Source organism: Podarcis pityusensis, assembly GCF_964106645.2.
Source record: "Podarcis pityusensis genome assembly, chromosome: 7".
NCBI classification, from domain to species: domain Eukaryota; kingdom Metazoa; phylum Chordata; class Lepidosauria; order Squamata; family Lacertidae; genus Podarcis; species Podarcis pityusensis.
In genome coordinates this window covers 66,646,929-66,719,017 of record NC_138031.1, presented here as the reverse complement: position 1 = coordinate 66,719,017, position 72,089 = coordinate 66,646,929, and the positions used below count along the sequence as shown (strand labels likewise).

At 45.7% G+C, this 72,089-nt stretch overlaps 1 protein-coding gene and 1 long non-coding RNA gene across 2 annotated transcripts; both read right to left on the bottom strand.

The window, feature by feature from the left end:
- Window positions 1–18,768: 18,768 nt before the first annotated feature.
- LOC308482151 lies at window positions 18,769–28,161 on the bottom strand. Its single transcript, XR_013989090.1, has 3 exons — window positions 27,970–28,161; window positions 19,790–21,531; window positions 18,769–18,984 (listed from the first exon to the last, which is right to left on the bottom strand). It is a non-coding gene; the product is annotated as an uncharacterized lncRNA (long non-coding RNA).
- A 5,137-nt stretch (window positions 28,162–33,298) lies between these two features.
- On the bottom strand, window positions 33,299–38,743 carry FOXQ1 (forkhead box Q1). The gene has a single exon (XM_081014930.1). The coding sequence runs from the start codon at window positions 36,254–36,256 to the stop codon at window positions 35,123–35,125; it is 1,134 nt and encodes a 377-aa protein (XP_080871056.1). The 5' UTR covers window positions 36,257–38,743; the 3' UTR covers window positions 33,299–35,122.
- Between the last annotated feature and the right edge of the window lie 33,346 nt (window positions 38,744–72,089).

Sequence of the window (72,089 nt, the reverse complement as noted above, 5' to 3'; positions counted from 1 at the left end):
CTCTTTCTGTTGTGGGAAAACGTCGCTGTGCGAGTCTCGTTTTCCTTCTGAACCTTTCCCACCCTTCCATAGCTTTAGGGTTTTGAAGCTGGCTTTTGCTGTGGCTTTAAGGAACGATTCTAAAAATAAATAAATAAATAAATAAATAAATAAATGAAGGAAGGAAGGAAGGAAGGGAGGGAGGGTTGGGAAATGAAAATGTGGAAAGCCCTGAGCCCTTCTGCATTTTGCACAGGGGAAGATGACACAATTTTGGATGTTACCACATCATGTTATAAAGGAGAAGCACTTTGTCTGCTTTCAATCTGGTTTAAAAAACAAAACCAATCTCTCCCTGCATGTAATAAGCTAGAACAGCAGGGAGGCGACTGTGCCAAACCTTTCCGCCGGGTGAGCTAGCTTACTGCATGCAGGGATGATTTTTAAAGTTTTATTAGCATGATGGAAGCAATAAAAATAAGGAAAACCCAAACTTTCAGCCTGTAGTGGTAGGGTCCAAGATTCTACCTCCTTAGTCTACCTCTTCATTATGCCTCAGCTTTAACTAGTTCTCAGGACATGGCCGAACCCGAGACTTCAAGCTCGTAAGTCATGGCAGGAAACCCCCCCTCACTCACCAAGTGGTTAGACTTCAACTCCCATCAGCCCCAGTCAGCATGACCTAAAGCCAGGAATGATGGGAGTTGGAGTCCGAGATCACCTATCCTTTTAGGAACAACTGATTTGCGGATCAAGTTACTGTGGGAATGAAACCCTTCTTTCCTTGGTCTATCACGTAGTGGGAATGGAGCATGAGGAGACAATGCGGTGTAGTGGTTAGAGTTAAAAGACGCCTGCTTCTTGGGTGAAAAGCAATGACAAACCTAGACAGCAGCTTAAAAAGCAGAGACATCAACTTGCCAACAAAGGTCCGTATAGTTAAAGCGATGGTTTTCCCAGTAGTGATGTATGGAAGTGAGAGCTGGACCATAAAGAAGGCGGATCGCCAAAGAATTGATGCTTTTGAGTTATGGTGCTGGAGGAGACTCTTGAGAGTCCCATGGACTGCAAGAAGATCAAACCTATCCATTCTGAAGGAAATCAGCCCTGAGTGCTCACTGGAAGGACAGATCCTGAAGCTGAGGCTCCAAGACTTTGGCCACCTCATGAGAAGAGAAGACTCCCTGGAAAAGACCCTGATGTTGGGAAAGATGGAGGGTACAAGGAGAAGGGGACAACAGAGGACGAGATGGTTGGACAGTGTTCTGGAAGCCACCAGCATGAGTTTGACCAAACTGCGGGAGGCAGTGGAAGACAGGAGTGCCTGGCGTGCTCTGGTCCACGAGGTCACAAAGAGTCGGACACGACTAAACGACTAAACAACAACAGCAAGTGGTTAGAGCGTTGGACTAGTTCCTGGGAGATCAGGGTTTAAATCCTCACCCTCAGGCACGATGTTCTCTGGATAACCCTGGACCACCTATTGGCCTTTCGCCCCACCTACCTCTCAGGGTTGTTGTTGTGGGGATAAAATGGGGAACGGGAGAACAACGCGCCCCTTGGAGGAATGTAGAAATGTGAGTTAAATTTGGAATACCAATAGTACTGTAATAGTGGCCCTGGATAGCTCAGTTGGTGATAATAAGACAGTACCAAGGTCGCAGGTTCAATTCCCATATGGGACAACTGCATTTTCCTGCATTGCCGGGGGTTGGTCTGGATGATCCTCAGGGTCCCTTCCAACCCTGCGATTCTGTGATTCAGTTGTCGCGACTGTACAACGCACCTCTGACTAGCAAGAAGCTCCCGGTCTCCTAAAAGGATTCACACACCGAAAAACAAAAAAAGTGAAAGCAGCGGTGCGATAGAAAATAACAATATGGAACAAGAAGAAGTTTGCGTTTTAAAAAGGCAACAGCAACGCTGCAATGCCAGCTTACAAACCCCCCCCCCAAACGCCTCGGTTTACAAAAATTAGCAGGCAAGCAAACTTAGTCGCTGCCTCCAGGCAAGTGGGGGAATAAATCTCCGTGCATTTCAGCCTTCAACTGCGGAGAGAGTGTCCTTCTCTTGAGTCGATTTTTTTTTAAAATGTACACACATTTGAAGGCAAGTTTACAAGCCAGAGGGTCTGGTCAATCCAACAGGGAGCTTCCCCTGATGATTTATGTCTCAGGAGAGGTTGGTGGGGTGGGAAGGATCGTTTCAACCCGTTTATTTTGTTTCGCTTTTGTGCCACAGGAGGAAGGCGGTGGTCTCTCCCTTCTGTTTCTTATCCCGCTCATACTTTCTCGGGCTGTTTCTGGATCCTGGGAGAATCTGGCTTTGCAAGAGCTGAGCTGCAACCCGAACGCCAGGGTCTGTTGCAGACTCGGAGGAGCGCAAAGGGCGCTTGTAGGTGAAAGAGCGAAGCCGCTGACATTCGTTTCTGATCAAGAGTTGACCCAATGCCGCCTTCCCCGTCTCTTTTGCAAGGATCTACGCTCGAGAGCGATCTATTTAAGTGCACTTACAATAAACAGAACTCTCTGTGTGGAGGCTGGAATCGAGCCGGCTGAGCACGTTTTCTTGGAAGTAAATCTAATTTCAGACTTCCAAGGAAGCATGTTAAGGGCTGGGTCTCAGTCCAAGTACGGCTGCAATCCTACGCATGTTTACTTCGGAGTAAACACCATGTAACGCAGGAAGCGGTTCTCCTACTGACTCAGATTATCTAAGGCACACCATACTTTTAAAGCACATCCAATTCACTTTTAAAGGACATGGCTCCCCACAAAAAAGAAAAGTAAAAAGAATTATGGGAACTATAGTTTGATATGGGTGCTGGGAATTGTAACTCCATAAGGGGGAAACTACATTTCCCAGGATTCTTTGGGGGAAGTGTTGTGCTTTAAATGCGTGTTAGACACACTATTTAAATGCATGGTGTGGATATTGTGCACACGCAACCTGGCAGGGCTTCAGATTGGATGCTTTTTGCACGCAAGGCCTGCGCTTTCCCACTAAGCCAACAGGACTTCCTTCTGAGTAAGATTTGGGCTGTTTCAGTAATAATTCCTGCCCCAACTGTTAGCGGACAGAGAACAGAGAAGTTAAAGTTGTGATCAGTGGCATAGTTTTGGGGGCAGTGGCAGAGGGGCTGTTTCCCCGGGTGCAATTTTCTAGGGGGAGGGTGCTTTTTTTGGGGGGGGTGCAAAATTTCAAAAGAAAATGGTGTTTTTGAGGGTGTTTTTTTAATTTTAAAAAATCAAGAGGTGTAAAAATTTCATGAAATCAATAATCAATCAATCAATCAATCAATCAACAGTTGCTGCTGCTGTCTCCTCCCCAGCTTCCCTCTCCCTGCTGGGTAAACCCTTCCCCACCACAATTGCCACTGCCACCCAACCCTGACAGGAACCACGGGGTACGGGGCACTTGCCTTGGCCCGGGCACTGGCAACTCATGCTATGTATCATTGGTTGTGATGGTGCAGGATGTGGGATGTATCATCATTGAAGCAGTCAAATACAACATTTCCTGTTGCCTAGAGTGGACACACAGGGGAATGTGGCTCCAGACAGGGAGGACTTCCTGTCATACCTGCTCTGGAGCCTCTTCCCCTTGTGTGTGACCAGGTAGATGGGTGTGACCCTACCAGACCCTACAAAAAGGGCTAGCCACAAAACCATCTTCCCCTCTTTCCCCATTTTCTCCTTTCGGACTCATCTTCTGGCTCTTAGCCGGCACATGGCTCATCCTTACAGAGGATGGAAGCCACAGGGTAGAAAGTTTGAGGCCTAGCTTAGACTTCTCTTCTCTACAAATGTAACTGTGACCACAAGATAAAACCTGCCTTCAGAATACGACTGTGAACTGAATGTAAGTAAACTTTACTCATACTTCTAAACAAGACTGTCGTGTTATTATTATTTTAAGAGGGAAATAAAGGGGAAAGTTACCAGGAACAATCCAGACTGGACAAGCCAGACTGGATTGCTTAACTTAAATGATTCTAACAAATCATCAATTTGCTTCCAGCAACCTGCAAGAGAACGTGCTCTGCTGTTTGCTCACTAGCCTGAGTGAGGAGGGATAATACTCAGTCAATATATCCTCTCCTACTTTCTTCAACATTCCCACACAGGTGAGGAGAACCGAGACAGTATGGCTCTAAATATAAGTTGCTAGAAATCCCAGGGGGGCTGCATGCTATTGTACTCAGGTTCCGCTTGTAGGATAAAGGTAAAGGGACCCCTGACCATTAGGTCCAGTCGTGGCCGACTCTGGGGTTGTGGCGCTCATCTCTCTTTATTGGCTGAGGGAACCAGCGTACAGCTTCCGGGTGATGTGGCTAGCATGACTAAGCCGCTTCTGGTGAACCAGAGCAGCGCACGGAAACACCATTTACCTTCCCCCCGGAGCGGTACCTGTTTATCTACTTGCACTTTGACGTGCTTTGGAACTGCTAGGTTGGCAGGAGCAGGGACCGAGCAACGGGAGCTCACCCCATCGCGGGGATTCGAACCGCCGACCTTCTGATCGGCAAGTCCTAGGCTCTGTGGTTTAACCCTCAGCGCCACCCGCATCCCGCTGGTAGGATACCCATAGGCATTTATTTGGTTGGGCACTGTTAGAATAGGATGCTGGTTCTGATGAGTTTTTGGCCTGGTCCAAGAGGCTCTTCTTGTGTTCTTATGAAAACCTTCCCTTCCCTGCCCCCTTCCACTTACTTTCAAAGCAACAACTTTTCTTAAGTTGTGTTCATCTAGTTTACAGACCTTGAATTATCATCCTAATGTAGAGTGACAGAAGAAGACAACATACACAAACACATTTTTAGCAAAACCATAACAAAAGTGGTCAATGCAATCTCGAGAAATTACATATAAGAGTTCCATTGTGTGCAATAAAGAAAACAGATGAGGAATGCCATCCATCCATCCATCCTGCAGCAAATTTGATTTTGCCTAGAATGATTGATGCTGAGGAGGCGGAGCCTATCTAGTCTGTTTTGATTCACAACAAGTAATCAAAGGATGCCAAATAGAATGAAAAGGCGTCTTGTCTAGCCAGTTTCTCTGTCAAACAAATCATGTGCAAGAGCTTTCACATCAATATCCGTTTTGATACAAGAAGCGACTGATGCAGGAGAGGGGCAGCGACAGATTCGGCAAGGACAGAAGAAGCACTCAAAATGGAGGCATGCTGTCATTGAGTCTGGCGGCTTGCCTTTGCTGGGGTCCTTTTCTGTAGCTGTGAATTGATTCTCTTCTTATTCCCCCCATCCACTGCAATACTAGTGGAGTCTGATAGGCTGTGCTCCTTATCATGATGTCAAGATATTGGATGGAGTTTTGAGTGATCTGTGTGGGCATCTGATTCACATGCACAGCATTATTAACACACACACCCCGTCCATAAAAATGAAAATAAATGAAATATTTAATGCATTACATTAGGTGATCTCAGCCAGAGTATGCAAACAATTTGAATTTGCAGAAGGAGGAAGTATTTTAAAAAGTGATTCTGAAGGAAATACTGGCATGTGCTCAATCATAGCAGCAGTGTAGCAAACACCAAACACCAAGCATCTACGTGATTAAATTAATTTCTAACTTGATGGGCCAAGGCTCTGACTCAGTATAAAGCACCTTCATATATTCTTTCCCTTCACAAGGGAAATTTTCTGTGGTCAGTTCAGCTTGCTTGCATGGAGCATAAGGCTACCAATGACTAGTTATAGACCTAAAGTGGATCTAAACACAGGAAAAAATGTCAGAAATTATAACAAAAGGGGGAAAAATCCCTATGGGAAATTGTGTTTTAAAATCTCCTGCTCTCTGGCAGCACCTGGTGTTGCATGTTTATAGTGCATTCAATTTGCTGTTTCTTCACTAATGTAGCTGAATCCCTACTGTGGTGCAATAGGTCAATGCATCTGGCTATTAACCAGAAGGTTGGTGGTTCGAGCCCAACCAGGGATGGCTGTGGGCAAGATTTCTGTATTGCAGGGAGTTGGACTAAACAATTCTGGATTAATTTCATCTACATTAGACAGACATCTTTTTTACCCCCTTACCCCATGGAACGAATTCAGTGGAACTTGCTTCTGGATGTGCGTATATAACATTGTATTGTTAGTTCATTTTCGCACGGACAGGCATATGGGATTTGCACACACACACACGAGCAACAATGATGTGTCACTGGGCTGTTGCGAGGATAAAATGGGAGGGGGAGAATCAGGTACTCTACCTTGAGCTTTTTGGAGGAAAGGAGTGATATAAATGCAATACATGAATAACAAATGAATAGGTCACATTCCACCTCAAAAACATAATCAGGTAATTTGGGATGAAGAAGTCTTGGGAGTAAATTGGATAAACAGAAGTTTGGAAGCATCCCTAAATTTAGGACTAAACCTCTACCACATTTTCTCTGAAAAGTGTCTTAATGATTTTGAGTCAGTAAGTGGGACCTCAGAATCTTTTTTTAAAAAAAATATATATATAAATACTATAATATCTCAGCAGAATTATTCTGTTTAAAAGTCTGAGACTTTATTTCAGCAACAATTTCCTTGTCTACAGCTTTACAAGGCTGTAAATATCCCATGGACATAATGAAATCTGACATCATATGGCAAAGTACTTACACTTGCCAGATCATTTATGAGCAAATGTACCTCGGGGCAAAACGCCTCCTCCCTTTCCCGTGCCCAAATTTCTCTTATAAATAATATAAGAAAAAATCGCTTTGCAAGGTCCCTTTTCTGAACTTCCTGGTCTGCCTTTTAAACATGCAGACTGTGAGACAGGTAGATGATACTGGAAAAGTATTGGGGTGCATTAAAAACCCTGCTACTGGGATTACAATCCCTTGCACATTTACTTGGGAGTAAAGTGGGCTGGGTTTAGCAAATATGAGCAGATCCAAGTGTTTCGGATGAAAGAACTTGCTGAACCAATATGTAGGAATAAGGGAGAGGGGGCAGGAGACAAACATAATATTTGTCTAAGATGGTGTTGATGTTTAGTCGTTTAGTTGTGTCTGACTCTTCATGATCCCATGGACCAGAGCACGCCAGGCACTTCTGTCTTCCACTGCCTCCCGCAGCTTGGTCAAACTCATGCTGGTAGCTGCGAGAACACTGTCCAACCATCTCGTCCTCTGTTGTCCCCTTCTTCTTGTGCCCTCCATCTTTCCCAACATCAGGGTCTTTTCCAGGGAGTCTTCTCTTCTCATGAGGTGGCCAAAGTATTGGAGCCTCAGCTTCAGGGTCTGTCCTTCCAGTGAGCACTCAGGGCTGATTTCCTTAAGAATGGATATGTTTGATCTTCTTGCAGTCCATGGGACTCTCAAGAGTCTCCTCCAGTATCAGAATTCAAAAGCATCAGTTCTTCGGCGATCAGCCTTCTTTATGGTCCAGCTCTCACTTCCATACATCACTACTGGGAAAACCATAGCTTTAACTATACGGACCTTTGTCAGCAAGGTGATGTCTCTTGTCTAAGATACTAATGGTCTTTTGTGGGAAGCTATCATTATCCCTTCCTTGCCCCCTTGGACTGTGTGTTCAGAGCATGTGTTTAAGGTGCTGCAAATGGGTATGTAGCCTGACTCTACCTACCTACCAGACAAAGAATTTAATCTGTATGCTGCAGAAAAAGAGCTTACAGGATTTTTAAAAAAGGAGATCTCAGAAGCTACCTGTCTGGCAAAGTTCCTTATGGAACGTGAAGATATTTGCAGCCATTTTCTCAGCAGAAGTAAGTCCCTCTGAGTTCAATTGAACTTGTTCCCAAGTACAGTGGTACCTCGGGTTAAGTACTTAATTCGTTCTGGAGGTCCGTACTGAACCTGAAACTGTTCTTAACCTGAAGCACCACTTTAGCTAACGGGGCCTCCCACTGCCACCGCACTGCCGGAGCACGATTTCTGTTCTCATCCTGAAGCAAAGTTCTTAACCTGAAGCACTATTTCTGGGTAAGCGGAGTCTGTAACCTGAAGCGTATGCAACCTGAGGTACCACTGTAAATGTGCTGATGAACTAGAAAAAATGACTGACAAAACCAATGGGCTGGGGGGGGGATAATTTTCATGTTGCGTTTAGGTTGATTTAGCATGTGAAAGAATAAGAATGGCATACACTCATCATCCACGGTGCTTGTACAAGAGTCCTACTCTCAGCTTGACTCTTTCTTGGAAACCAGCAAGCCCAGAAGAATGATTTATGCAGGGTTTTAGTGGACTGCAGTGGTGCTGTGTCAAGTTATGAAGTGCAGGCTCTCTTCATGACAACCCTTGTTGTGACTCACACCCATTCTAAGACTATCCAGCAGTACAAAGACCAATGTAGATATTATAGCTTCAGTATGAAGCCAGCTTTTTTCTTAAAAGGTGGACTCGAAACCTTTTGTGACATCCTGGTTCATCAAAACAAAGAGACCCCGGGACTTAAAACCTTAGCCACGCACGCTGATGCAACTTGCCTCTTCCCCTGCTTAGTTTATGTGGTGGGTTTCTCTCTGAAATAAGCTTATTTAATTGGCATCCAGAAGATTGGCAAATCGTGCCCCTGGATATGACATCATCTGGGCTGTGAAATAAAGGGGTTCCTGCTTTTGTTCCTGTCTGCCCTTGCTCCACTGATGGCAAGTCTTCTCTCTGGCAGTGACTGAATTACCTAAGGGAATGCACAGAATTACCCAAACTCAGAAGAGACTGGTTGGAAGTAGGCAAGGCTAGGCCAGTGAATCAAGGCTAAACCACATGTGACTTTAGCTGTGTAGTTGTGCCTTCAACTGTAGGGATTTTTTTCTGCACATTTTTTGTGGGGGACAGTTTTGGGCCTGATGGAGCCACACCTTCATGTTGTGCAGAGGGGAATTTTAATCTGGAATTTAATTCAGGTTTTGATCTGGAATGGGGATCCCACACTTGCACATTGCATTTTTTAAAACAACAACAACCTCCCATTGAAGCAGTTTCCACTTCAGATATGGGACTTCTCCCTCGGCTCTGCTGAAAGACCAGCAACATTTGGCTCCTCCTCTCCTTGAAATCTTTCAATTCCAACTGCTCAATACAATAACTGTGAAATTAAGAAATGGTGCTCAAGTGTGCCGTTTTCTTCCTCCCTTCTCAATCCACTTTCCTTTTGTGCTGTGTCTTTTAGATCGTAAGCCAGGGGGCTAATTTGTGAGCTGATCTGGGAGTCTTTGTTGACCCAAGAGCAGACAGAAAAAGCTTTAAATAAATACATACATAGTTTTTTTGCCTCCGGCTCTCTATTCTCATAAGGGGAAACAGGCTGTGGGAGTTGCTGAAATGAAGTGCTTGTACTTCAAATCTGAACTTTGTATAATCAAGTTTACTTTTTGCAGCCTCATCAACAGAAGAGCAGCAGTGAAGGGAGTTTGGGTTGGCCTAGTTTTCTAGCTGGTTTTTGTTTTCTCTATGCCCCCCCCCCGGCATTGTTAAGTTTCATTGTTATTGAACGGGTTATCTAGAGGTCAATGGGCCAGAAGGTTGTTTGGATTTCCTAAAATTGTGCCTCCCTCTAAACCTGGCTAAAAATATTGTTTTCAGAGTCTCCTGTGACCCTTCTGGGCTGGAAACTAAAAGGAGACACAATGTGGCTGCTATTTCTGTTTGTCACCCTTTGCCCCAGGCCCACAAGGGTGGCCAAGACAGCATGTGTCTGGTTTACAATATTCTCTGTAAATCCAAAGTGGCGCAGGGAGAGGAGCTGGAGACTGGGAACTTGAGGCTGGGCTGAATGCCACAAACTAAGGATGGAGAAGTTCTGCTGGCAAGAGTCAGAGATGGCACCAAGGAAAGGCACTGTTGGGTACCTGCCAAGGCTCACATTTCAATAAGGAGTCCATTGCCACTCTCTGGAACTGCTTGCCAGAGATCTGCCTCTTCCTTTTTGCTGCTGCTCCCCTCTCTGAGCATGCAAGCTGCAAAGAAGGGAAGGAGGCGCAGCAGAATTTCCTCCTCCTCTCTTGTGCTCCTGCTCTGGATAGTTGCATGGACTAGACCCAGATGGAGAGAGTAAGTGGGTGAGCAAAAGGACCTTGGAGAGGAGGAGGAAGAGAGGTGCTGACCAGAGAGTGCCCTACTCAAGATGACCCACAAAACCGGGAGCTGATAACGTCCACAGTCAAGCCCCCAAGCCATTCTGGAGAAATGCCCTCTGTTGGCCTGGTTCCTGGTGGTACAAGAATATGGCAGGACCCGGGTACCAGATGTGGCCAGAGTCTTAAATCAGCTGCTCATGTCCTGGCCTGAGAAGTTGAGAATATTGTCCATGCTGTACCAAAACTGAAGAGCAGCACCAGGCAAGTCTTTAGCATATGCACCGCTGGGGTGCAAAGATCCGCCCAGCGCCCCCAAATTTAGTTGTGAGCGTGTCACTGAGTCTGACAAGTGCCGCCATTGTGAATGACAAGCACCGCCACTGGTGCGTCGTGTCTTTGGCAATGAATGCACAAAGTCGAAAGTCCTTTTGTGAAACAGTAGGTATACATTTCAGTAATACCTAGGTATATATGTATTTTGTTTTTCTAGCTTGATCAAAATTATTTATTATTTCATAACAGGTAGATAGTTAAGAGCTTAGGCGGTTTCAGCGGCGTGCGCCTGGTGCTCCCCAGAATTTGGCGCCTAGGTGCCCCGCACCCCTTGCACTCCCGGGTAAAGACGGCCCTGAGCAGCACCCACTGTGCGTGTCCTGAAATCAGAGGCTCCCTCGCACAATTGGCAAGGAGCTGCATTAGTGCCTCTGAAGCCAGGAAAGGCCATCTGTCAGAAACTCAAAAACTTTGCTTCTCATCGCTTTTCACTGGGGAGGGGGCCCTCCAAGGCATCCAGAGGAGCCTGTGCACCTCGCCCGGCTGCCTAGAGCAGCAGAGGAGCAGCCAGGGAAGTGCAGGCTCCTAGCCACTCCAAGGCAGGACGGACAGTTCCCCCTAGGCCTGCGCCCTTGGCGGGGGCCAACCTAACTTGCTAGCTCAGTCCCAGTGGCCCACCGAGTTCAGCATCCTGTTCTTTCAGTGACAATCAGCCACCTATGGAAAGCCTGCAAGCAGGAACCAAGTACAAGAGCACTGTCCCCTCCTTTGGTTTCCAGCAACTGGTATTCAGAGGCATTGTAGACTTATCCCCCATGAATTTATCTAATTCTCTTTTAGAGCCATTTGAGTTGGTGGCCACGGCCATATACTTGTGGGAGTGGAACTATGTGCTGTGTGAAGAAGTATTTTCATAAATCTGCATCGTGTTTTTTAAAATTTGTATGGAGTCCATGAAATAAATAAATATATATATATCCACATCTTTTGTGCTAATTGTATAATTTTACACTGCACTTCCCTCTGCAACCCGTTCCAAACTTTTGAGGACAGAATTTTATTTAGAGATTTTTTCTAAAGAGGGAAGAAAAGTGTCTGTCTCTCCTTCCCTCCCTGCTCTTTCCCTCCAACTGGGAAGTTATTACTTTGTTGTTTTTAAGAAACACTGCTGTTATCTTAATTGTTACCTGCAGGCTGCAGTGTTGCGTTGATTTTCTGCACACCTGTGGAAAACAGCTTTGCTGGGTTTTGTCACGGGGCTGATGAATGACTGTAACAGACGGAAAGAGCAAATGCCAGAAGTTGGACCACAAGAACAACATTCCTAAAAAAAAAAATGCAAAGGGACTGCAGATAGGTGAATCATAGTCTGCTCCAGGAGGTATTAGATTATGGATAATTTATTGTATTCGTATTATAACCCTTACATCTTGAGGATGTAAAAAGAAAACAAAAGAAAAAGTGGGGGCAAACCATTTTAAAAGAAAGAATCCAATTCAAAAAGTTGCAAGCGCTGTTCTTATTTTGTTGATATTTATGATATTAAAATACTTTTGACATTTATTTTATTGCTTATAGTCCAGAGAACAATGCTTCTGGTGGTCTTATATAAATAGAGCAAGTAAGGCTGCAGTTCTAAACCCAGTAAGGACCGAGACCCATTGAGCTCAGTGGAAATTGGTTCTATTTAGGATTGCACTGTAAATGACACAAGATAGGCCCTGACTTTAACAAAGGGCAATCACTGGATTATGAAGGGCACGTTGAATAGTTTTTTTATTGTACTGTAGGAGTGCCTGGCATGCTCTGGTCCACGGGCTCACGAAGAGTCAGACACGGCTAAATGACTAAACAACAACAACACTTATAAACATCCGCTTTTTAGAGAAATTCTCAGCAACTGTATGTTTCACTTAAAAACTTCGTAGCTTCGCCAATTATTCCAGCTACCCCCATTGCATTAGATTTACAGAACTCACATCCCTTCGGTCTCTTGTAGGTTTTGAGGAGCTCTTTCTCTCTGAAGAAATAAAGAAAAATCCTGGATTGCCACCTACGTCCACAACAATCCCTTAGTTTGCAATTTAATTAAGAACTGTCATGTGGGAACACTTAATAGAGTATCACACATCATGAGACATTGCATGAGATAAGCGCGCCTTTTCCCTGGAACAAGCTGGCAGCTTCCTTGAGTTGTACAATAGACGTGATTGCTCAAAGGAGAGCCTGGTTTTGTTATGAGAAGGTTAGCACTTCACAGTTGTCAGCATTTTCATTTGGTGACAAGTGCCACTGGTCTAGGTACGTGTGTTGCGTAGCTCTTTAACATTGATGTGGGCTTGGATTTGGACAATCCACAACAAGATATTTCCCTGCCTGTTACTGGCTGCCCCACAAAACAAGCTGCAATAAAGTAGCAGAACATGAATGAGAATCTTCTTAGCAGTTAATCACCAGCGATTCCACACCCCCATGCAGACAGTGAGTTGCTGATGTGGTCTAAACACGGGTGGCGCTGTGGTCTAAACCACTGAGCCTCTGGGGCATGGGTAGGCAAACTAAGGCCAGATCCGGCCCAATCTAAATCCGGCCCACAGACAGTCTGGGAATCAGCATGTTTTTACATGAGTAGAATGTGCCCTTTTATTTAAAATGCATCTCTGGGTTATTTGTGGGGCATAGGAATTCATTTTTATTTTTATTTTCAAAATATAGTCTGGCTCCCCACAAGGTGTGAGGGACAGTGGACTGGCCCCCTGCTGAAAAAGTTTGCTGGCCCCTGCTCTTGGGCTTGCCAATTGGAAGGTCGGAAGTTCAAATCCCTGCAACGGGGTGAGCTTCCATTGCTCTGTCCCAGCTCCTGCCAAACTAGGTACCGCTGCGGTGAGAAGGTAAATGGCATTTCTGTGCACTCTGGTTTCCGTCATGGTGTCCCATTGCGCCAGAAGCGGTTTAGTCCTGCTGGCCACATGACCCGGAAAGCTGTCTGTGGAAAAACTGTGGCTCCCTTGGCCTGAAAGCAAGATGAGGGCCACAACCCCATAGTCGCCTTTGACTGGACTTAACCGTCCAGGGGTCCTTTGTTAGCAGTGTTAAAACCCACTTCACACATTGTGGTGCAACCTGCACTTAACTTCCCAAAGTAGTGAGAAGCTCCAGGGGCAGCCCTACCTGGGCTTGGCTTCCCTTTGGAGGTGAGATCATTGGAGGCTTTCGGCTGTTTGTAATATTTGCTCTGTTTACAACTATACAGATGGTGGAGGCAAGCAACGTATACAGTGGTACATCGGGTTACAGACGCTTCAGGTTACAGACACCTCAGGTTACAGACTCCGCTAACCCATAAATAGTACCTTGGGTTAAGAATTTTGCTTCAGGATGAGAGCAGAAATTGCGTGGTGGCAGCGGGAGGCCCCATTAGCTAAAGCGGAACCTCAGGTTAAGAACAGTTTCAGGTTAAGAATGGACCTCCAGAATGAATTAAGTTCTTAACCCGAGGAACCACTGTACTCTCCAACCAAACATCAGTTCTCAAGAAAAAGGACATCGCACCTCAAAATGCTTTCAGCCTTAAGCTCACCACTTTCCCCCCTTTGCTTCTGTCTGTCTTCCTTCTGCTCTCCACCACTGGACATGGGGTAAGGCCTTCTTGATAGTTGCACCCCAGTTGTGTGGCTTCCTCTCTATTGAGGCATGGATGGCCACATTGTTGGTGGGCTTCCATTGCCTGTTTAAACCACACTTGATCACCCAGACATACTGAATAAGACTGTTGATCCATCAAGCTAGGTTATTGCTTGAACTTGCTGGCAGTTTCTCTCCAGGGTTTCAGGTAGGAGACATGCCCAGTCTTACCTTGAAATACGGGAGACTGAACCAGAGAATCATCTGCATGCCCAAGAGATGCTCTGCTATGGAGTTATTTTCTGCCCTTCCATTGATTCCCATGGGATGAATCTGGTTAGCCCTGAATTTTAGGTGCTGTATGTTAGGCCAAGCTCTGTGGATGGGACCAGGAAATGAAGGGAGTGAGGATGCAGTACAACTTTGTTTCTCCATTTCCCTGCCCCCAGCATACTCATCCCCCACTCCTGACACACACCCTTTTGCCATTTGCCCCAACATAACTTCCACCGGGATAAGTTTAAGGCAGTTTAAGGGCAACTCAGGCAAGCCAAAGAGCAGCCAGGATTTGTGTCAGTGGGGGCAGGACTGTGCTATCTGCAATGCAATTGGTCAGTTGGCAGAAGCCACACCTATCCCTCAGTCCGATTGCCAATTGTGTCGCAGGAATGTGTCACATCACCACCCAAGTGATCTCAGTGAGCATTTCAGTTTCAAATATTCTGATTATTTCTACTTTTAGTTAAGTATTTTTATTTATTTACTTGATGGGGGGGACAGCCACGCCCTGCCCCGCTGGCTAAGCCCATGCACTGTGAGTTATATTATATTGATAATTATATCGACTGACACTCCTGCCACTAGGAAAAAAGTTTTCTTCTATGCAACCGCTGCAGCCAGAATGATTATAGCAAAAAACTGGAAGAGAGAAAAAACTCCCTCAATAAGATTTTGTAAATACATAGAATCAGCAAGACTTACAGCAGTGGTAAGAGGACAATCAGACCAAAAACTGATAAAGGAGTGGGCTTGCATGAAGGAATACATCAAAAAAACATTGTTCTGGTATTAATATATCAATATGCAATGAATGAAACTTATAGAGTAAAAAATTAAGAAGAAATTGGTATAAGATGAGATGGTCAAAAATAATATTGATAACACAGCGAAAAGAAGAAAAGAAATAAAGAAAGCCACACATAGGAGGAGGGAAGTCAAGATTTATGTTTGCATGTTTAGTTTGTTTTCTTTTTTTGTAATCTAAGTTGAGAGGTGTATGTAAGTATGTATGTATGTATGTATGTATGTATAATAAGTTTGTTTTGTGTTTTGTTTTGTGTTTGTAAGTATTGTATTTATCAATAAAAGTTTTTTTAAAAGATAATTTATTACAATAATTTACATGCCGCCTTTCATGCTACAAGTTATTCCAAGGCTGCTTGGAGTTCGACTAACTTTGCCCGAATCTAAAAATTTTATTGGTTTTCACAATATTATAAACAAACAAACAAGCAAGCAAGCAAACAAACAAACAAACAAACAAACACACAAGACAAACAAACAAAACAAACATAAATCATAGCCTTATTAAAAATTACAGTTATTAACTTTGTTAAGTGACTTCCTCGCTTCCCCTTGGTTGAATTTCATTGCATGGTCCTTTTAACGGTTTTCCAAATCCCAATTTTTATGAAATTTAACTTAAACATTAACATTCTTAAATCTTCACCTTATAGAATTAAACATATTAATTCATCACTTAACATAAATAAAATCCTAAGCCCATTAAGTATCTGCAAGCTATTTCCAGTTAGTTTAACTTAACAAATTTAACTAAATAATCATTAAATTTATTCCATTCTTCCTGATACTCCTCCTCCTCCTGGTCGCGGACTCTTCCGGTCAGGTTGGCTAGCTCCGAAAAATCCATCATCTTCATCTGCCATTCTTCTATTGTTGGTAATTCTTGGGTTTTCCACTTTTTAGCTAACAAAATACGAGCAGCAGTTGTGGCATACAAAAATAATTTAATAATTAACTTTGCCCGAATCTAACCCAGTCTTTTTAGGTTGTTTTAAACACGGCTCTATACAAGCAAACTGTGAATATGACAAATGAGGGTTTCTAAATGTGCATGTTATTGTACAAATAATAAGGCTTGTCAAGTAGCTGAGATTGAAGCAACAGCTCCAAGCTGTTCCAAGTGCATCTCTTGAGAGTACAATAGATGGCAAGTCTGGGTTTGCTTCTGCATAATGAAATAACTCCTAGCTCTGACACCACTAGGGTCACTTTTTCAAAAATCCTCTTTCTTGAGAAGTATTTCCAAGTGCCTTCTCCTTGAGGGGAAAGAACACTTGATTCCATTGTGCCTTAGGCAGATTTATGAAAACAACCTTCCAGTTCTGTACTTGCTTAATGATAGCCTTTTGCTTTGTGTTTTCTATTTTCTGGTACAGATGCCCTTTTCTTCATTTGCAGAAATGGGGCAAGGAGAGGGCAGGAACTTGGTTAATGGAAGTGCCCAGGTTATTCAGGACCCTTAAATCCAGATTTCCCAACCCTGTCCTAAATGTTGGCTACTAGTTGACTTCCAGCCATAATTCAAGATACTGGTGTATGGGCAATCTATCCGGAAGATATCTGTATTTTGAGGAGTTAGTGATCTGACTTGGTTGCCCTCTTCCTGCCTCTTGTTCCTTCCCCCTCCCTATCTCTTGTTAAGCTCTTTGATGGCTGAGAACAGCCTTTAATGTCCTACATCTGTTGGAAGGAAGAGATAGTGATGAGTACCCCTGGGATGCGGGTGGCGCTGTGGGTAAAACCTCAGCGCCTAGGACTTGCCGATCGCATGGTCGGTGGTTCGAATCCCCGCGGCGGAGTGCGCTCCCGTTGCTCGGTCCCAGCGCCTGTCAACCTAGCAGTTCGAAAGCACCCCCGGGTGCAAGTAGATAAATAGGGACCGCTTACTAGTGGGAAGGTAAACGGCGTTCCGTGTGCTGCGCTGGCTCGCCAGAGTAGCTTCATCACGCTGGCCACGTGACCCAGAAGTGTCTGCGGACAGCGCTGGCTCCTGGCCTATAGAGTGAGATGAGCGCACAACCCTAGAGTCTGTCAAGACTGGCCCGTACGGGCAGGGGTACCTTTACCTTTACCTTCTTTGATGTTGGACATTGTTTGGAGAAACTGAGGCACTGGGAGAGGGTAGCTAATGAATAATCTGCAAGTGGCCAGTAATGTATGACTGGTAGCCAGTCAGGCAAGCCACATGGGGTAGCTTTCTATAAATTGGATGTTTTCGGGCAGGGTTTTTAGTCTACCTAGAGGGGTCACTTCACCACTTCTTGAGGGCTTCCATGGCAGATTGACGCGCATGCGTGGTATGTATATATTGCTTGCTGTTTAGAACAAAATATTTAATCTTCTCACTCACTTGTGTTTTGCATTACTTCTGAATCTCATTTTAAAATACAGTGGTACCTCAGGTTACATTCACTTCAGATTACAGACCCTTCAGGTTACAGACTCCGCTAACCCAGAAATAGTACCTCGGGTTAAGAACTTTGCTTCAGGATGAGAACAGAAATCGGGCTCCGGCGGGGCAGCAGGAGGCCCCATTAGCTAAAGTGGTGCTTCAGGTTAAGAACAGTTTCAGGTTAAGAATGGACCTCTGGAATGAATTAAGTACTTAACCTGATGTACCACTGTAACCACTTTGCATTTGGCAAGACAACTGCAATTCTGGGATGAGGTTATCTGAAAAACACATTCTCCTGTTTGAGCCTGCCTGGTATACCCCCATATTGGTATTCCTACATTCAGAAGTTGTGAATGGCTGCAAGGAAGATAGTTTCTGACTTTTTGAATGATTTCCCCAGGGAAAATTTCCTGGTGTCATCCGAGTTATGTTTTTAGATGCCAGGCCCAGTTTCTACTACTCACAAGAGCTTTTTAAATGGTACTTTACAATTCATTGTTTTATTGTAACTGCAAGTCCTTTTTATCTGATTATTTTGTAAGATTGGGGGAGGGCATTTTTGTAGATGAAAGGCGGGGTTCTGAAGGTTTTGTGATCATGAAGGTGACTACCCTTGGAAAATACTGTGTATGGCTCTGGTTGCTGCACCTCTAAAAGGATATTGTAGGGCTGTGAAATGTGCAGAAATGGATCAGTAAAATTATCGGGCATCTGGAGCGGCTCTCCTATAAATAAAAGTTACATGCGCCTTTTTTAGTTCAGAAAAATAGGCAAGTAAGGGAGGTATATCAAATTATATGTGGGCAATCACAGGTGGAGGACATAGCATTATTTATTACATTGTCCACTATACACAGAACCTAGGAGCAGTGGCGTAGCGTGGGGGGTGCCAGGGGGGCCGGCCGCACCGGGCGCAACATTTGGGGGGGCGCGCTCGCTGCCTCCGGAGTCGCCGAAGAGCCTCGGGCGCAGGCTGTAGCAGAGCCCCATGTCTCGTGGAACCGACGAGCTGTGCGCGCGCCCGGGCTGAAGGCGTCCGGCAGGCAGCGGCTCTCAGCCCCGCGCGTCAGGGCCGCGGAGGACGTGCCAGGCAGCCCCTCCTCACAGCCCCGCCTCCGCTGCTGCTGCTGCAGCTGCTGGGCCATGTTGCATTTTCCTCGCCTCTCTGCCCCCCTCCTCCTCCGGGCAAGCGGCGTGGTTTGGGCGGCAGCGCCAGCAGCAACTCGACTCAGATCGGCAGGTTAGGGGTTGGGGGGGCGCAAATTACTTGCCTTGCCCCGGGTTAGGGGGCGCAAATTACTTGCCTTGCCCCGGGTGCTGACAACTCACGCTACGCCGCTGCCTAGGAGACACTTTCTAAATCTCTTGTTTATCCAGGAAAGCTGTCTCTCTCTAGCAGAGAGGGTTCTATGGCTGCTCAGTGACATTAATGCCCCATAATGTGGCCCTCTTTGCGCTGACGGCAAGACAGATTAGGAAGAAGAATCTGGATAAAATTGCAGTAAGCTGTAAGGGGGATTCTGAGGTCTAAATAGAAAAATACTGTATGCTGTGTGGAGACCCCTAATTTGCGTGCTGAGGTCCCCCAAAACCCCTACCCCAATAACTCAGACATCACACATAATTTTTGTTTAAGGTTTTTGGCATAATTTTGGCCACAACTTTATTTTCATACAAATTGAGAGTGGTTGCTTAGGCATTGGTTATGACTAGCTGTCCCTCTCCCGCCTTGGGGGACAGCACTGACTCCCTAGTCAGTCCCGGAGGAACAAGGTCAGAGTCAGATGGAGCTGCGACACAGGCCCTCAGCTACTCCGCGCATGCTCCTTGAAGCTTACGCGGCCCGCACCCTGCCGTCAGGGTTTGGACGAAGGGAATGGTAAGCTTCAGAATTCCTTTAACGGAATACCCGTCAGCAGCAGCATTGGAGGGGCAGGCACAGCCAATCCATACCCCTCCACCAACCAATTTTAACCAATGCCTAACCGCCAACCTTACAAGTTGTGACGATTTGCTAAGCAGTAGGCAAAACCCAAAAGGCACGCACTAATCAGCCAATTGGAAAAATTCCTACTGGGCCCCCGCACCAATGCGAACGACCCCATGACAGGCAGAGCAAGGTCAAAGCGCAAGCCCAAACAAGGGAGGGCGGGCGGGAGATCCGATGTCCACAGCGAAAGAGAAAGAGAAAGCTGTGGACCCTGCTTATATATCGCCATTAATCCCACCCCTAAATTGGCAACATCAATTTTACCCCAGTAACACAATCAACCAATCTGCTCCAGCCCATTGCCATCAATGGCCTGGCTACCAACTGGGGGTTTTGTCTGGCCCCATCCGCAACACGTGCTCTCTCCTTTATGAGAACACGCTTTCTCTGTGTGCCTGCAATTTATGATTCTGATAGTTTAGGAAGAGGTTCTGTTTATATATATATGGATATATAGATTTATAGATATTTCTTCATTTGATAGTGCCTGTGCGGTTTTGCCATGGTTTTGGCTAGTACAATAAAGCTTCTCTGGCTATTACAGTGGTACCTTGGTTCTCAAACACCTTGGTACTCAAACAACTTGGAACCCAAAAACTGTAAACCCGGAAGTAAGTGTTCAGGTTTGCAAACTTTTTTCAGGAGCCAAACGTGCTCTGTTTTGAGTGCCACGCTTCCATTTTGAGTGTTATGCTGACGATTTGAGTGCCACACTTCCATTTTGAGTGTTACACTGAGGTCTGTCAGTTTTTATTATTTATTTTGCATATTTGTTTTTGTGGCTTTTTCGTTCTGTTTTTGTGACTGTGTGGAACCCAGTTCAGCTACTGACTGATTGATTGTGTGACTGCAGTACATTGTTTATTGCTTTCATTTTATGGATCAATGGTCTCGTTAGATAGTAAAATTCATGCTAAATTGCTGTTTTAGGGGTTGTTTTTAAAAGTCTGGAACAGATTAATCCATTTTGCATTACCTTCTATGGGAAAGCTCACCTTGGTTTTGGAACGCTTTGGTTTTGGAACGGACTTCTGGAACAGATTACGTTTGAGAACCAAGGTACCAGTGTAGTCACAATGGAAATAGTACCTCCAGGTTCAGAGGTCCCTGTAATACCAATTGCTGAGGAAGAAAAACAGGAGAGTGTTATTGCCCTTCTGTTCTGCTTGTCAACTTCCCAGAGAGGCATCTGATTGGGTCTAGGATGCTGGGCTAGAAAGGCCTTCAAAGGCTTTTAGTCCATTACAGCTGCTGTCTTGTTTCTAGTAGTGAATAGGAATTTCTCCCTTTACCCAGCATTGATACCTATGGGACTTTTGTTATATGCATAATTGCAAAGTTTGCCTGTGCACGTATTGTAAATAGAATATGATTTAAGCTTGAAACATTGATTGGCCTGGACTTGCTTAGTGGAATTCTGTGCCAGGAACATTACACTTCTGATGAGGTTTGCCATTTGTTCATAACAGGTTTCATGTGCCTCTGAATCTACCAGCATCTTACCTCCTAGTGACTGTAGCAGTGCTCCAGCTCTCTGCCTGTTTTGTTTTAAAGGATGAAACAGCACCAGAAACTGAGGGTTAAGGGCAGAGAAGAGAGTGAAGGGGAGACAGGGTGCTTAATCTTTCTCCACAATCATCCTAAACTGCTCCCCGCCCCCCCCAGGGGTACATGATGTATGTTAACAATGGTATAATAAGTTGCATTGACAGATTGTCTAATCAACAGCAGCATAGTGGGTAGAAATAAGGCAGACATGAATACCTGTTGGATTTCTACCTGTCATGCTACTGCTGCACACATGCCAGTGTGGTGTAGTGGTTAAGAGCGGTAGACTCATAATCTGGTGAACCAGGTTTGATTCCCTGCTCCTCCACATGCAGCCGCTGGGTGACCTTGGGCTAGTCACACTTCTCTGAAGTCTCTCAGCCCCACTCACCTCACAGAGTGTTTGTTGTGGGGGAGGAAGGGAAAAGGAGAATGTTAGCCGCTTTGAGACTCCTTCCGGTAGTGATAAATTGGGATATCAAATCCAAACTCTTCTCTTCTTCTTCTTCTTCTTCTTCTTCTTCTTCTTCTTCTTCTTCTTCTTCTTCTTCTTCTTGCAACAGTACACCCGCCTAGAGAGAGAGGAAAGAGAAGTCTGGCCTCTGTTTTAAAAAATATGTGTTCTGATTTTTAACAGAAACCCGGCACACAGAATTAAGCAGGTGAGGCTTTTCCTGGCACTCTGCTAAGTGATGGAGTAGGAAGGGACCATGAGGGTCATCTAGGGCAACCCCCTTGCAGTGCAGGAACCTCCACTAGCTCATACATGGCAGAAATAAAATCCCTTCTCCTAGGGGTGGAGAATCTCATGCCCAGGGGCCACATGTGCCCACTCAGGCCTCTCTATTTGGCCCCCAGGATTCTCCCCACCCTGCACTCATCGACAGCCCTTTTTTAGTGTTTCTGCATGTGGGATATAACATAAGCAGTCAAGTACAGTGGTACCTCAGGTTACATACGTTTCAGGTTACATACGTTTCAGGTTACATATGCTTCAGGTTACAGACTCCGCTAACCCAGAAATATTACCTCAGGTTAAGAACTTTGCTTCAGGATGAGAACAGAAATCGTGCAGCGGCAGCAGGAGGCCCCATTAGCTAAAGTGGTGCTTCAGGTTAAGATCAGTTTCAGGTTAAGAACAGACCTCCAGAACGAATTAAGTTCTTAATCTGAGGTACCACTGTACAACATTTCCTGTTTGCCCAGAGTGGACACACAGGGGAATGTTGGTCCAGTCAGGAGGACTTCCTGTCACACCTGGTCCGGAGCATCCGCCCCTTGCGTGTGGTCAGGTAGACCCTGTAAAAGGGCCAGTCACGCAGCCATATTCCTCTTTGACGCCAAGCTCTCTTGATGTATTTTGCTGAGTGCTGGCCCTCAGCCAGCAGCACATGGGCACATTTCCCTACATACTCTTTTCTGTAACTACAAGCTGATGCCTGCCTTCAGGGAACCAACTGTGAACTGAATGTAAGTAAACTTCTTATCATTACTTTCAAAGAAGACTGTTGTGCCTTTATTGTTTTTGAGAGGGAATAAAGGGGAATTACCAGGAACAATCCAATCTGGACAAGCCAGACTGGACTGCTTAACTCAAGAGATTCAAACGAATCTACCAACTAGCTTCCTGCAATGTACTGGGGAATGTACTCTGCTACTGTCTCATTAGCGTGAGTGACGAAGGATAATATTTACCGGTAATCAATATATCCTCTCCTACTATGCACAACATTCCCACACTGCACAGCTGCAATGTATCATTGAACTCTGATAATGCCTCTTGGTGTGTGTACTTGTGTGTTTGTAGAAGCTAGCCTATTGTACAAAGGTAACATTTGCATCCATTGCTCCCCTCACTCTCAGCTTCTGGTCAGGCCTGCCACCAGTATGTGACCCCTGGAATGTGGCCCAGATTGGAATGTGGCCCTCCATTGGCAAAAGGTTCCCCACCCTTGCCTTTGTCAGTATGTAAGGCGAAAAGCAAATTGTGGCATGCCACCCCAATCTCTGAGCAGTACAAGATTCCAAGGGTTCCAGGGTTTGGTGTTTCCTTTTGGAATGAGGCACAATTGAGTTTTGGGTGTCTTTATACGCTGGGGGGAGGTGTTTGTTCGCCCCAGAACATTGGTATTACTTTAACTTACTGCGTTCCATCATACCTCTCCTCCCTTTCGACTGTTGCCCATAGGCTGGCCTTCACCAAAGCGAGGTTTAACGTTTTTCCCTCCAATGTCCTGAGACATAGATTCTCAAAGGGCCAAGCCTCCGCCATGTGCGAATGTGATAAGGAGACGCCGGAGTCGCTTCAGCACATTATGTTCACTTGCCCCTTGTTCAACGTGCCATGGGCAAATTTGTTGGGATCAATCATGCAGAAACTAGAGGGTACCCCACCAAAATTCCACCTTGCCCAAATCTTGCAGGATAAGGATACCCATACGACCCTGAAAGTGGCTAGGTTTCTGGTCGCTGTCCTTACCCAAAAGCGTTGCCAAGGAGCACTACAAGCTAATTAAGGCGCAGTATGTCATTCCATCTCATAGTATTTTATTGTTACAGTGGTGTTTTAGCGGCTGTTTTTTCCCACGTGCACAAGCTGTTATTTATGTCTTGTTTTTATCTGTATGGGCCTATGGCCGTAATAAATATTATTATTATTATTATTATTATTAAGGTGTACAGTGGTGCCCCGCAAGACGAATGCCTCGCAAGACGAAAAACTCGCTAGACGAAAGGGTTTTGCGGTTTTTGAGCTGCTTCGCAAGACGAATTTCCCTTTGGGCTTGCTTCGCAAGACGAAAACATCTTGCAAGTTTGTTTCCTTTTTCGTAAAACCGTTAACACCCAGGGTGCAATGCTTGAAGAGGTGCAGTTGCGACTTGACTTTGAGGAGCAACTCATAGCACGCGGTGTGGTAGCCTTTTTTGAGGTTTTTGAGGACTTTGCTGATTTTTGAAGCTTTTCCAAAACTTCTTTTACAGCCATTTGGTAAGTTAAACTTTTAAAACTTTTTTTGGGGTTTTTGGATTTTGGGTTGGGGTGTTTGGAATTCAAGGACTTGGTGTTGAGGAGGGGTTTGCAAGAATCTGGGAGCTTGTGTGGGTTTTTTTTGAATTTTTATGATTTTTTGTGACCATTGGGCCATATTGTGTTTTTTTTAAAAAAAAAATTCTGGATTTGAATTTCTGTGTGGTGGCTGGCTGGGGGAACAGTTGAGGAGATGTTTGCAAGAATCTGGGAGCTTGTGTGGGTTTTTTTTGAATTTTTATGATTTTCTGTGACCATTGGGCCATGTTGGTTTTTTTTTTTAAAAAAAGATCTGGATTTGAATTTCTGTGTGGTGGCTGGCTGGGGGAACAGTTGAGGAGGGGTTTGCAAGAATCTGGGAGCTTTTGTGTTTTTTTTTTTTGAATTTTTATGATTTTCTGTGACCATTGGGCCATGCTGTTGTTGTTTTTTTTAAAAAAAATTCTGGATTTGAATTTCTGTGTGGTGGCTGGCTGGGGGAACAGTTGAGGAGGGGTTTGCAAAAATCTGGGAGCTTGTGTGGTTTTTTCTGCATTTTTATGATTTTCTGTGACCATTGGGCCATGTTGTGTTTTTTTTAAAAAAAAATTCTGGGTTTGAATTTCTGTGTGGTGGGTGGCTGGGGGAACAGTTGGGGAGGGGTTTGTAACAGTTGGGGAGGGGTTTGCAACAGTTGGGGAGGGGCTGGGGGAACAGTTGGGGAGGGGTTTGCAACAGTTGGGGAGGGGTTTGCAATTTCTGTGTGGTGGGTGGGTGGCTGGGGGAACAGTTGAGGTTTTTGAAGACTTTGGTGATTTTTGAAGCTTTTCCAAAACTTCTTTTGCAGCCATTTGAGGTTTTAGAAGACTTTGGCGATTTTTGAAGCTTTTCCAAAACTTCTTTTGCAGCCATTTGGTAAGTTAAACTTTTAAAACTTTTTTGGGGGGGTTTGGATTTTGGGTTGGGTGTTTGGAATTCAAGGACTTGGTTCTGGGTTTGAATTTCTGTGTGGTGGGTGGCTGGGTGCTTTTGAATTTTTTGGATGTGAAGCACTGATTCTTTTTTTTTTTTTTTTTTTTGAGTTTGCGAAGGTAGGAGCTGTGCTGCCATGGGACCCAAGAAGACTGCTGCTGCAGAGGCCGGCGAGAGGAAGAAGGAGAAGGTGACGCTGGAAATGAAGAAGGAGATCATCCGGAAGCACGACGGTGGAATGCATGTGACAGACCTCGCCAGGGAGTACGGGAGGAATCCATCGACCATCGGGACCATCCTGAAGATGAGGGAGAAGATCCTTGCGACTGATGCAGCCAAGGGAGTCACCAGGATTGTGAAGAACCGCCCAGCTGTTCTGGAGGAGGTCGAGAAGTTGCTGCTCATCTGGTTAGAAGAGAAGCAGCGTGCAGGGGACACAGTGACTGAGGCCGTCATTTGTGAGAAGGCCAAGGCCTTGCACGCAGACCTCGTCCGGGAACAGCCAGGAACCTCAGGCGAGCCAGAAATCTTCAAGGCAAGCAGAGGTTGGTTTGACCGGTTCAAGGCAAGATCTGGAATCCACAGCGTGGTCAGGCATGGAGAGGCTGCCAGTTCTGATGTTCCTGCGGCTGAAGACTTTGCAGCGGAGTTCCTGGAGGCTGTGAAGACGGAGGGCTACGTTCCACAGCAGGTCTTCAACTGCGACGAGACCGGGCTGTTTTGGAAGAGGATGCCCAAAAGGACTTTCATCACACAGGAGGAGGCCAAGTTGCCTGGCCACAAGCCCATGAAGGACCGTTTGACCCTGCTCTTCTGTGCCAATGCAAGTGGCGACCTGAAGATCAAGCCCCTGCTGGTGTACCACTCGGAGAACCCACGGGCCTTCAAGAAACACAAGGTCGACAAGGAGCAGCTGAGTGTCATGTGGCGATCCAACAGTAAGGCTTGGGTCACACATGTGCTGTTTGTGGACTGGGTCAATCTTGCTTTTGGCCCTGCTGTCAAACAGTACCTGCTGGACAACGACCTGCCGCTGAAGGCTTTGCTTCTGATGGACAATGCTCCTGCTCATCCTAAAGGCCTTGAGGAGGACTTGTTGGAGGAGTTCAGGTTCATCAGCATCATGTTCCTGCCGCCTAACACCACGCCACTGCTCCAGCCGATGGATCAGCAGCTCATCGCCAATTTCAAAAAACTCTACACCAAGGAGCTTTTCAGGCGATGCTTCGAGGTGACTGATTGCACCACCATCACCCTGCAGGAATTCTGGAAGGACCACTTCGACATCGTCACCTGCTTGAAGATGATCACCACGGCCTGGAACGGGATCAGCCAGAGAAATTTGAATTGCGCTTGGCGCAGCCTGTGGCCGGACTGTGTGGCACCAAGTGACTCTGATGCACCAGAGTCAACAGTGGTGCAGGACATTGTTGCCTTGGGGAGGACCATGGGTCTGGAGGTCACAGAGGAGGACATCAGCGAGCTGGTGGAGGAGCACGACCACGAGCTGACCACCCAGGAGCTGGTCGAACTGCAGGCAGAAGCTGCTCAGGAGCAGGCCTCGCTGGAAGAGGAGGAAGCAACTGAGGAACGGCTGTCCTCCAAAGAACTGAGGGACATTTGCCTGAAGTGGAAGGATGTGCAGGCTTTTGCACAGCGGCACCACCCTGACAAGCACGTGGCACATGACCTTGTGAACACTTTTGATACGAGGGTCATGTCGCCTTTCAGGGAGGTGCTGAAAAGGCGGATGAAGCAGCAGACCATGGACAGGTTCTTCAGCAAGAAGCAAAGAGTGGAAGAGGAACCTTCTTCGAGTTGTCCCCCAGAGTCTTAGAAAATGTACTGTACACTTTGTTGATTTTTAAATGTTTTTCTGTCATGTTTAGAAACTTAATTTATTGTTCCTTCAATTTTTGAAATGCTCTTTACAGTATGTGTGACTTTAAAGAGCACTTAATAAACTCTTGTTGTACCAAATTTGGCTTTGTTTGGACTTTTTTTGACCATAGGAACGCATTAATTGAATTTCAATGCATTCCTATGGGATTTCATGCTTCGCAAGACGAAAAATTCGCTAGACGAAAAAACTCGCGGAACGAATTAATTTCGTCTTGCGAGGCACCACTGTATGGTTTATTGCACTGATCTGTCTCTGTCTTCTCCTCCGGTTGTACTTCTAGTACAATGCTGGTGCTGCTGTGGTCTAAACCACTGAGCCTCTTGGGTTTGCCAATCGGAAGGTCGGCGGTTCGAATCTGTGCGATGGGGGGTGAGCTCCTGTTGCTCTGTTCCCAGCTCCTGCCAACCTAGCAATTTGAAAGCACACCAGTGCAAGTAGATAAATAGGTACTGCTGCGGCAGGAAGGTAAACTGTGTTTCCATGCGCTCTGGTTTCCATCACAGTGTTCTGTTGCACAAGTTTAGTCATGCTGGCCACATGACCCAGAAAGCTGTCTGTGGACAAATGCCAACTCCCTCAGCCTGAAGCAAGATGAGTGACACAACTCCATAATCAGCTTTGACTGGACTTAACCATCCTGGGGTCCTTCACCTTTACCTGTCACTCCAAACCTCAACTCTAAACTCTGGCTCTGTCTTTCTAAATATCTGTGAATTGAGGGAGGGCCACAGGGTCTGTAACCTGAAGCGTATGTAACCCGAGGTACCACTGTACAAGCAAGGGCGAGACTGACTCAGGATAAGGATAAGTTTCTACAACATAGTGGCAACTTGGATGCATAGTTCAGTCCCAGCACACTGTTTCTATTCAGAATGATTGGCAGGGTTTAGTTTGTTTGAGGAGGGAGGAGGAGGAGGAGCTAAAGCTGTCTGGTGCCCGCAGGGCAACGCTGCCCTAGCTAGCTTCTTCCAGGGCTCTCCGGGAGGGCTCTGTGCCTCCCTTTCTGTCATTCTGATTTATTAAGCGCTTCGCAAGACAAAGTCTCCCCGCACAAAACCCTTCTCTGTTCTGGAGAGGGTAATTTCCACCCAGCCCCGCCGATGTAAAAGTATCCTGGCTCTCTGCTTACCTGCCGCTGGAGTGTGTTTGGGCAGGTGCTGGGCGCCCCATCCGTCTCTGCCATCTGACAGGCTTGATTTACAGCTGGAAAGAAAAGGGAGACTCGCTCCTCCATCTTCCTTGGTTAAGCACACACACACACACACACACACACACACACACAGAGAGAGAGAGAGAGAGAGAGAGAGAGAGAGAGAGAGAGAGACACGTGCGCGCGCACACACAACCCTCGCCTTGCAGCCAGATAAGCTCCGTTCCAACAGCTCTGAACAGTGCTACTCCTCAACAATTATGTTTTAAGACCGGGGTGTGAAATTGCTGCACTCCTAAGCATTCGGGATCAAGTTGCGCCCGGCAGCCTCCTGAACACGTGTACTCAAAAGCAGGTCCCGCAGATAGCAAAAGGATTTGCTGTTGTTTTTCCCCCACTCACACGTTCTAGGGATGCTAACTTAGTGTAGACCCCATTGGCTTCATCTGCAGTTACTTCCAAGTAATCTCGGGACTTAATTCTTCCCGGACTTGTCCGTTTTAGTTGGGACTGGAGATTTGTGAAGCCATGTGCGGTTTTAATCCAAGCACATGACAGGGATAGCTCAATAAATAGAGGCTGAGACTCTTAATCTCAGGGTAATGGGTTCGAGTCCCACGTTGGGTAAAAGATTCCTGCATTGCAGGGGGTTGGACTAGATGACCCTCAGGGTCCCTTCCAACTCTATGGTACTAGGCAGATGGTAGTGCACCCCAGTCCAGATAGGTTTCCCCGAATTTACACAGTTTTCTTCTTTAATAGGCGATTGCTCTAGAAGCCGAGATGGATTATAACAGCCTACTCAAACTCAACGCTTCGACATTATGACGATTGAAATTAATGGGACATGCTTTCAAATTCAGTCATGGTAGCTGGCATTAAAGCAATTTTGCCTCGTTCACAGCTTTATATAAATATAGCTATAGAAAATCCCGTGGGAGAATTCTCTGCAAAAGAAGCATCTGAGTGCAGCGTTGCTTACGCTTTTCCTGACAAGGCTTTGTGCTCCTGGATTCAACAGGTGAAGTTGTCCCAATTGCTGCATCTATATCACAAGAGCCAATTCTTAGGGGCCGAGGGGGGGGGGGTGGTCTTCGGCTCTCCCATAAAATATTTGACGGCCCCCTCCAAGTTGATGGGCAGTGCCATTCAAATGGTGTCATTGCACTGCATCGTGTGATCGATTATGCAGGGCCGGCCCCCAATATTTTATTCAAGTTGGCACCCCTGATCTATATAGTGGGGAAACATCACCTGCTGAATTTCTGCCTGCCCCGCGGCTGTTAAAGGCACGGCAACTGGGAAGGGGCTGCTACCTAATTTGAGTGTCATGGACGACACAAGCTGCAGCCCTAGCAATGCCCCATTGAAGTCCCATTGAATTCAATGGGGGGTGCTCTCAAGTAAGTTCTCTTAGGGCTGCAGCCTTAGAATGCTATTCGTTTTCAACAGGATACCCGCAAGTGTCTCCAAACATTTTGGCTCCAACTTAAAAGCATCTCCAGGAAAAGATGCGGGGGGGGGGGGGCGGCATTGGGAGGCTGTTTTGCCTAAAACAGCGTCTAGCTTCTAAACAGCACTTTTAATGGAAACAATAGTCTTCTAAGGTTGGGCGAGTCTAAAGATTCTTGTGGCTTCGTTCTTGTGTTTAATGGGTATTTTTGGACTGGAAGCGAACTTGGTGCGAAATGGGCTTTGTGGGAAGGGAACGTCTCCTATTTTGCGCGTTTTGCATGGCTCACAAAGGGCCCCGATAAAATCTCAGGAGAAAAACTGACTGACACGTATTTCGTGCACCAGAGCCTTAAGCTGCGTTTGCATAGACATACATCGTAACATGTTGTTTTATTGCTCGCGGTGAAAGAAAAAGAGACGGTTTCACCACTCCTTCGCTAGCGTTGTGCAAACAGCCGAGTGAAGGAAGTCCTCAAGCAGACGGGAAGACGACACATAGTTTCATAGAATTGTCGAGTTGGAAGGGATCCGAGGGCCATCTAGACCAACCCCCTGCAATAAAGGAATCTCGGGTAGATCATACAAGCCCCTAGGGAGGCGGCACCGTGAAACGGTCCATTTACACTCAGCTTGTCCGTTCGCCTTCAAAAAACAAGGGCAAACTTTTAAACAAAAGGCGCCGAAGAAATAGTCACCTTTCCATGGAATTACGTAGCTCTCCTGCCAATGAATGAGAGATCGAAGGTTTGCTTGCTAAGAGCACAATGTAATCTCGTTCACTAGCTTGTGCGATGCTGCGCTTGATAAAGGCGCACAGCCTCGAATTGAGACCTGGCCGTCGTTTTTCAATCTGCCCACGCAAAAGTGGCCTGTTCTCTTGAGGGAGGCGGACTGTGGCTGCTGGGGAAAGGAGCGCACAGGTTTGGCACCGCTGTCTGCCGGATTGAATCCGATGAAGAAACGTGAGGAACTCCAAAGCTTGTATCTCTTTGCTTTTATACTTCGGACACTCCTGACTTAACTCAGAGAGGGTTGCTTTCATACAATGCCCTTAAGAATCGGACTGCTGCTGTTTGGAACCAACACGATTGTGAAGGAGCGAGCGAGCAAAAGATAGCAACTTTATCAATGACGGTTGTGTCTTTGTAACAACCAGAAAATCAGCAGAGGACGTTTTGCTCAACTTCTGCAGTTCTGTTGCCTTTCCCATCCTGTTCCCATTGTTTTTGTTTTTTTTAAAAAAATCGATTTTAGGCCAGATTTCCCGTTCCCCAGCTAGTTGGTTTAGAGATTTGCCTTAATGGTGATGGTGGGGGCGCTGAGGTAATGTCAAATTACTGGAACTGACAGCCGGATCCTATCGACGTCTTCTACAATGCAAGACTTATTTGAGCTCTGTGAGATTTAATCCCAAATGTGTGTGTACAGGATTGCATCCTGAAACCATAAAAACTCCGGTTCCTAATTAAGCCAGTGTTGGAGTCGTTCTATTGAGGTAAATAGAATTCCTCCAGCGTAAGACAGGGGCAACTATCTCCTTTCTCAATCGGTTAAAACGAAGGCTGCTGTCCTAAATCTATTTACCTGAAAGTAAACTTCATTTTAAAATCAATGGTACTTACTCCCGAGTAGATGGGGAGTAGCTGCGTTGGAATTCGCTTGTGGGTGGACTCAGCTGTTCCATCCTGTGTACATTTTTCTAAATTTACCACATACTCTAAGCAGGAAAACATTCCCCGGGTCAGGTACCCGCCCTGCCGCCTGAACTGCATTCCTGAAAACGCAAACACCACCACCACCTCGAACCCAAGAGGTCATAAACAAATTGTCCCCCGACAACCTTCCTGGAGAATCTGGCAGGCGGCACAAAAGGATTAGGTTTCAACTCTGGCTTGTCCCTGGCGAAGCGGTCTCTCGCTGTCCACGCCTCCGCCCGCCCCGTCGAATATTTTGCGTTTTGAGTAAGAGTGAAGTCGAGGCTACAATCCTGTACACACTTAGAACTAAGGCCGCTGAACTCACTGGCGTTTGCTTCTGAGTCGACGTGTGTAGGAATGCACGCTGTCAGGCATCCTAAGATCTTTCCAAAAATGGTTCTAGGCTTGGCAGAATGCAACAATTGTCCGCCGCCGCCTTTGACTACAAGCCAGCTGGCCGGCCAATGGCTGACTCAGCAGGACTAGGGCACCTCGGCCCGCAGCCGGCTTCTCAGCAAGCCATGGCAGCCCCGAGGCTTCAGTTTTACTACTCCTTCTAGGTGGGAAATGAGTCGCTTCGCCCTGTTCTCCGTGGGACACGCGTAGTGCGTCGAAGCACCTCGGGTTCAAACACAAAAGTGTGTGAGTGTGTTGGGTGTGTATGGCTGACTGAGTCAGCCTACTGCAGATTTAGCTTTGAGTAGAAAGGGGTTGTGATGGAAGTGTGGACGCCTCCTTTCAGAGACAAGGCCGGATTGCCGCCTTCCCCCATCTCCCCCACTCCATCTGAACCGGCCAGCACCCTCCAATAATTATCTGAAGCCCTTCTTCGTGTGCCTCCCGCTGGAGAGGTCCGGAGAGTGGGCAACACGAAAATGGCCTTTTCTGCGGTGGCTCCCCGTTTGTGGAATGCTCTTCTGGCGCCTTGGGATGCTCTTCTGGCGCCTTCATAGAGCAGCTATCCTATATCCTTGACCGAAGAACGGTACACTCCTGTTTGGGATGGTCACTCTCTTCCACGCAGCTTCCTGAAGCACATGGAGCAGTGACGAAGGGGAAGGGGAAGGAAGGGGACACCCGCCTAGCCACTCATATCAGCTGAATCAACCCTGGCGATCACTGGGGTGACAGAGGCACCAGGAGAAATCTTTTCTCTTCAACCGTTTTTCGGTTGATTAACATTCCCAGGCCCTTTTAAATGTGTTAGTGGGAGTGAAAACTATTTATTTGTTTTTGTTTCATTATGTATTATGTATTTTTCTGTTGTGAACTGCCCTGGGATCTTCGGATGGGTATACAAATTTATTCATCATCATCATCATCTATGTCTTTTAAGAGCAGCTACAGGCAGTTAAACCACAGAGCCTAGGACTTGCCGATCAGGTCGGCGGTTTGAATCCCTGCGATAGGGTGAGCTCCCGTTGCTCTCGGTCCCTGCTCCTGCTCACCTAGCAGTTCGAAAGCACATCAAAGTGCAAGTAGATAAATAGGTACCACTCCAGCGGGAAGGTAAACGGCGTTTCCCTGCGCTGCTCTGGTTTGCCAGAAGTGGCTTAGTCTTGCTGGCCACATGACACGGAAGTTGTATGCCGGCTCCCTCAGCCAATAAAGCGAGATGAGCCCGGCAACCCCAGAGTCGGCCACGACTGGACCTAATGGTCAGGGGTCCCTTTACCTTTACTTACAGGCAACAGTGCAACAAATACAGCTTCCTACAGCTATGTTCAGCGCCATCCTTTTGGCGCAGCCGCCAAAGGCCAACCCCCCCCAACTGTATACAAAGTGGGGTGCCTGGGACAAGATCGCATCTTTTCCCAGTGTATCTTAAGACTGACGAATCTTAAGAAACTGATGTCCTCTGCACCTGCGCTTATAATCACCACCAGGCATGGTTAGATAGGGAACTGTACCCGGTACCTCCACATCTGCGATGTCTAATATTTGGTGGCCAATGTCAATTTCGAACAGGACGTCTGCAAATCTAGCAGGGATGCTATCGACAAGGTCCCAGCTGCTGGTGCTTTTAATGTGTTTCCCACCCCGGCGCTTTATCTCTCTCTCTCTCCCCCTCCCCCCCCTCTCCTGGCCTCCTATGCATTCCGTGAAGCCGCCACAACCCCCTTGAGCTATGCACAGAGATGCCAGCACACACTTGATAATTTTCATTCCAACTTTTATTTGAAAATAACCAGGATCCACAGCTTCATAACGCGCGCACACGCACACACATCACCACAGACACATTTCCTGAAAGCAGTCTTCCTTTTCGGTGGCAGCATTTTTTTAAAAATAGGGTTCCGCTTGGGTATCTCTGGATAGTCACAGAAACCCCCCCTTTTTTTGTGGGGCGGGGGTGATGATTATGAATCAACTTTTAGCAGACTCACGCGGGCACACCCCAAATATCAAATTTGTCCTTTTATTGGAAAAAATAAAAAGCGACGGCAGCCTGTATTTGCCGAAACAATAAAAAAAGTTATAAATAAGTTACCCCCTCCCTCTTCCACGAAAGGCTAACCGCAGTGCTCATTCTGGGAAGGCTCACACGTGCATTTTTAAAAGAGCCCTTCCTTCTGTATTCGGAGTACTCGGAAACTAGAGGAAAAGTATAAAGAATTTAGGAACGAAACCCTGACTCGGTTAGACATTGCCTACGTTCACGATTTCCATCAAAGCCGCCTCCCCCCCTCCATCGGAAAGAGGCTTTCATTTAAATAAATATAAAAGCTGTTTTGTCTTTTCTGTCTCCCTGTACATCTCTCTGGACTGATCTCTCGCCAGCAGGGAATCTCACCAGTTCACTGCACCTCGCATCTAGAGGCTACGCAGATGTGAAGTCAAACAGGCTTACCTCTGCGTAAATATGCGCTAGAATCGGGGCGGTGCTTTTAAAGTTATTCTTTTTTGAACGATGGATATTCCAATAGTGATTCGCCCCACGCAAGTTCACAACCCACCTTCCTGTGATTCTATTCCCATTCCCACCCCACTCCACTAGCTGGCTTGGACTACCCTTAAGAGGCTGCGGAGGAATTCAGTCTTACGGCTGGCTGCTTACTCAGGAGTAAGTTCCCCTGAAATCCAATGGGTCGATCCCTAACTTAATGTACGCTTAGAAGCGCAGGCTGCAGTCCTGCTGTGTGATGGGTTGTAGTCAACTAACTCTTACCATGATTAACTTAGGTCCATCCATTTCAAAGAGTCTACTCTGAGTAAAGGTTAATTGACCACAACCCTATGTTACCCTCCCGAAAAAACAAGACCCTTTGAGTTAAATGGGGCTTAATCTCTGCCCCCCTCCATGTGTATTTAGCTTCTGTTGAAATCAATGGAGCTCTTAGGGTTGCCAACTTTTCACTGGCCCAGTTTTGGGGCCTTTGACCGCAGTCTGACCAAGCATCAAGACTGCTAAAGGCACAGGAGCCCCCTTCAACAAGAAGTTGGCAACCCTGCTAAAGTTTGCAGCATACGTACTGTATACAGAGTTCTCGAGGAAGCGGTTTGGATAATCGCAGTTGCCACCCTTGCCACGCCCACTTCGGAATAAGACCCGCTGAGCAGCCTTTCTTCGGAATAAACATAGAAGACAGGACTGCGCTTTAACGACTATACCAGAGTAAGGAGTTCACCCTGGAAACTCACGGCTATAACAGTGGCTTAAAATCTGCGGGTTGGGCGCGCCTCCTAGTCTTGTGAATGGGAAACAAAAACAATTGGTTGAATGCCCCCCCAAAAAACCTATCAGCAGGGTACTATTGCCAGGAGAGACACACACTCTGGTCCATTTGAAAGTTCGGGTTAAAATCAGATCGAATGACTTTGGGTTTTTGTCTCAGGGGAAATCCATCCTTAAGGCACAGAGTCTTTGTACTTTTCAGTCACTGGATTAAAAATAAAATAAAAATGTGCGTAGAGACCTTTCCCATCGCCTGTCCTCAAGTCACCCCTTCATGAGGGAGGGGGCTTGGCTAGTTCTACGGTTACACCGGTAGGGTCTCCGTGGGATAAGGCCGATAGACCTGCTGCAACGACCCGGGCAGCCGGAGGGGGCAGTAGAGCTGAGCGACGCCGAGCGGGACCCCTTGCAGCGATTCCGAGGCCGCGGTGGAAGCGGCGAGGAGGGAGGTCCTCTGGGGGAAGAGTTGTTGGGGATCCCCGGACGTCGAGGCCTCCCCCGCGGAGACCTCCAGGAGGAGCGGGTCGGGCAGCCTGTAGGAATACAGAGAAGAGGCCGCCGCGGGTGGGAACGGAGGAGGAGGAGGAAGGAGCCCGAAGGAGACGGCGGACTGGGGCAGAAGGTGAGAGTAGCCCGACGGGACGGGCCACAGCATCGCCCTGTCTCCCGCTGGGGTTGCGGGGCGCTGCTGCTGATGCTGCTGCTTCTCGGACGGCTGGAAAGGGCGGCTCAAGATGCTCTCGATGGCGAAGGAGCTGGAGAATTTCGGGCCCGACGAGGAGCACGACGGCGAGACCGAGGCGGCGGCCGTCGTCGTGGCTGTCCCGGACGCCGCTGGCTGGGGCTCGTGGTCGGCGCTTGGAGAGGGCGAGGCCGAGGGCTGGTGCGCCTGGGCAGGCTCCGCGGCGCCGGGCCTGCTGAGGCGCTTCCTCCGCCTGCGGAAGACGCCGTCGGCGAACGTGTACTCGGAGCTGGGGTTGAGCATCCAGTAGTTGTCCTTGCCCCACGGCCGGGCCGGGTCGCGGAGCACCTTGACGAAGCAGTCGTTGAGCGACAGATTGTGGCGCACGGAGTTGCGCCAGCCCGTGTAGGCGCCGCGGAAGAAGGGGAAACGGCCCATCAGGTACTCGTTGATCTCGGCCAGAGTCAGGCGCCCCCCGGCGGAGTCCCGGATAGCCATGGCGATCAGCGCGATGTACGAGTAGGGAGGCTTCGGGCGACGCGTGTAAGGCTTCCCCGGCGCTGCTTTCGCGTTGCCGGGCGAAGGCTCCGAGCCCTGGCGCGGAGAGGCCCCGACGCCACTGGCCGGGCTGAGGGCGGCGCAGTCACCGTCGGAGCCCAGCTCGCTGTCGCCAGGCAGTGGCGACGCCGCGCTGCTGCTTTCCTGGTCGCTGCTGAGCTTGTCCTCGTAACGAGGGGCGAAGATCTCCAGCTTCATGGTGGCGCCTCCAGCCTCGAAGGGGCCCAGCTCGGCTCCCCCCGCCCACGGGTCTCTTCTTCCCCAGGGATGATCGGTGGGCCTTCCGAGCGCAGCAATGGGGCGGTGTAGGCTCGGATCTCCGGGGAGAGGGGACGCTAACAAAAGTTGAGGTGCATCTCTCCTTTTACGCGGTGGTGGTGGAGCTCCCCTAAGGGGCGACAGTTCCCTTTCTTCCACGGGGGAGTCACGGAATGTGTCTCGCGGCTTCAGAGCAACGTCTCCGCCTCCCTGGAGGAAGCGAGCAAAAATCGGGGTTCCCACGCTAGCAACCCTTAAAAAAAGCAGAGCCACGGGAGAAGTTTCTGAAGCCTGAATTCCTTTGGGAAAGGGTGTCGGGGCGGTATGTAGCGGTGAGGTCTTTTTCTGCCCCCTCCTTAGTTTGTGAGCAAAAAGGGGGTTTGTTTCCACACCCCAAGTCTCCTCCTTCGAAATTAAAACCAGCGCGTTGCGCTCCTAGCGCGCGTGGAGTCGGCTGGTTTTCAAGCGTTTTCTCTCGGCAGTCCTGGATGATGCGTTGCTGAGCACCACCTGAATGATGATCCCTAGAAGGTAGGCTTTTCTCTTCTACCCAAAATAAGTATCTGATCCGCGTGGGGGAGGATCCTTCCGAGGAAGATGCGCGCTCTCCCCTCCCCCGCAGCCAGTGGTATTTTATCTTGAGAGTCTCGGACGCAAAGCTGAAGGTAACAGGTGACTGAAGAAACTTTGCGTCAACTTTTTTTTAAACGATATATCCTGGTGGTGCGATTCTCTTTCTAGTAGTGTACTCTTAGCTCTTCATAGGCTTCCAGGGGAAGATCGGCAGCAAGTTGACTCCGGTTAGGATTTAAAAAAGAAAAATGGAAACCTGATGTGCTGAATCCGTGTCTTTCTGCTCTCCTTTCCCCCACGTTAGTGGCGCTCCCGCTTGAAGAGCCTGGCGCTTGCGAGCTGTCTGCTGGCGATAGCAACCCTCGAGCGGCTGTTGTCATTAAGTGGCATTGTCATTATCTCTCTCCACTACTCTCAGGCCAGCCCATTATAACGCTCAGCCCAGTTGGGGAGGAGGAGGCGGAGCTACCCCCCGCCAGGCTTCCGAGCGGCTGCTGGGTGGAGATGCAAGGTAAGTCAGACAAAGGTGGGCATCTCCCGAGACACAGCCTCGATGACAGGGAGAGCTTGTTGGAAAGCTGGGGCGGGCAGGTTGTTTGTTTGGCTCTGGCCAAGTCCCGCCCTCTCCTTGGGGTTCCTCCAATGAAAGGAGCCCAGTCAGGCCCCACCCCTTCTCCTCCCACTTTGCATAGCAGGTTACTCTTCTCAGGTGTAAAGTGCAAATTGATTTATAGGTGGCAGAGTCCAACCTGCTGCGGGATGCTGCTTCCCCCTCTCCTATTTTGGAAATTACTTTGCAATTAGTAAATAAATACACACAGCCTCCTATAGAAGGTATTGCAACACTTTCCTATTACGGTTTTGAGTTCCGAACTTTGAATTCGCAACCATGCATTAGAACTGAGAGCGATTAGAGTGTCCATCAAATGCCCACTCAGTCCTGAAACTCTCTGGTGGACCTGGGCTGAGAGTTAATGATTGACTACCTAACACAGACCCTCCAACTGTCCCTATTTTCCGGAGACAACCCCTGATTTAATCCCAGAAGGTCCCACTTTTCCTTAGGACGTCCCTATTATCATCAGAGAAATGTTGGAGGGTGTGGACTTACCTGACCCCTGAGTCATCTAAAGGCAGCCCTGCATAGGGAAGTTTTTTGTTTAATGTTTCATTACATTTTTATGTATGTTGGAAGTTGCCTGGAGTGGCTGGGGCAGCCCAGTCAGATGGGCAGGGTATAAATAGTAAAACTCTTATTATGGAATAGGACATCCCTATTTTCATCTGATAAATGTTGGAGAGTATGCTGGCAGGGTTGTTGTGAAGGGAGAGGGGTGAGCGATGCAATATGAGTCTCAAGTTCAAGGAAGGACAGGGTATAGATGCAATTAATATTCATAATCATAGGATTCGTAAATTATTGTTTGTTCCCAATCATGGGTGTACATGGGGAGAGCAGTTTTATCCACTGTGGTCCTGCTGAAAGTTATATCTGTGTGGTATGGTAGCTATAGCTGGAAAGACCCAGGTTTGTGAAATTCACCACGTGACCTCTTTGCAAGACCGTTGTGACAATGTAGTGAGGGAGAGACAAGGGCCATGTATGTCAGCCTGAGACCCTTGGAGGAAGATTGGGGTAAAGTGAAATAAGGTAAAGGTAAAGGGGACCCCTGACCATTAGGTCCAGTCGTGACCGACTCTGGGGTTACGGCGCTCATCTCGCTTTACTGGCTGAGGGAGCTGGTGTACAGCTGGTCATGTGGCCAGCATGACTAAGCCGCTTCTGGCGAACCAGAGCAGCACACGGAAACACCGTTTACCTTCCTGCCGGAGCGGTACCTATTTATCTACTTGCACTTTGACGTGCTTTCGAACTGCTAGGTTGGCAGGAGCAGGTTCCAAGCAACGGGAGCTCACCCCATTGCCGGGATTCGAACTGCCGACCTTCTGATCAGCAAGTCCTAGGCTCTGTGGTTTAACCCACAGCGCCACCCACATCCCACATAGTGAAATAAATACCTGCTATTGATAAATACTTCAGTTCAGTAGGAGTCACCATCTTCAGCCAGGAGAGCCAAATGCCGTGCAATGATTTCAAAAAAACAGGATGCTCTTAGAAGTCACTCGGTGTGCTCCCCCCCCCCCCGTGTAGCAAAGTGACAATGGAAGCCACAAATGTGTAAGAGCGTCCCCAGGACTGACTTTATCACTGCCAGTCTGTAAATGAAAGCTGCTTGAACACATGACTGCTGTTCTGCCATTTTTTGCCAATGTGAAATAATGATATTTTAAATTGACAAATCGTATTCATGTAGTAAAATAAAATTCATTAAAAGAGTGTTGTGGTTTGTCTGGACTCGCAATTCATTTTCTGTTTTTATTTGAATCGTCCACATTTATTTTCGCTTTCTCCATTTCTTACAGCTGTGAAAAATGAAACTCCAATCTTAAACATGTCAAGCACAACTTAGCACTTGGAGTCCCCTTTCCCCTTTCCTTCATTTTCCATCGGGACTTAAACATGCTTAAATTTAAGTGAATTGTGCCCACTCTTTGGAAGTTGACTTCAGTGGTAAATTCCAAATGATCCATACATTTCAACCAAAGTTAAATCACTTTTAAACTGCTTTGGATTTCAGCATGAGAGATTTTAGCACGTGCTTAGTTCTTTCATTGAAGTCAGTCTGGCTTTCCAGGTGCATAATTTGGGCTTTGTGCTTCTCCCAAAATATTATCTCCTTCTGAAAAGATTGGCTGCTTTGCTACTACTTTCCTGTGAGGTGGGGATGGGGAAGAAATGTATCCAAAAATATTGAGAGGTAGTAGGCAACGCTATGGCAAGAATCACTGTGCTGAGCAGCTTAGGATACATGCATCTCTAGTCCAGTCAGTGTTTTAAGTTCCTAACCTCTGCTCAGCTAAAGATACGTGGATCATAGGAGCCAACTCCCGGGGGCTGAGAGGTCTTTATCTCCCTCCCAATAAAATATTTGAGGGGGCCCCCAAAGTTGATAGGCATTGTCATTGGAATGGTGTGCATACACAACATCATGTGATTGATTATGTGGGGCAGGGCTTACCTGCCCCTCCCAATAATTTGTCCAAGTTGGCACCCCTGTCCCAGCTCAACTGGGGCTGAGCCAAAGATAGCTGAGCTGAAGCAGGTATAAGTCCCTCAAATGGGGCTCGAACAGAGAGGGTGCACTTAGTCTATTCAGCTCAGTCACGTGACCTGGTCACTTGGCCTAAAACACTCTTTGAAAGGGTTGTCCCTCTGCTAGGCTTAGGCAGAGCAGCAGCAGCCCCAGTGCTGAATGGGGTTTAGATCTGGTGTAACTTTATAATAATTATAATACAGTGGTACCTCGTGTTAAGTACTTAATTCGTTCTGGAGGTCCGTTCTTAACCTGAAACTGTACTTAACCTGAAGCACCACTTTAGCTAATGGGGCCTCCTGCTGCTGCTGTGCTGCCAGAGCACAATTTCTGTTCTCATCCTGAAGCAAAGTTTTTAACCTGAGGTACTATTTCTGGGTTAGCGGAGTCTGTAACCTGAAGCGTATGTAACCCGAGGTACCGCTGTAATAATAATAATTTATTATTTATACTCCGCCCACCTGGCTTGGTTTCCCCAGCTACTCTGGGCGGCTTCCAACAAAGTATTAAAATACAGTAGTCTGTTAAACATTAAAAGCTTCCCTAAAGAGGGCTGCCTTCAGATGTCTTCTAAGAATCTGGTAGTTGTTGTTCTCTTTGACATCTGGTGGGAGGGTGTTCCACAGGGCGGGTGCCACTACCGAGAAGGCCCTCTGCCTGGTTCCCTGTAACTTCACTTCTTGCAGTCAGGGAACTGCCAGAAGGCCCTTGGAGCTGGACCTCAGTGTCTGGGCAGAATGATGGGGATGGAGACGCCCCTTATGGTGGCTTAAGTTACACCAGTGTGTGTTATGGCAGCTTCTTGTGCCCTTGTGTGCTCCCATAGTTGCTCTTCCATTAATGGGTCTCTTGCCAGGAAGTAAGGCCCATGGGAAGCTATGGCGCACAAGAATCTTGCTGCACCTCTCATTGGTCGTGCCACTCAGCATGCCCTGGGAGAAACATCCTTCTGTCATGTTTGCTTTAGTTGAGATTCCTGCTTTACAGAAGGCTGGACTAGATGAACCTAGGAATCCCTTCGAATTCTACAGTTCTATGATTCTGTGATTATGCTATGTGTTGGTATAACTCCTAAGGCATTCTAAGAAGTGCACCTGTCAGTAAATTGTGAAAAAAGCATTTCTTTAAATGAAAAAAATCCAAAAGCAAGAAAAAAATTGCCTCTTCATGAGGTTAACTAAGGTAAGTGGAAACCCCTTCCTAAACATTTCAGAGAAATTTCTACCTCCACTTTCTTGATCTTTTGGGCAGGTTTTGATTTGCCCCCGGAGAATAAATTTTCAGCACAGCCCATTTTAAGACTGGAATGTTGCTTAAACTGGGGAACACTACGAGGTTCGCTAATGCAAACCAAAGATTGCATGCTGTACTTGCAGAGAATCTGGCCTTTTGCCATTTCAGAATGTCAGTGGCAATGTCATTTCAGGAAATTGGCTTAAATACAAAGATGTCGGCTTCAAGAGTCTTGTGGCTAATGTGAAATATGTCTGTTAAGTGCGTTTACTTGAAAGGAAGTCCTACGAATTTCAGGGGAGATTCCAACCAAGTAAGTATTCACGTGACCCAATCCTAGGCGTGTTTTCTCAGAAGTACATTCCACTGAGTAGAATGAGGTTGACAGTGCAATCCTATAATGTCTACACAGGATCAATGGAGTAAATGGACACAGGACCAGATTCTTAATCTCAGAAGCCTGAGTTTAGAAGTGCTTGTTTAGGATTGTATCCTTAGGCTGCATGTAAATCTCAATTATATTTGAAAGCAATTAATTTAATAAATGATGCCCTGACAAAAAATAAGTGTAGTATCATAAAATTAACAACATACACATCCTTCTGCAAATGCTGTACTGGTGGATTTCCAACACACTCTGATGGATGTCCCAAGACTGGCTATGGTTCATCTCTGATTTTTGAAGTTGCTGGTGAAAGATGCTACATTCTTTGCAAGATTGATTAATAATGTGAAATAGGTTTCATACATCAAGTTATCCATTGTGTTAGGTACATCATTATTTATAACTGTGACCGTGACTAATTTTCCAAACGATACCTGGTCATATAGGTAAATACAGTGGTACCTCGGGTTACATACGCTTCAGGTTACAGACTCCGCTAACCCAGAAATACTGCTTCAGGTTAAGAACTTTGCTTCAGGATGAGAACAGAAATCGTGCTCCTGCGGCGCGGCAGCAGCAGGAGGCCCCATTAGCTAAAGTGGTGCTTCAGGTTAAGAGCAGTTTCAGGTTAAGTACGGACCTCCGGAATGAATTAAGTACTTAACCCGAGGTACCACTGTATGCTTTATGCTAGACTCATTCACCATAGCATCCTTTGTCAGCAGTACCTAAATATGAGGTGGGCTCAGAAGCACCCCTGCTTTAAAACTCCCTTCTGCTGGAGGTTATCCAAAACCCAAATATGAACATTTTCTACCAGCAACAAGCAATTGGTAGCTGCTAATAAACCAGCTATTTCTTTGAACACACATGAATTCAGGTTTCAGATTTGCCTAGATTTCTTCTGTGGATTATATATTTATGCTTCAACCAAGCCAGGGATAATTCTAAGAGATTAGGCATGACAGAAGATGGTGTGTGCGTTTCTGTTTGTTTGCCTGAGAAAAAAGACTTGTGGACAGATACTTGCTTGAATGCATTCCCCACCTTAATCGCATAGGTTGACGGCAATTTGCAATATCTTAAAATGCAACTGTATGACTAAGTGAGGAGCGGTATATTGGTTAGGGAGAACATGCTTGGAATGCATTCAAGAATAACAGACAACTTGTGCAGGTTACAATCTGTTTTTTAACAAGAGATTTATAAGCATGAAGGGTGAGTCATTTACATTGCAATAGACACCTATGAGTGAGTAAGCACCATTGAATATAGTGGGTCTTGCTTCCAAGTAAACATGCAAAGGATTGGGCTGCGTGTAACCCTTGTAAATAAAAGCTGAGATTCTCAGCAATCTAAATCACCAACCAGATTCTGCAGAGAAGTCCCAAACTCAAACCCTTCATATAATATTACATTCTTGTTAGCTGGTGTACTTAACATTGCTAAGAATGTGTGCTAGAAAATTTCATTCCTGGTTAAAATATCTCCTTAGCCATGGACTTCATTAGACGATCCTAGGAAAGTAATTATTGCTTCAGCCTCCTATCTGCTAAACACAGACCCTAATTTCCGAATGCTTGCAATGCGAAGGTTCCCTTATCTGAACATGATGAATTAGTAACCAAAACTCTCTATACACACCACAGATTCAGATATCCAAACAGAGAGAATTTTTTAAAAACTTCCTTGTTTGCCTTCTATTGGTTGGCCGAGGAATAAAGGGAGGGAGGTAGAGCGAATGGACAAATAAGCACTTTCCCCTTCCTCAGAGGGTTTTCCTGTTTTTTAAATTTATTTTTGGGGTCAAAATTCCATGGTCCGGAATGCATTAGAAAGTTTCCCATAGGAATCAATGGAAAACATTGACTCATTATGCAAACACTCATCTAACAAACAATTTACAGGAAATGAATTGTGTTTGGTTAGCGGGACCTGTGTGTGCCTGAATAAGTCATCCAATGCACTTTGAACATTCAAACAGTGGCATTAATATTACTTTAAAGTTGGTTTTTCCATTCTGATCACCCTCAAGAACCCCACAGTAAAACTGCAGAACTTGCTTCCATAAGTTGTGGCAAGGGCCACCAACCGTCTTGGCATGGGCATAGCCGGGGGGGGGCAGCTGTCCCCCTAAATAAAGCAAATATATAAAAATACGTAACTAAAAGTAGGAATGATCGGAATATTGGTAACTGAAAACGCTCTCTGAGGTCACTTGGATGTTGTTGTGGCGCATTCTAGTGACGCAACTGGCAACCTGACTGAGCGATAGGTGTGGCTTCCATGAACTGAACAATTGTGTCACAGGTACCTTGGTTCTGGAATAGGACCGGGGGATGTCCTGACCTCCCCTAACATAAATCCTGGCTACTCCCATGTGTCTTGGTGGCTTTAAAATGGAAGTTAGACAAATTTATGGAGGACAAGGGTATTGATGGCTACCAGGTTCAGAGGCTCCATGTCTCTTAATAATGGTTGTTGGGGAACAAACAGCAGGGAAGGGAGGTTCTGTTTGTGGCTTCCCATAGCCACAAGGATGGCTACTGTGGGGAAGCAGGTTGTGAGACTAGGTTGGCCTTTGGGTTGGTCCATCAGGGCTCTCTTCGTTATATACGTGGTTTGCTTAAACAATACAGTGGTACCTCAGGTTACATACGCTTCAGGTTACATACGCTTCAGGTTACAGACTCTGCTAACCCAGAAATAGTGCTTCAGGTTAAGAACTTTGCTTCAGGATGAGAACAGAAATTGTGCAGCGGCGGGGCAGCGGGAGGCCCCATTAGCTAAAGTGGTGCTTCAGGTTAAGAACAGTTTCAGGTTAAGAACAGTTTCAGGTTAAGAATGGACCTCCGGAACGAATTAAGTACTTAACCCGAGGTACCACTGTACCAGGAAGTCGAACAACCATTGTAGGAACAATCACAGAATAATCAGCAGCAACAACCTTGCCAATGTGTTATGGGTGTGTTTGAGTAGGTGGTGCTGTATTGGAAATCTCAAGCAAGCCGTACTTTGATGGTTGCAAGCAATACCAGCTTGACTGGGAAGCTTGGAGTGGTGAAAGGAACTCCAAACAACGGTCCTTGCATTTCCTTCCTCTTGCAAGGTGGCTTGCTTGCATGCCAGAGTAAGACTCATCGGCTTGGGTTGATCGGTATGACTGAGGAAACAACATGTAGTCGGAGAACTCAGGGATCTGACGAAGGAAAAGAGAGTTTGCTACACGTTCTGCAAAAAACAAAACCAAGAGCCGTGTTGCAACACAGCTAGGGCTGGCCCAAGGCATTTTGCTACCTGACATGGAGCGGCGAATGATTCCTTACCCTCAGGTCAAGGCACATAGTGTACCCAAGCATATCACTCCATCCTTGTCAGCAAAAATAAACAAGAGGTTGGATGTAAAGGGAGGACAAATCCCCATTTGTGGAAGTGACTAGGATCCAGAGGAAATTCCACTGTGGAACAAATGGGCGGGAATTTTACGCCTCCCTCGGGAACCCCTCTGCCATCTTCTACCTGTTCCAGAGGGTCTCCCAATCCTACAGGGGATTTTTTTTTTTTGAGGGGCACACAGAGCTGTTGAGAAAATGGTGAATTGCTGAAATTCTGCCCCCTTTTGCCACCTGTGCAGCATCCAGCTAGTGGTAACAGATTTCTGCTTCAGAGAGCAAGATCCAACACAATAACTGAAAGAACTAAACATCTAGTGCTATTCCATGGAAGTCACACTTAGCTGTCTCACTCTGCCCCATAGTAGGGCTAGCCTTAACTGCTGATTTATAAGGACACATGAAGCTGTCCTATACCAGGCCATTAGTTCATCTAGTTCTCTACTGTCTATTCTGATTTGCAGAAGATATCCAAGAAACATAGATGAGATCCCTTAAATCAAGGGTGGAGAAACTGTGCCCCTCCAGATGTTGTCATGGGGCTGATAAAAGTTGTTGGACCACAGCTCTCACCAGCCCCAGCCTCTATGGTCAATGATCAGTGATGGCCACACGTTCCTCACCCCAATCTAGGACATAAGTGTCCAATCTAGATTGCAGCACTATCTTGCCATGGCCATCATCCCCAAGCAGCTGTCTTTTGGCAGATTAGGGGACATTACTTTTAATTCACATTAAAAGTTGACCTCTGCATGTTGAAGCTTCACTGTGCTTCATCATAAGGGTAGCCTTCCCCAAGAGACCTCCTAAATGCCCATCACTGACATGTAAATGTGACATGAAACTTGGGCAGTCAGAAAGATGGCAAGAAGTAAGCCCTGAGATAATGATTCTGAGCCATATGCTGTTGCAGTCTTGTGAGTTGGTGGTTGTCAGCATTTCATTTGCCTTGTTTCAGAGTTGTCCAACCCAAGTACACCATGGATGGGAAACCTGTGGCCTTTCAGATGTGGTTGGACTCAGGAAGTAACTCCAGCTAGCATGAATCATGATCAGGGATGATGGGAGATGTACTCCAACAACAACTGGAAGAACCTAATTTTCCCATCCTTGTCTTTGAGCAGTGGTGGCCAAACTTGGTCCTCCAGCTGTTTTGGGACTAAACTCCCATCATCCATAGCTAACAGGATCAGTGGTCAGGGATGATGGGAACTGTAGTCCCAAATCAGCTGGAGGGCCAAGTTTGGCCACCACTGTCCTAGAGTAACCACTATAGGTGGACCATGGAAGGAAGGAAGGAAGGAAGGAAGGAAGGAAGGAAGGAAGGAAGACTACAACTGACTTTGCTCTGGGGAAAACTACATGTTACACTGATGATGCATGTGACAAAGTCTCCAATCACCCCTCCTCCTTTGCAAAGCCCCTGAAAAGGGTACAAGCAAGGGGAGTGATTACCCACCACCCTTAGTTAATTTTCCCTGTGAAGTAAATGCAGGTCTAGAGTAATATTAGTAGAGTTGCAGTCAGTGGCAGAGGTAAATTGGCTGGCAGAGGGAAGAGCAAAGCACATCCCTACCATCTCCATCTCCCCTTCTAAGGACATTTTGCAAAGAAGGAGTGATCTCTCTCTCTCTCTCTGTAGTAGTTTGCAATGTGCAACATGTAGCTTGCTCCTCTGCATCTCATAGCCATTTTATTTTAAACTTCGCTGAACGAGATCTGATTTTTCCTCTACTCCCCCGCCAGTTGCCTTCACAAGTGCCTGTGTTTGTGTTAAAGTTTCAGGGAAAGGCTTCCTGCCCCCAGTCTTGTGTGCTCAAACCCTGACGGCAGGGCCGAGAGGGTAGGTTTCCTCCTCTTTCCTGCTTTTGTTGTAAGTGGTAGTGGAGAAGTGAGAACCTGGCAAGCCTACCTTTTGATGTTTATTTTATTACCTTTCCACCTTTTGTGACTAAAGCGTACACTTCCCACCCTCTTTGGCTTCTGAGCTTTTGTGTAAAGGATCTAAAAGTCTACCCCATGCTGTCAGCAAACAAGCAGACGCTCACTCTCCCCTTCTGGTCCTTTGCCCCCATTGACTGCCCTCCTCTTACCCTGTAAGCCACGTCTTCCTAGAAGCCCACAGAGCCCAGCCACTCGGACGCCTCTGTGAAGCCCACAAGAGGGACACGAGGAGGGCAATCACTATATCTCCCATGGCAGTTCCCTAGCAACTGGCATTCGGAAACATCTCCAGATTTCTCTCTCTTTTCCATTCCCTTCTCCCTCCTACCCCCACATTGTTTAATTATTATTAATAGGCCACACTATTTACATTGGCCATATTCAATAAGCCACATTTCAAACGATAAAAGTACAACCTGCAATAAAATCATAAACAGTAACCTTGCTGCGTCGTAAGGACTTTGGGATAGTATTTCTTGCTGATTTTTTTGTATTTATTCATATACAGTGGTACCTCGGGTTACATACACTTCAGGTTACATACGCCTCAGACTAACCCAGAATTAGTACCTCGGGTTAAGAACTTTGCTTAGGATGAGAACAGAAATCACGCAGCGGCAGCACGACAGAAGTGGGAGGCCCCATTAGCTAAAGTGTGCTTCAGGTTAAGAACAGTTTCAGGTTAAGAACGGACCTCTGGAACGAATTAAGTACGTAACCAGAGGTACCACTGTATCTCCTCCAAATGGGGAAAAATTGCTCTACTTTCCTTTCAAAATCATCCTTCCTATTCTATTTCTGATCTACTACACAGCCCATAATTACCACAGTTTTTTTGTCATTGCTGGGGTTTATGGCATTTCCTCCCCTTTTCACAGTCTCAGCCCCCGCCCCCAGTTCAGCATCCTTCTCTGCTATATGAACTGTACTGTAGCCCATCGATTTTTATAGTACAGCCTACCTTGGTTTTTTAACAGCTTAGTTCTCAAATATTTTGGCTCCCGAATGCTGCAAACCTGGAAGTGACTGTTTCAGTTTGTGAACTATTTTTGGAAGCCGAATGTCCAGCATGGGTTCCACAGCTTCCGATTGGCTGCAGGAGCTTCCTGCAGCCAATCAGAAGCCATGCCCTGGTTTCCGAACATTTTGGAAGTTGAATGGACTTCCGGAACGGATTCCGTTCAACTTCCAAGGTATGACTGTATATTATAGCCAAGAATTTCTTGCATAGTTTAGTTATTATTTTTTATAGCCCCACTAAAACAATCAAGCTCAAAACCTGCTTATCACCAGCTCATCTAAATGCAACAAAGTCACAATTAAGGCTGCAATCCTAGATAAGGAAGCCCAATTGAACTCAATGAGACTTTTGTGGGCTAGAAATCTCCTCTCTTCATCTACATGGCAGACAGTTAATATTCTTGGGAAATTTGGAATTCTTTGCTCAGAACCATGTTCCACATTACTAATACTGCATAGAATAACAGAATACACGTCACCTTGGTGAAATCCTGTATCACGGAAGTAAGTGCTTTTATTTACAGATTTCATAAAAGCAGCAGACAATATTTGAAGTACGTGAATTTTTCCCATAATGTATCATAACTTGCTGTGGCTCTTTCATGTAAGCTGTGTAGATGATCACCCCATGGCTCTTCCTGTTATAGTTTAAATAGACATAGTATTGCCGTTGGATCTATGAGGATTAGTACAATCATAGGAAAAAGCTGAGCCTGCTAAATAAACTTTACATCAAAAGCACTTTGATGTCCCGTTTTATAGTATAAGTATTTATTTGTTAGAAAAAACACCCTTTAATAAACATGTTGGAGTGCGTATCTTCAGTTCTTTGTTCTAAAATGAAAATTGCCCCAGGTTTTTCGGCAATCTTGAATATTGTGGAGAGAAAAACATTCATAAAAGGAGAAGCAAGTAAAAGAAGAGGAAGTGGTACCTCATTTCCGAACATTATGTGTGAAAACAAGTCTCCTTGACTTCAGTGGAACTTGAGTTCCATGCAGATGGGCTTATGATCACAGCCTAGTATTGATGCTACGCTTATTCCTTTGCAACGGAAATACAGTATGTCTTCCAAAACAATCCCATTAAGTTTCTTCTCTATCTTCCTTCACAATCGAGGTTTGCATAATCAGCCCAACAATCCCCTCCGGCAACATTTTAGGTTGCTCTTAGGATTTGAGCAAAAGACTTCTAGTGACATCATCATTTTACTTGAGATACGTTCAATCTGTAATACACATCACTATCCAGAGGATGTACTATGTTGGACTGTATTATGGCAGCCCAACAGTTCATCGAAGCAGCTCAGACAAAAAGTTACATCTGTGGAACTAGATTGTGAATAGAAAGAGATTCCCAATGAGTTGTCAAAATACTTTTCAACTTTTGGAATCCCGAGAAGTCCTATAGGTGACAGGGCGTAGGGAACTAGGCAGAGGGCCCTCCCGTTAGATGTCAAGGAAATAAACAACTATCCGACTTTTAGAAGACATCTGAAGGCAGCCCTGCTTAGGGAAGTTTTTAGTGTTTGATCTTTTATCGTGTTTTTAATATTCTGCTAGGTTGGCAGGAGCTGGGACCGAGCAATGGGAGCTCACCCCATCACGGGGATTCGAACCACCGACCTTCTGATCGGCAAGTCCTAGGCTCTGTGGTTTAACCCACAGCGCCACCCGCGTCCCTTGTGCTCACCTGTAAGAACTCTAAATTGCTAAGGTAGTAATAATGAAAACCACAGATTAGATCAAAGACCTGTGGCAGCTTTTGCATGAGTCCTCTCTAAAGAAGGGATGTAGAGCTGGTGTCCCTCTAGATGTAGTTAGACATGGAATTTTCATCATATCCCAGCCACCATAGCAAATGTTTAAAAATTATGTGAGTTATAGTCCAGCAATGTCTGAGGACCACAAGGCCCCATCTCTAGTCCAGGGGCCACTTCATGCCTGCGTGTTTATTACTTGATGGTGGTTGAAAATGGGAACGAGTCTTCACAAATCAAGCACCAGAAACAGATCTTTGTATCAAGTTACATCACCTCAAGCACAATGGTTTTCAGTGGAACAAGTTCATCATCAGCTGTGAATCATCAAAAGTTAGGCAACCAAGCAAAGTGTGTCGATGGGGAAGCAGCCCTGAGTGACCTAAACAAGCCATCGAGTTTGCAGATTGCACTATAATGTGTCAGCCATTTGCTGGACCTAACTTGAAATGGAAGGAAATGCAGTCGGAAGATGGGATAGAAATGGAAAAAGAGCCCAGCCTAAAGCGTCAGTGGAGCCGAATCCTTATCTTGCAATCTTACAGAATTGTAGGAACACCCTTTTCTCTGATATAATTAAGATGTGCAACTTGAATTACACATTGTCACATGATTGGCAGGTCCAACAAGCCGAAGGCAAGCAGAAAACGTACATCTCCACACAGATACTGCAATTTAGTTTTTCAGAATATGTGGCCAAGTGCCACCAGTACTTGGTTCTTCTCTGTACAGTGTAAGTAACTGGGGAAATAGGACAGCAAAAATGACTAATTTTTAATAAATATTTTAACCATGAAGCCTGTTTTCTTAAAAGATATGAAATGACACATTGCCCTTGACCTGGTGATCTTTCTATGAAATAGAATCACATTCTATTTCTACGTGTGGTTGTGAAATCATGCCTTGTATGTTACACATATTTTACTGAATTAAGTTACAGTATTGCTTCTGACTGTAGTCATAGCAAATGCAATGTATCTCTGATAATTGCTCAAACAGCAGAATTCCATAGTTGCGTAAGATTTTGCTTTATGCAAATGCAGAAGGAAACAGTGAAATGAAGCATAATAGCCTTATTTCTCCCTCCTGCCTGCTTTTGCAAGCATGTTAAAGCAAGTGTGTTGTTACACAGGGTTCCTCCTTGCCTTCTAAATGTGGATCAGCAAGATGTCTAGGCAATATTACATAATCTCTTCTTATATTCTTTCTGGAACTTTGGAGAATGCCTGCGGAATATTTTATTTATGAGCAGAACTATCCAAAGGAGGCTCTGGGGAGGGAGGAATCTAAGACAGAGGAACCACCAGATTGAAAGCCATCAGTTGTGTGTGTGTGTGTGTGTGTGTGTGTGTGTGTGTGTGTGTGTACCACCATTTATGAATTGCTTCCTCCCATTGGTCTGAGTGGGAGGATAATCAATATATAGTACTAGCTTCTGTGCTGTTGTACTTCTATATACCCTTCCCCAAACTCAAGGGACACGTCAAGGCAACGGGACAACTTCAAATCCAGCAGATCCAAAGAACTCTCCAGATCTTTCCCCAGCAGATCAGAATGTATCTTTTTGCTGGTGCCATGGCAACAGAGTGCCAAGGGCTGTGCCCAAATCGGAGGGGCTTGGAAGAGAAGATTTCCCTTTCCATACACATACCTCCTTGGCCATGGGGAGAGGGGGAGAGCCATTCTATTTAATCACCCCATGAATGTTCTCCCAAGAGACCACAGGATTGCATCCGTATTTTATTTAAAATATACTTCAGCCACCGTTCTTCAAAGGATTCTGGGGGGTGTACAAAAGTTTGAGCGTAACCAATGCACACAAAGGGGATAGCTCAGTCAGTAGAAAATGAGGCTCTTAATATCAAGGTTGTGGGTTCGAGCTCCACGTTGGACAAAATATTGGACTAGATGACCCTTATATTCCCTTCTATGATTCTATGAATATATAAATAGGATTAAAAACTAACCAATGTAACAAAATGCAATATGCCAAGAGGCAAATAGAAATAAGAACTTGAAACCGAACAAAGCAGAATAGGATTTTTAAAAAGGCCACACCTGCACCATTCACTTCAAGCACATTGTTTTCCCCAAATAATATTGGGAACTGTAATTTAGCCCTGACAGTGGTAACAGTTCCCAGCACACTGAACAAATTACAGTTCTCAGGATTTCGAGGAGGTACCCATGTGCTTTAAATGTATGTTGTGGATGTGATGTTAATTTAAAATTTATGGGCAAATACGCAGGTCTTTGTCTGGTGTCAAACAGCTTGTAATGTTGGTGCCGGACACACCTCTTGACAAGAAAAGGCATGGCTGACTTTAGGATCTCACCTACGGTGAAGAACTGCTTCCTGCACAACTGGGGGGATGTGGCTGGTCATTCACTGGATCCTGCCTTGCTGTGCCTTCAAAACTGTACTGTAAAAAAAAGGTAAAGGTAAAGGACCTCTGGACAGTTAAGTCCAGTCAAAGGCAACTATGGGGTGCGGCGCTCATCTCACTTTAGGCCAAGGGAGCTGGCGTTTGTCCACAGACAGCTTTCCTGGTCATGTGGCCAGCAGGACGAAACTGCTTCTGGTGCAATGGAACACCGTGACAGAAACCAGAGTGTATGGAAATGCCGTTTACCTTCCGGTTGCAGTGATACCTATTTATCTACTTGCACTGGTGTGCTTTCCAACTGCTAGGTTGGCAGAAGCTGGGACTGAGCAACAGGACCTCACCCCATCACGGAGATTTGAACCACTGACCTTCTGATTGTCAAGCCCAAGAGGCTCAGTGGGTTAGACCACAGCGCCACCCGCTCCCTAAAATTGTACTGTATTGCATCTTTGAGAGAGGCAGTGTAATGGTTTGGTGGCCCAGTTGAGCCTGCACTGTGAGGTTCCAGGCATGGCTCCAACATGGGTTTTGCACTCCCATCTTGGCACACTGCTAATCAACGTTACATGGGGCATTTTGTGGCAATTATAAAATCAGCACTTGGTTTTTATTCAGATCAGATTGGCAGGGAGGGTGTGTGCACTCATTTCAATGAGGCATGCAGATAAACTTTATCTAACTTTTGAGATTACTCCAGGAGTCTGTGCCATATCAGGCTAAGTGAGTGATTATGGCGACTTACATTCTTTCTTTCGTTCTTTCTTTCTGCCATCTCAATATAGGAATGGCTGGATCATTTTTGCCAATAACAAGAACTTGGATCATTTTTGCCAATAACGAAAATCTCGTGTCACTTTTCTGCAGTGGAGGGGCATGTTCAGGTGCTTCAGCAAGTAGCTCATGCTCTGTTGACTGATAACTGTATTCTTAGCAACTTAAACAGTGTTTGTATTCATTGTGTAAACATGCGGACGGGTGGAGATCTGACTTAGATGAGTCACTGCTGGGGCAGGAGAAAAGTACAAAATTAGAACTTTGTGAGATCTGAGTTGTTTGGCTCATTCATGGATCTTGAAGGAAGGAAGAAAAAAAAGAATTCTGTTTGTTTGTGTGTGGGGCAACCCCCCTCCCTTTTGCAATTCCCATTTTGTGCTTCGGTCAAGAGGACAACAATAAATTGCTACCAAGCGGTGCACAGCGCTGCAGTTCCAAAGCGTTCCTGCAGGCAAGCATTTTGAGAATAGGAACATTGGATGAGAATAGAAAAAAAAACCTGTTGCTAAGATGCCAGCACAAAGTGTACAGGGGGAATAGAGAACGAGAGAGAGAGAGTGAGAGGGAGAGATTATGATCAGACAGCCTTTATGTTCAGACAGATACATGTAATTGTGAAGAATCATTAAATAACTATTAACCACACCTGCTCAGAGCCTCTGGGCCGTGTTGCACAGTCTTAAGAGCTGCCATCCCCCTTACGTCATGCTAAACAGAAGGGAGGGGGAGAAATACCTGGGTTTAGTACAGGATCAGAAAGTAAAATATTATTTGGAGTTTGGAGCCAATTTGCTGTCTGCCAGTGATTCCATAACCTGGCACACCCAATGCAACCTTTTGTACACATCTATCAGCAGTTCTGGTTTGTTTGCTTAAAACAAAGCCTTACTAAGATTCTCTAAAGGTGTCTGTGATGCAACAATTAGTTGACTGTCAGTTGTCTTCTTATGAGCTCCACTAGTTTATATGTCTGTCGCACTTGACAAGAGGACCACTGTTGGAGGTGAATGTGGCCCAACTAGCTTGCACCACACCCGATAAGTAGGCCGGAGATTAGTTGCCTTTTGCATAAGGCAAATTCATAGATTGCAAGAAGCCAGTGTGGTGTAGTGGTTAAGAGCAGTGGACTCATAATCTGGTGAACCTGGTTCACTTCCCCGCTTCTCCACATGCAGCTGCTGGGTGACCTTGGGCTAGTCATACTTCTCTGAAGTCTCTCAGCCCCACTCACCTCACAGAGTGTTTGTTGTGGGGAAGGAAAGGAAAGGAGATTGTTAGCTACTTTGAGACTCCTTAAGTGGATTGAAAGGCAGGATATCAAGTCCAAATTCTTCTTAGCCGTGTAACAGAGGGCATGTAACCGCTTGGTCTGCTGTTTATCCAAGCACAACCGGGCCACAATTTCACCACACACCTGCACCTCCTGTGAGCAGCGCTGGCCCACCCAATATCTGAGGTGAATCCCTTGCCTCAGACGGCAGTTCAAGAGGAGCAGCAGATCCGTATCTCCTCGGCCTGTGCACCGCTGCCTAGCCTGCCCACAAAGATGCCCACGGCTGCAGCTCTGACCATCCACGGTAGGTTCCCTACCAACTGAACTAAAGGGTCAGTACAAACAACTATTAGCCAGCGTGGTGTAGTGGTTAAGAGCGGTGGACTTGTAATCTGGTGAACCAGGTTCGCGTCTCTGCTCCTCCACATGCAGCTTCTGGGTGACCTTGGGCCAGTCACACTTCTCTTAAGTCTCTCAGCCTCACTCACCTCACAGAGTGTTTGTTGTGGGGGAGGAAGGGAAAGGAGAATGCTAGCTGCTTTGAGACTTCTTAGGGTAGTGATAAAGTGGGATAACAAATCCAAACTCCTCCTCCTCCTCTTCTTCTTCTTCTGCCATACTGTGTTCCCCTACTGCCTCCTGAAGCCATATATGTCTATGGTCTATGCCAGGGCATATCTCTCACACCCTGGAAGCCATTTCCCTGCATGCTGATCCCTGGTCATTCATGGTGATGCTTCAAACATGACACAGTGACAGACAAAACTAACCAATTGGCTGCAATTTTTGTGATGCATTGCTAACCAGCTGGGGCTACCCAAATGAACATGTTAAACAAGTTGCCCTGTACATGTTAAATGAGACAGATTGTCTTTCCAAATTTTGGAACAGTTATACAGGGAACACTGCAGAGCAGCCATTCGTAAGTGGTGGATTGAAACCAGCTGGTGGTTTACAGAATCCTTTGTAAGAGGGATGCCAGCATACAGACCATGCTTGTCTAGAGAACCTCTATTTTCTAGCTAGCCACAAATTCCCTGGCCAATCTGAAGCCTCTTACTGGATTCAAAACAGGCAAAGAAATGGCATATCAACACTCTCTCCAGCTGCTTGCAGGTGTACCCAGAGTGCACCATCAGTTGCTGAGTAAGAGCAATTTGAACCCCGATGACCTAAGCAGCCAGTCCATCTTCCTGCGTTACCACCCAATCATCACCTCTCCTGTTTGTCTTTTCTACAGATCTGAGGGCTTAGACTGGCTTTAAGGATCTTTATACAGCTCTCAGGTTCTTAAAGGCATTAAAATCTATAAAAGTCATCGCTATAAGGGAGAGCTTGTGGACACAGCAAAGGGACCGTCAGAAAAGTATGGAGGGATTATTCTGATTTTAATTGTGCTTTTTTCTCTGATAGAGGCCTGCAGCTAAAGAGTTGGATGGTTATTTCAAAACCAGTAGGTGAATTATTCAGCTCTTCAGCAATTGGCTGTGCAAAGTTCCCACTCTGTTTTGTCTCTTCCACTTTTCTTTCTTTCCTCAGACTGATAGATATGGTCTTATCCACTTTCCCTGTCCAGTAGTATAGGGGTGGCTAAAGTGTGACCCACCAGATGTCATTGGCTACAACTCCCATCATTCTTAACCATTGGCTATTGTTATGTACTAAGCTTGGATCCTAGAACAATAGGCTGGTAGGATCTTAGAATGCAACAACTGATTGGCCTGCAGGAAAAGACCAATCAGGCTCCAGGAGGGAAGCAGAATCAGCCAATCAGACGGGACTCATTGTGTAAATAATGTATATAAAAGCCTGAGGTTTGGGGGGCAATTCAATCCCTGTTTTACAAGCTGCAATAAAGAGCATGAAATCACTACAGGACTCCAAGTATATTTCAGCTGTGCTGGCTGGGACTGATGGGAGTTCAACAATATCTGGAGGGTCACACCTGCTCTAGGGCACTCACTCTTGCAAGGACCAACCCTCTTGTCCAAACCCACTTGCTTTTCCTGCCCCATGCATTGTCTACCCCACCTGTCTTACAATGCAACCCTATGCATGTCGACTCAGAAGCAAGCCCTTCCATGGGAGGTAAGGATGTGCAGGATGCGTAGGATTGCAATATTGTTCTCTTCTGCCTACCCTGACTTTCTCTCATCTAGAGCATAGCAATGGTAGCTAAAATCTGTTCTTCCTGCCCCACTCCTCTGTGACACAAGGGCAACTCAGCCAAACCATGACCAAAGACTCTACCACCCCTAAAACCATTACAGCAGTTACAATGTAATTTGCCTAAATATTTTTAAATGTTCAGGCTTGAAACATGGATTTATCATGAGCAAACATATCTAACATATAAAAGTGCACTTGAGAAATCAACAAATTGATCCCACTATTTTTAAATTGTCTTATATTTATATCCCGCCTTTCTTCTATGAGAACAATAAATCAAATGTGTGATTCTCAGAAGGTCTCCTATCCAGGCACTGAGCAGACCCAGAACTACTTAGCTTCTGCAATGTGGTAGCCTCATGTGCCTTCAACCCATATCCTGGGACCAGCAATGCTTACAGAGCTTACTGGCATTTCGGGAATATTGTGTGACTGTAAAAACAGCTAAACACATAATGGAAGGGTCGGCTTGAAGCTCTGCAGCCTCCTGAAGATACATACTATTTTTCACATATGGAAACTTCTTCCTTTCTTTCTGGAAGTGTTTCTTCAGGATGGAACGAGCAACGACTGCTGTTTCAATATTTCTCATAGACCTCCTCCCAGCTAAGGGAACTGTTGAATGCCTCAATTTGAAATCAATTGCACTGGTTGTCAATTTGTTCCAGACTCAGTTTGATGGGCTGATAACTACCTGGACTTGAAAGGCTATCTACATAGCCATCTTCACTCATGTGAACCTATCCAAGCCTCACGTTCAGCATGGGGGGGGGGGGGGGCTGATTGGTGGATGCTGGAAATGTGGTCTTTTTGGATTGTGGAATTCTCTCCCAGGGGAAGTGCAATAGGCTCCTTTTCTTGCTTTTATTACTTTCTGCTGTTTTTATCATCATTGGCTGGATTTATTTATTTTTAAAATAATGGTAGTTATAATTCTTATGCGATTTTTATATTGCATTTCATTGTTGTCCCTATATATTTAAATGTAAGCCCCTTTGGAAAATTCATTTGAAAGGCGGTAAAGAAATCAGTTTGGTAAATAAACAGATATTTCCTTACTTTGATGAGCTGAGTCCCTTTCATGACAACAAAGCTCTCTTCTTCCTTGTTACATCCAGAATCCATGGGCATTTCTTAGAAACCTACTATGAACAATGAAGCCATTGACTAACAGCAGCAGCAGCAGCAACAACAACAACATAAACAACAACAACAACAACAACAACAACAACAACAACAACAACAATTTATTTATACCCCTTCCATCTGGCTGGGTTGCCCCAGCCATGTAAGGAAGACCAATGAACTATATGGGAAGTTTGGTTTGACACGTCATCTCAGGCATTATTCGTTTCAGTTCATTAGGGCTGTATATATCCCCGAGCACCACAGCTGCTCTTTTCCTTTTTCCTTTTCTTGTCTGGATGTCTCTCCAGAGTTTCTTCATTCTTTCTTTGCAATCTGACTCATGCTTTAGATCATCAGCAACGAGATGGGTTTTTTTTTAAAAAGGCTTTCCATTGCATCTTCCTTGGTCCAGGAAAAAGGTGTGTGCCACCACCAGTTGCCTTAGCTAATCAATAATCATGATGGCAGCACTGGTTTCCACTGAAAGAGTGCCAGAACATTTCAACTAGACTGAGCTAGTAAATGCTGGGGATTCCAGATTTGATGACAGATAGATGAAGTATGCCCTACTTGGCTCCCCAAGCTGTTTATCCTGGTTGTGATAAGACCTGTCAGGAGAAATTTTGGGGAACCTGTCTTTTCATGTTTACTAGAGTTGCCACTGCAGTTTGCCTAAAGTGAAATTGCAGGCAAATTTGGAAGGTGCATCAGGTGAAACATTGGAAGAAATGTCGAGGCAAGTTGAAATGATATTAATAGGAGTAGCAAGTTCAGTTTTGTACATTTCTTGGGTTGTTCACTGTGGCTTTCCCTCCCCTCTCTCAATCACTCACGGCGAAGAAAGATGTAATATTTTTAGAGCATTGGGTCCCACTTGAAGCTCTCTCAATAGATTCAGTACAAATGGTTTGTGGAGACATGTGGGAAAGGGCCATAGCTCAGTGGCAGAGCACATCTTTTCGCAGAATCATAGAATTGTAGAGTTGGGAGGGACCCTGCAAAGCAGGAATGGACAGCTGTCCCATACAAGGATTGAACCTGAAACCTTGGCGTTATCATCACTACGCTCTAACCAACTGAGCAGAAACCCCTAGGTGCAATCTGAGCAATCTCCAGGGCTTGGGAAAGACACCTTTCTGAAACTTTGCAAAGCCATTGACAGTCACTGTAGACCAGGGGGTGGGAAAACCTTATTGACCACTATGGAGCAGCTTTGATACGTAGGTGGTCAATCATTTGATGTTAGGTGGCTGAAAGGCAGGTTGTTCCACCCAGCTGATAAAATTGCCCTTAGGGGTAGCAGGAGATACTGCCCAAGAAGCTGATGTGTGTGTGTCGGAGGGGAATTTCAGTCCTGCTCTCTGGCTTTTCTGTGTTTCCACGGTGCTTGACATATATTATCCATAAAGGCAGGGCTGGCTAATGCCTCCAGAATTTGGGGAAACAAGTGAGACTCCCTTTGCTAAGTCAATAGCCAGGGAGGATGGGAGTTGTAGTCCCAAACGTCTGGTGTGCTCCCTGTTGGCTACCCTGGTGTGATGCTTAGTAACTTCAACCAGTTATTTATTTTTGTATGGCTTTCTTCAGGTACATTTGACTCCAATACGAGATTGGTACAGTCAATTTTTCTATCGACAGAGGTTTTAGTGAAACTATCCATGATTTGTACTGGGGACTGTATGCACATGATGCGGGATTTTTCTTAGGCCCATTAAAGTGGAGCCAGCATCATGCATGCAAGAGTGTGACCTGACCACAAAACTAGTAACAATCAGCTAAGTAGGAACCTAACAGCTGAATGCTAAAGTGAAAAAACAACAACAACACCTCCATATAACGTACAAGGAGGGTTCTGATATGTACGGGGGGGGGGGGAATGAGTTGAGGAAGTATTTCAAGGATTGTGCTTGAATGAGAGATTATGGGGTGCTGGCGACAGAAGGTGGTTTGGTAGAGGCTGAGCAGCTAAGATGTCATATATTTCCTATATAGTGTGTGTCCTAATGGAAATGTTCTCTCAGACTCTTTGAAATCTCTTCAGTAATGCATTACTGAATAAAGTCTGACCAATTGGGAATTTGCTGTGAGCTTCTGAAGCTGAACCCCCAACGGGAATTTCCTCCACATGCGCTACATTATCTCTTTACATTCAACATGTCCGGGGCTGTGGTCTAAACCACTGAGCCTCTTGGGCTTGCCAATCAGACAGTCGGCGGTTCGAATCCCCATGACGCGGTGAGCTTCCGTTGCTCTGTCCCAGCTCCTGCCAACCTAGCAGTTCGAAAGCACTCCAGAGCTTGTTGCTTGTGGGAAGCAACACAGGTAAGGATTCAAGTACCTTTAAAAAACTCATTGGATTTTCCACTTGTGATTCACCTCCAGCTTCCTGTAATACCGCGTATGTAATGTGGCATAATATGTGTACTGCAATATAGACTAATGGGGAAGTGTGTTGTACACATGGGCATAAAAGCTATGAAAATGGGTCAGGCTTCTGGTGGCTCATGCTCATTCATCCTCTAGACATGGTTTCCTGGCACAGCAGTTTCACTTGACGAAAGATCGTCACTCAGCAAGTTATGTAAGAACGGCCGAGTTTTAACAATTCAATCAAGCAGTTCAATTGACTTAACAATAAGACTATTTCCAATGAACACCACCTTTTAGCAAGCAACATTGTGATTGACAACTGTGAAATAGTAAAAGTAGCAATTTTTATGTGCTAATAAATATTTCTAGATATTTGAATGTATTGGCCTGTCAGCAAATGTTTCCCAGATCTCTTCCTACTGAGTATTCAGCAGCTATCTGGAAGCAACCCCAGTTACTTTGAAGCAACTGTTTTGAGTAGGCTTGTGGATCAGTGTTTCCCAGTCTTGGGTGTCCAACTGTTTTTGGACTACAACTCCCATCATCCCTAGCTAGCAAGACCAGTGGTCAGAGATGATGGGAACTGTAATCTGGAGTCCCAAGGCTGGGAAACACCGCATTAAGTTCACTTCACACTGAGAATAGACAGCTACCTGGAGAGCATTACAGTGGTACCTCGGGTTAAGTACTTAATTTGTTCCAGAGGTCCGTTCTTAACCTGAAACTGTTCATAACCTGAAGCACCACTTTAGCTAATGGGGCCTCCCGCTGCTGCCGTGCCGCCGGAGCACGATTTATGTTCTCATCCTGAAGCAAAGTTCTTAACCTGAAGCACTATTTATGGGTTAGCGGAGTCTGTAACCTGAAGCATATGTAACCTGAAGCATATGTAACCCGAGGTATGACTGTATGTTATAAGGTGGCATAAATAAATAAAGCCAATGCCAGTAGTAAGCATTTTGATGGCACCTTTTCGTAAATGCTCTACGAATATATTGCAGTAATTGGTACAAAAGTCCTTTAGTTAAATTAGGCTAATCTATCCCCATATTACAGATGGGTGTGGGAGGTGTTAGGAAATAATAATGTGCCTAAAACTACCCAGTGATTCATGGCTGAGCTGAAATATGAACCAGCACTGGTATAACTTATGCAGGTAGAAGCTACCCTGGCACTCTGTAGTTAAGATGGCTCCTTTAAAGCACATTTCCCCAACAAAGAATTCTGGGCGCTGTAGTTTACCCCTTACAGAGTTACAATTCCCTGCAGCCATTGACAAACTACATTGCCCAGAATTCTTTGAGGGAGAAAATGTCATGTGATCGATTATGCGGGGAAGGGCTTCCCTAGGCCTCCCCAATATTTTTTGCAAGTTGGCACCCCTTGAGCATCTGCCTTGCATGCATATAGTCCCAGGTAGGGCTGGGGAAAGCACTTGTGTGAAACCTTGGGGAGCTTCTGCCATTCACTCTAGACAGCGTTGAGATAAGTGGACCAATGGTTTGACTCAGTATAAGTGTTATGTACTGAGTTGAATAGGATCCAAAAGGCAGCAGTCTGATTGGTCCTAGAACAATAGGATTCAGAATGCAGCAGTCTGATTGGTCCACAGGAGCCACCCAATCCAGCTCCAGGTGAAAGTGAATCCGCAACCTGATTGGCCTACAGGTGAATCCCGGAATTAGCCAATCACGTGGGGCCCATTGTGTAAATAAAGCAGACATTCTGGGGGAACTTCCATTCCTCCTCACCACTATGAGCTCAATAAAGAGCATGAAATCCACTCTCGACTCTGAGTATATTTTAGTAAGTGAGCTTCCTATGACTGGGTGGGGGAAAGGCACTGTGGTGAGCCTGTGTGTGCGTGGTATGTCTAACTATTTCTCCCTCTGCCATTTTCCCAGTCAAAATGGCTCCTTCTAAAGTTGCTAACCATACAGGTATCATACCGCCCCCCCTCTCCTAGTGCCAATTGTCTCAGTTCAGCTCAGCTCAGTGGTACTCCACCATGGCTGCTTCTGAAAGAAATCAAAAGAGATCTCATTGAACTTTGGCGTCCCATCTAGTCTCAGCAGCCCATTTATCATGTGGAGGAGATTGAAAGTCTGCTCTGTGTCTCTTCAATGTGCTCTGTGGGCCCAAAGTACCATGTAAGTGCTAAAGATGGTGATGACAAATTTGGAGCATATTATGGTCAGAGGCAGTAATGCTGCAGACCACAGGAGAGAGCGCTCATGTGCTCGGGTCCTGCATGAAAGTGTCCCACAGGCATCCAGTTGGCTGCTGTGAGAACAGGATGCTGTCATAGCTGGGCCATTGGCCTGATCCTGCGGGCTCTTGTTATGTCATCACAGATAACCTTTCTTACATATGGATAAGTGTAAATGATGATGGGATAGCAACCTGGTTTCAGATGTCTGCAGGAAGAATTGTGGCCACTCATTCACACCTTTTGAAGGTAGAACTAAATGTTCTACATGCTACTGGCTTTGCTGTTGTTGTTTAGTTGTTTAGTCGTGTCCGACTCTTCGTGACCCCATGGACCAGAGCACACCAGGTCCATGGGGTCACGAAGAGTCGGACACGACTAAACAACTAAACAACAACAACAGCAAAGCAGGGCACTTGGAGTCATTGTGTTGCCTCTTTTCATCCATCTTTACGTTAATTTGGAACATTTCACTGAGAGCACGGATGCTTATCACAAAGGAGATATAATTTAAAGCAAATGTCCAAAACATATATGCAAATTAATACATCCAAGGCACAGTAGAGTGCAAAGGGAAATCTTAATTCTACTATAGAAGCTTCAGAGTCAGGTTAATGTCCATTTCCAGAAGAGCTGAGGAACCTGTGGCTCTCCAGATGGACTACAGCTCCCATCATTCTCTAGACCATTGGCAGCACTGACTGAGGCTGATGGGAGTTAGAGTCCAACAGTGTCTGGGAGGCCACATGTTCTTCAGCACTGCTTGAAAAGAAATGTGGTCCATTGAGGCCAATGCCACCATTATGGTTGCCAAATCCTTTCTGTTTAACAACTGCATGCCTTGGATGAATTGAATAGACATGGCCTTTTCCCAACACTGAAGTTCTACCATGGAGAAGGTGGGGTTGGTTGCATTTCCTTCGGCCATGCAACTCTGAGTGTGCAAGGATTACAGTGGTCGACTCCTTTCTAGGCAAGTCCCTGTGCCTCTCACAGCTAGAAAATGGCCAACCACCATAAGGATATTTTACCTTGTTCTACTTGCAAGCCTTTCACTTCAAACTCAGTATTGAAGCTAATTCAGGGTAAGGTGTCTTTATGACTGCAGTTTAATTGTGGTGATTAGAAAATGCAGCGCTAGGAAGAGGGTGAGTGAAGTAGGACACAGAATGTATTTGCTCTATAATTGAGCGTACTTCAGAAAGGAAATTGTTACGAGGTTATTGACTAAGGTTCAGATAACGCAATAAAAAGATTCAATATTGAATAACAACGATCTGACATTATTTTATCTCTTGCATCACAAATTAATTTGTCTTTCAGATCCCCGGGGCCAGACTTCATGGAGCCCATTATTTGTAACTCCAAGTAGTGTCAACAAGCAGCAGTAACCCAACTAATCTGCCTGTTAGTGACAGGTGACTTTGCTTAATAATGCTTTAACAATTGTCATAATGTCCTTTCGGAGTTGAAGGCCTAGTTCAAACATTAGCTAATTAATCACCACAGCATTTGCCTCAAGTATTATTGCCGCTCACCGCAGAGATGGCAAACAAGCGTGAATAGGCTTGTCATAGTGATAGAGGAAATTGAGATGGGGATGACCACATTATGCACAGATTTTTTCCATTAGAGCTGCTCTGTGGGCCATAACTACACTGCCATGTTTGGTGCTTCTGTTTCTACAGCATGGGCCTTCATGTTCAGATGGCTTCTCTAAATGGCACAGTTTTTGCTTACAATGCAGCTGCTGGGTGACCTTGGGCCAGTCACACTTCTCTGAAGTCTCTCAGCCCCACTCACCTCACAGAGTGTCTGTTGTGGGGGAGGAAGGGAAAGGAGAATGTTAGCCACTTTGAGACTCCTTAAAGGGAGTGAAAGGCGGGATATCAAATCCAAACTCTTCTTCTTCTTCGGTTGTTTGTTGTTTCCAGTGAGAATAATTTCCATGTTATGTATTCCAATTTGACCCGCACGCTAGTTTATATGAAACCTCATGAGGACAATACTCTGTTAGAACTACCCCCTTCCCTGCATGGAGGACTCCAGAACTCAACTCATCCCTTAGGTCAGCAAGACCATCTTCCTGGGCAGCAGCAATCCATGATTCAAGGAAACTCTTTCAAGTTGAGTTTCTGCTAAATTGTGTGTTGTTGAGACAACGGCTCCATTTGTTTTGAGGAGATGGAACAACCCACTAGCCAGTCCCAGGGGATTATGAGATGCTGTCTCAGCATTCCAAATTGGGCTGAGATTTGTGGAAGCTTATTTATGCATGCGTGTGGGTGATTTCATGGTTTTAATGATGCTGATATTTTGATCTTTTTTTACTGAAATGTCCGTACAGTGCCTTTGGAACCTTGGTTGAAAAACAACAAATGGAAGGGGGTGGTTGACACCATGGATGAAATGGAGAGGCCCTGCAACTCAGTGGTACATTGGACATTGTTGCATGCAGAAAGGCCCAGGTTCAACCCCTGGTAAAAGGTAAAGGTAAAGGATCCCTGGACAGCTAATTCCAGTCAAAGGCGACTATGGGGTTGCAGTGCTCATCCCACTTTCAGGCTGAGGGAGCCAGCATTGGTCCACAGACAGCTTTCTGGGTCATGTGGTAAGCATGACTAAATCGCTTCTGGTGCAATGGAACACTGTGATGGAAACCAGCGTGTACGGAAATGCCGTTTACCTTCCCGCTGGAGCGGTACCTATTTATCTACTTGCACTGGTGTGCTTTTGAACTGCTAGGTTGGCAGGAGCTGGGACAGAGCAACGGGAGCTCACCCCGTTGGAGGGATTCAAACTGCTGACTTTCTGATTAGCAAGCCTAAGAGGCTCAGTGATTTAGACCACAGCGGCACCTGTGTCCCTGGTACATCCAGTTAAAAGGGGTGTTTGCACTGATTGGCAGTGGCTCTCTAAGATTTCTGAAAGTGTTCTATCCCAGCTCTACCTGGGGATGTTGAGGATTGAATGTGGGACCTTCTGGATGGAAATCAGATGCCCTTCTGGTAGCATATGGTAGGGTGGTGCTCACCTGACCCTATTACCCGTGTTACTGCTGTGTACGGGGATGGAGAATTGGGAGGTGGTGGTGAAGTTGGCATGGTGCAAATGCACCAGTGGAAGTGCCGGATGCCTCTCACACTCTCCCTCCTGGTATGCAGTACCATCGTGCCATCCCACCATATTCTACTGGGCCCTTCCCTGTAAGTGAAGGTAGCAGGTGACAGGAACCTGGTGAGCCTGAACCTGAGAACCTGGTGAGCTTGTACCAGACAAACTAGGCAATAAAAAGGTAAAGGGACTCCTGACCATTAGGTCCAGTCGTGACCAACTCTGGGGTTGCGGCGCTCATCTCGCTTTATTGGCCAAGGGAGCCGGCGTACAGCTTCCGGGTCATGTGGCCAGCATGACTAAGTCGCTTCTGGCGAACCAGAGCAGCGCACGGAAACGCCGTTTACCTTCCCGCCAGAGCGGTACCTATTTATCTACTTGCACTTTGACGTGCTTTCAAACTGCCAGGTTGGCAGGAGCAGGGACCGAGCAATGGGAGCTCACCCAGTTGCGGGGATTTGAACCGCTGACCTTCTGATCAGTATGTCCTCTGCTCTGCGGTTTAACCCACAGCACCACCCACGTCCCTAAACTAGGCAATACTTGTCTACTAGTTGATTTTGTGCAAGGCAGTGTCCTCTGTTCTCAAGGGAGGTGGTTGTAGACTCTTGGTTTCTTTTGTTGTGGAAGCCATTAGTCTCCACTGACACCTTTTAGTGCCCTTGCTCTCACTTGCCATCTCCATCCCTACCTCTACTGTCTGTCCCTGGCAGATTTATCCCACAAGACTTCATGGTTTCCATTTCCTAGAGCCCTCCAGATGTTGCTGAACCACAACACTCATCAGTCCCAGCAAACATAGCCAATGGCCAGGGGTGATGGGAGTTGAAGTTGATCAACATCTGGAAGGTCAAAAGTCCCAGAGGGATATTAGTCCAGAACTACAGGCACTTGAATTCAGGATGGGTGGACTTTCAATATAGAAGTGATGAACTTGAGCTGCCTGGGACCTGATTTTTGTGGGATATTTAAATAACCAAAGCCCCATAACTTATAATTGTGCTATACCCTTTGCTACTGCTGTTACCTATTCAAGACTTATCTGTTTTTATATATCATCTTGAAAAAATACATGTAGTAATGGTTGCTAAACTGTTTAAGGAATTTATCTATTTATCGCCAGGTTTATGCCAGCAATTATTCCTCCTAAGCCGTTTGTTTGTTTATCCATCTCTAATTTGCATGCTCCTGATTTACATTATGTTACCAGAGAATGACTAAGGAGCAAATTATATAAAGATAATTGCGTATATGGAATTAAAAGATGACTCATCTATATCAGCATTATACTTTATTTGTGGTCTTGGGCGTCTCAGTGAAAGCCCTGCAATTGTTGAGACTGAAGAGTCTATAGAGTGCCAGCCATTGAAATCCTAAGTAAAAACATGGCACTAGACAGAGAAGTTTCATTTAATTGAGAATGGAGTGAACATTTAAATAGACATCTACAGCTGAATGGCAGCCATATTACATTTGAAGGTTTATGCTTAAACCACTGCTTAATAGCATTCTTCTCTTAACAATTGCTGGCATGACAGCTGAGTGCTCAAAACCTTTTAATGGGGCATCTTTGTGCTTCTGCAATAAACAAAAGGCCTTGCTGGTTTGAATGCTGGATAAATTGATATACAGACTAGCTTTTATCATTTTGGAAGCCCTGTCTTCACATTTACTCAGAAGTAAGTCCCACCAAGGTCAGAACGACACTTGCTTCAGCAAATATGTTTTCAAACCTCGGCTTGCCAAGACAATGGGAAATGTGGCTACGTGCAGGGCAGAATACAGTAAGTAGGCAGGAATGAGGAAAATTTATGCCCTTTTTATATAGCTACCAATTCTTTCCTTCACTTGTTCCATCTCAGCTCCCGTCCACACCACTAATACATAGATTTTCATGCATATTTTACCTCAGTATATTCATTTTTTGGACACATTACTTGGCTGGAATACTTTTTGGATGGGATTTTGGACAACAACAACAACCAGGTGAAGGGAATGGTTTTCAGCATCCCCCTCCATCTCTTGTTTCTCTGCTGATCAAATTGAAGGTATTTTGTGGCTGCTTTTCATTTGAAATGAAAACCTCACCAGGAGGCTGTCAATGTGAGTTTGTCTCATTTGACCACTAGTTTTTAGGAAAATAACAAAGTTTTCAAGTTGCAAGATCCAGAGACTTTTAACGGTACCTTTTTAAAATTGTTAAGGCTTTTTGGGCCCAGGAAGCCCATACGTACATAAGACACTATCTTTGGCTACATGACAATTCCCCTGGGATACTGCATAAGACAAAGCAAGGGACCTCTGGAGCCTGACCACCTCTGAGTTGATCCATTTGTGTGACAAAATCCTTTCTTAGCTTGCTTTCAGGAGAAAAAAGGTGGGCCCTAGCAGTATGGAAGCTGGCCATCCCAGGTGTAAAGAATTGTGTGTCAACATGAGAGGATGGGACGTAGTAAGATGAATTCTGTTGGATCAGAGCAGAGGCCCATTTGGTCCAGCAATCTGTTCTCACCATGGCCAACCAGATACCTCTGGGAAGTCTGCAATGATTGCAGATATGTAGTCCTGTGATATATATATATATATATATATATATATATATATATATACACATACCGTATTTTTCGCTCTATAAGACGCACCAGACCACAAGACACACCTAGTTTTTGGAGGAGGAAAACAAGAAAAAATATATTCTGAATCTCAGAAGCCAGAACAGCAAGAGGGATCGCTGCGCAGTGAAAGCAGCAATCCCTCTTGCTGTCCTGGCTTTTGGGATAGCTGCACATCCTGCATTCGCTCCATAAGACGCACACACATTTCCCCTTACTTTTTAGGAGGGAAAAAGTGAGTCTTATAGAGCAAAAAATACGGTATATATTATCAATATGCTTGGGGGGGGGGGGACGCGGCAAGGGGGAAAGCTAATGGATAACTTCACTTATTTTGTTCCATTAAGAATGTATATGCCAATATTTGTGTCTGAATCTCTTCTTATAGATCAGGGTTCCCCAAACCTGACCACTGGTGCTGCTAGGAGTTTGTAGTCCAAAAGCAGCTGGAGACCCAAGTTTGGGAAACCCTGTTATAGATCATAGCGACAAACCTCTCAGGTGGGCCAGCATATTATGAGGGTGGGAGGATGAGAGACAATGACTTGTGCCAGGCTACCGGTGAGTTCAAGGCTGCAGTGGGATTTGAACCAGAGTTTCCCAGCAAACAGTTTTGGAAAAGACCTTGTGATGAATGAACCTGGCTTTTCAAGGCATTCAGAACCCAAAGCAAAACTCGCTGCTCTTGAATGCGACTCCTCCAGCTCTGCCCTTTTACTTACTGGTGTAGCAGTTGGAAAGGCGTGCAAAATAATAATAATTGCAGAATGGATTCAGTAAGAGACAAGAGGGTGCAACTGAGGATCATCAATTTTAACGGCGTCTCTCCCTCTCCCTCTCCTTGTTAAAGGGGTGTGAATCAGCTTACCTGTAAACTTTAATAACTTGGAAGATGACCTCAGTCTTCATAAGTGCTTGTTAAAGGATTTTCTCAAAAAGACCAGTAACACCTGCAGGCTCATTTATCACCTACTGGTTATCCCACCTACACATCGAAGAATGATGCCTGAAATAATGTTTAGACAATAAGCTATGTGGAATATGCCTTTCAAAAGGTATGATGCTGGTGGAATCCTGTCTAGTGAGGCTTCTGCCTAAAACAACAATCCTTCATAGAGTTCCTTCTCCTCTTGGATCATAGAGTTGGAAGCGGCTTTGAGAATCATCTAAGTCCAACCCCCTGCAATGCAGGAATATGCAGCTGCCCCATACAGGGATCGAACCTGCAACCTTGGCGTTATCAGCACCATGCTCTAACCAACTGAGCCATTGTGTGCAATGATGGAAACAGGTGATGATATCGCCATGTTACTTGCCTCCCTCCAGCCCTTTTGCAGTAAGCTGATGATGTGGAGCAGGAATGGAGAAATGCACAATGTGCTGATGTGATGTCCCACGTTTTCACTGAGCCACATTACAGTGGTACCTTGGGTTACAGACGCTTCAGGTGACAGACGCTTCAGGTTACAGACTCCACTAACCCAGAAATAGTACCTCGGGCTAAGAACTTTGCTTCAGGGTGAGAACAGAAATTGTGTGGCGGCAGCGTGGGGCCCCACTAACTAAAGTGGTACTTTAGGTTAAGAACAGTTTCAGGTTAAGAACGGACCTCCAGAATGAATTAAGTTTTTAACCCGAGGTACCACTGTACAAGGGAAAGGAGGAGCACTTGACTGTGAGCTGTTATTTTTAGTGGCAGCTCTGTAATTTGGGCATTTCCTTATGTCAAGGGTGGATAATCTTTTTCAACTGGAGGGCCACATTCTCTTCTTGGCAACCTTTGTGTGGGGTGGAGTTACATGCCAAAAGTGGGTGGGGTGAGAGGTAAAAGTGGGGTGGGGGGGGCAATGTACATTAATGCTGCCTTTCCACACTGGGCTGGTTTCTACATACACTCACAAATCTCTTTGTATCCATCAAGACAAGCAAGAGGCATAATCAGAATTCAGTGCACACATCCCTGCTGGTCTCATGTGAAATTAAGATATTTTTTGCTCCAACATGCATCACTTTACACTTGTTTACATTGAATTTCATTATACCACCCATTCACTCAGTTTGGAGAGGACCTTTTGGAGCTCATTGCAAGCTTTTTTGTTTTGTTTTAACAGTCCTGAACAATTTAGTGTCATCGGGAAATCTGGCCAACTCACTGCTCACTCCTAACTCTAGAAAATTTATGAACAGGTTAAAAAGCACAGGTCCTAATACCAGTCCTTGGAGAACTCCACTTTCTACTTCTCACCATTCAGAGAACTGTCCATTTATTCCTATTCTTTGCTTCCTGAAATTTAACCAATTCCAGATCCACTTATCCTCTTATTCCTTGACTGCTAAGCTTACTTGGGAATCTTTGGTGAGGGACTTTCTTAAAAGCTTTTTGAAAGTCCAAGTACACTATGTCAACAAGGTCACCTCTATTTATATTTCTTGTTGACACTCTCAAAGAATTCTAATACGTGTGCGAGACAGGACTTTCCCTTGCAGAAGGGAAAGGTTTTGATCTTCTAGTTTATCTTTGACAATACTTTCCTTCAGTTTTCTAGGGACAGACGTGAAGCTAACTGACCTGTAAAATTTTTGTTACATTGGCTACTTTCCAGTCCTCAGGCATGGAGGTTGATCTGAGGGATAAGTTACATACTTTCTCATAAAGGGTTTGTTTTTGCCCTGTACTAAGGGCTATTCTGAGATCTCAGACAGCTGATGCTGGGCTAGATGCACAAACATTCTGACCTTGTTTAAGGCAGCTTCCTATGTTCCTATCTCCTTAAAGGTCGGCTGTGCATAGATTGTGGTGACATATTAAAGTCTATGAGCCTCAGAAGATCAGGGCTGAAAGTAAGCACCAGGTGGATCATGGAACACTTTAATGGGATTATTTTACAGTGGAAGATGCCCTGAAAGTACTTGAAGACACCTCCATTGAGGTTCAACATGAATGAGAACTGCCCCAAGAGTTCAAGGGAAGCTGTGAGAAGTGTTCATGCACTTCCTCTCTCTGTTGCATCCAAGTCTCATCTGGGAATGACTGATGTCCAGTCCTAGGGCAGCTGAATCACTGCAGGGATTGGAGGTAAATCTGTGCTGTGCTTGGACCATAAACTGGCAGGTTGTGTAGCCTCTTAGGGTGGCTGTATGGCCTTTCCAGATTATGGTCTTCTATTTGAACAAATCCTTTATTTGAGGGCTGCCAACCCAAATCTGGTTTAAAGATCAGGAACCACTAAAAAGGGAGAGTAGGGGCATTGATGTTGCCCATAAACTGTTAGCTCAGAAGACTAAGCCACCATGGAAGTCAGCTGGTTAGCCTTCTCCACTATGTGTGTGATGCAGATGCTCTTTTTCAGCAATCCGTAACTGATCCTAAGCTACCTGTTAGAGCAGGGTTAGGGAATCTGTGGCTATGCTGGTTGGGTGAGGCTGATGAGAGCTGAAGTCCAACAACATCTGGAATTCCTCAGTTGGTAGAGCACGGGGATCTTAAGTTCAGGGTCGTGAGTTTGACTTTGGGCAAAAGATTGCTGCATTGCAGGGGGTTGGACTAGATAATAATAATAATAATAATAATAAATTTTATTTATATCCCGCCCTCCCCAGCCGAAGCCGGGCTCAGGGCGGCTAACAACAATCAAATAATCAAAAAATCAAATAATCACACAATCTAAAAATATTTCATTATAAAAATTAATTAAATCAAATTGATGGCAACCAATTAAGCAAAGTTCTGTGCAGGTTGCCAGAGGAGGGAGTCAGGCTGCGCCCTGATCAAAGGCCTGGCGGAACAACTCTGTCTTGCAGGCCCTGCGGAAAGATGTCAAGTCCCGCAGGGCCCTAGTCTCTTGTGACAGAGCATTCCACCAGATTGGAGCCGCAGCCGAGAAGGCCCTGGCTCTAGTTGAGGCCAGCCTAACCTCTCTGAGGCCTGGGACCTTGAGGATGACCCTAGATGACCCTCAGGGTCTCTTCCAACTCTACAGTTGTGTGCATGGTATCTGGAGGGCCACAGGTTTCCCCACTCTTGTAGATTAGAACTGGGCCATCACAGTATAAGGGGGATCCAGAGTGGCCCTTAAGCTGTTCTGCTCTATGTTGTCCTGCGATAGTGTAATTGCATGCATTATCAACTAATTATCTGGCATGTGGCCCCTTTAAAATACAGTGGTACCTTGGGTTACAGACGCTTCAGGTTACATACACTCCAGGTTACATACGCTTCAGGTTACAGACTCCGCTGACCCAGAAATAGTACCCTGGGTTAAGAACTTTGCTTCAG

Excerpts from the sequence above, each read along its gene's own strand:
- FOXQ1 (XM_081014930.1), bottom strand. The coding sequence starts at position 36,256 with ATGAAGCTGGAGATCTTCGCCCCTCGTTACGAGGACAAGCTCAGCAGC.